The 72,089-nt window shown below is 40.0% G+C and overlaps 6 protein-coding genes and 1 pseudogene across 6 annotated transcripts; 4 read left to right on the top strand and 3 right to left on the bottom strand.

Annotated features, from left to right (window-relative positions):
- Positions 1 to 72: 72 nt before the first annotated feature.
- LOC130745249 (uncharacterized) lies at positions 73 to 16,874 on the bottom strand. The gene is made up of 3 exons (XM_057597420.1): positions 16,519 to 16,874; positions 13,291 to 14,891; positions 73 to 338 (listed from the first exon to the last, which is right to left on the bottom strand). The coding sequence occupies exon 2, from the start codon at positions 14,324 to 14,326 to the stop codon at positions 13,673 to 13,675; it is 654 nt and encodes a 217-aa protein (XP_057453403.1). The 5' UTR covers positions 14,327 to 14,891; positions 16,519 to 16,874; the 3' UTR covers positions 73 to 338; positions 13,291 to 13,672.
- A 9,735-nt stretch (positions 16,875 to 26,609) lies between these two features.
- Positions 26,610 to 27,530, bottom strand: LOC130744501 (protein FAR1-RELATED SEQUENCE 4-like). Its single transcript, XM_057596679.1, has one exon. The coding sequence runs from the start codon at positions 27,528 to 27,530 to the stop codon at positions 26,610 to 26,612; it is 921 nt and encodes a 306-aa protein (XP_057452662.1).
- Positions 27,531 to 28,160: 630 nt separating this feature from the next.
- On the bottom strand, positions 28,161 to 28,616 carry LOC130744500 (uncharacterized). The gene has a single exon (XM_057596678.1). The coding sequence runs from the start codon at positions 28,614 to 28,616 to the stop codon at positions 28,161 to 28,163; it is 456 nt and encodes a 151-aa protein (XP_057452661.1).
- A 6,204-nt stretch (positions 28,617 to 34,820) lies between these two features.
- Positions 34,821 to 51,579, top strand: LOC130745247 (protein VTE6, chloroplastic). The gene is made up of 5 exons (XM_057597419.1): positions 34,821 to 35,284; positions 35,809 to 36,062; positions 36,510 to 36,633; positions 50,600 to 50,704; positions 51,123 to 51,579. The coding sequence occupies exons 1-5, from the start codon at positions 34,892 to 34,894 to the stop codon at positions 51,213 to 51,215; spliced, it is 969 nt and encodes a 322-aa protein (XP_057453402.1). The 5' UTR covers positions 34,821 to 34,891; the 3' UTR covers positions 51,216 to 51,579.
- Positions 45,364 to 48,805, top strand: LOC130745246 (uncharacterized). The gene has a single exon (XM_057597418.1). The coding sequence runs from the start codon at positions 45,380 to 45,382 to the stop codon at positions 48,791 to 48,793; it is 3,414 nt and encodes a 1,137-aa protein (XP_057453401.1). The 5' UTR covers positions 45,364 to 45,379; the 3' UTR covers positions 48,794 to 48,805.
- Positions 51,580 to 54,696: 3,117 nt separating the features above from the next.
- On the top strand, positions 54,697 to 68,324 carry LOC130744498 (calcium-dependent protein kinase 32-like; annotated as a pseudogene).
- A 121-nt stretch (positions 68,325 to 68,445) lies between these two features.
- LOC130745245 (uncharacterized) lies at positions 68,446 to 70,147 on the top strand. Its single transcript, XM_057597417.1, has 2 exons — positions 68,446 to 68,545; positions 68,629 to 70,147. The coding sequence occupies exon 2, from the start codon at positions 69,349 to 69,351 to the stop codon at positions 69,835 to 69,837; it is 489 nt and encodes a 162-aa protein (XP_057453400.1). The 5' UTR covers positions 68,446 to 68,545; positions 68,629 to 69,348; the 3' UTR covers positions 69,838 to 70,147.
- The last annotated feature ends 1,942 nt before the right edge of the window (positions 70,148 to 72,089 follow it).

Raw genomic sequence — 72,089 nt, 5'->3', positions numbered from 1 at the left:
ATCACTTAAAACATTAACATAATGCTCTTGTAACAGATACATAGCACATAAACTTTGAGATGAACTCATAAATAAACTTAAATGCTCTTGTGACAGTTAATTAGTCTTTGAACTAGTTCACTTTGACAAATAGTTATGCAGCGAATCCAATGTCTTTAAAACTTAAAGAAAACATAGTATCTTGCCCACAACTTAAAACAGAAACAACTTCTCAAATAACAACTTAATTCAAATTATAACAGAAGGAAAACAAGCGTCCATTTCCCCCCCCGAGTGCTACGTATCAGAGCAAGGACTCCAACTCGAAATAAAGGCTATAGACTACTCCTCCTGATTACCTGCACGTTACCAACAAGGGTAACATTCAAACAGAAGGGGTGAGATATCGAGTATCATAAATATAAGAATGGCAATAAATATGCTAGATTAATGTCACACCACTTCTTTTTATATTCATATAGCTCAGTTACTAAAACAGTCACAAATAACGTCATCGACTCGGATACAATTCGAACACAACAATGACTATGCATATGTATGTGGTACCAACAGGGCTTCAGCCCTCATCACTAATTGCCAATTATTGGAGGCACAAGGCATAAGCCTTCATCACAAATCGCCAATACAGGCCATCACAGAGTATGCAGATGCTATGCGACTCAAAAGAACGTATACATCTCATAATCATTGTAACACCCCGATTTCCAGGTGTCACTTTAGTAACCAAAAGTAAACTTTACGCGGAAAACAGGTAATTTTTTTTTTCGTTTGATTCCTTTTAAATCAAGCAATAGAGAAATAAAGACATAACCCCAACACTAACTAACCAATATACAAATATATACACATGTACAACCTCAGCTGCACTCTCCCGTCACGCGCACTCGCAGTGACTCCAAAGTAGTGTGCCCGTAGGCAAATAGTTACAGATCCAGATGTGTGAGTGAGAAAATTATAATTACAAACCACTAGGAGGAAGTCGGCCTCAAAATGGCCTAAGGAAAGACCCCTATGGTCCGACTGTCTCACTGTGATCCCTCAGTAAGAGAACCACACAAAAGCCATGCGTCGGGAACCTACCCTGTCCCAAAATATGAATGACGAATCAGAGCTATTACAGTAACAACCAACTCAAAAGACTCTAACCACCCATAACCCACACTACTATCATCGACCCTCCCTCGATCAGTCATGAAGTCCGGGTCCTCGTCGAAAGCTTCAGTAATAGTCGTTCCGCTCCGGCTCTTTCCCGCACAACGAATCATCACGAACCGGCTGACGGACGCCTGGCGGCAGGCCGACCGCCCAAGCACAAACATACAAACAAAGCCAAGGCGCTAGGGTCAACTTACAGAATACAATAGATATACAATCCACATGCGATAAAAGGGGTATATATATATGTTGTATATATACATATAAGTTATGCACTGCTTACCCTAAGGTTTATACATAGCATGTTATCAAATCTCTTACACAATTCAATCATAATAAGATGCATTGTGTGCCAGTGCAGAATATGCTGACACAAATCCGAATAACGTCACTCTGCTTGGCGACGGGACAAAACAACAACGTCACTCTGCTTGGCGACGGAACAAATCAACAACGTCACTCTGCTTGGCGACGGAACAAATCAACAACGTCACTCTGCTTGGCGACGGAACAAATCAACAACGTCACTCTGCTTGGCGACGGAACAAATCAACGACGTCACTCTGCTTGGCGACGGGACAAACCAACGGTATTGCCACTTATAGGCTGGGCACCTCGAGACGGTCGTAACACTGGCCTCGTGTTTAACCATTTCTGCTCGGGCGTCGCTTATCACCTTTGGCTATAGTCAAGACGGTACAAACTCTACATGGTTTGACCATTTCTGCTTGCTATGCCGAACATCAACAGGCACGATGCAACTCTACATGGATGATCGTTACCTCCTGTTGTGCCAGATATAGTCAGGACCGATTCAACTCTGCATGGCTGATCGTTACTTCCTGTTATACCGAAGTACTCTGCTTGGCACTTCATCGCGTATATGCACGTGTGCAATATGATTATCAAAACCAGAGTCAGTGTCGGTCAATACAACACGACTCGGAGTTAGTGTCGGTCAATACAACACAACTCCCACCACAAACCCCACAAACAAAACCCAGAGTCTGTGCCGGTTAATACAACACGACTCGAACAACACTACCAGGAGTACTAGAGTACTCGGTGACTTTCAATCATCACCATAGCTCACCTCAGTGGCTTTCCCCAATTCCAAACTCTCCAAACCCACAACATAAGTCGACTTTTCCCCGCTTTTCGTAAATATTTTTCCCCTTCAGTTCTCCTATGCTTAAACGTTAATAAAAATTGTTTCAATTCGAATTAGTCAAGTTATGAGTTTATTTCTCAAAGTCTAAGTTTCCCAAGTCTTTAGTTTTTCAAAGCTCTATCATTCTAAGTTTTCAAAGATCAACCACCCAAAATACATTTCCCGGGGAAAGTCTAAGAATTCCAACATATGGCTAAGTCTCAAACCCCACATTTGGACTTGCCTAGGGTTGTTCATCCAACCCGAAATATCAAAGATCACCAGATCAATGAATCTCCACTCCGAAATTGCGACAAAACGCTCAATCCAACAAAAGCACAACATCACAAGTATGGAAAAGCATCATAACATCAACTCATCATCAAAAACAACATCAGATAAAACATAAGTCGAATTTATCGACGCCTATCATGCAGTCATAGCTAATATATAGTAAGTTGCCCTAACCTCGAGCTGATCCAGCTTCGCAAATCAAATCTCCTTCACAGGAATGCCTTGAAACTTCCAAAGTTCCTTCAACTGAACCTCGGAGGAAAAACAAAGCAGAATCCACACAAAATCGATTAGTTCGATCGCAATACAATACATAAACGATAGACAAAGCATCAAAGCTTCAGAATACGACAAACAGGTACGAAAGGACAAGTTTTCGAAAACGAAAAACTCCCCTCCCCTTAGGAAAACCCACGGCCATAAGGAGAAAAGGGCTTCGGCTCTTTTTCTTCGATCAAATCAGTTTACAAGGTAGTTTTAGGGTAAAACTAAGGCAAAGAAACTGTCAGAACAATTTTCGGACAATCGGGCCGAAATACGACTACGCAGGGGCATTTTGGTCCAAAATAAAGGCTCAAAACTTCAAAGTTATCAGTTCTGAAAACAAATTTGACAGCAACGATCCTCATGATATCCGTGACAACAAATCCTAAAGGCACGAAGTCATATTAAGTCTTTTCGACAATAAAGTTTCGAAATGTGAGACAAAAAGAGTTTTGAGTCAATTTTTCAGATCCTGGACAACTGAATCGCAATCAGAGTTTACTGACAGAGGTTTTAGACTCAGGGGAACATAAGGAACATAACCCAAGCGAGAAATCAGAGAAATCGGACAATTTTAGAAAAAGCTCAAAACTTAGAGCACAGAAACGACTTCAGAAACTCAGCAGAAACAGAAATCAGAGGCAGGATTCATGATAGTTACCTCGATACCTAGAAGTAGGGACGAACTGCACGAAGATTGGTCAAGTTTTCGCGGAAATCCCCTCCCCCCTTGCTCCCCACGAAATCAGCCACAAATGGAAAGAAAATGAGAGGATTTTGCTTTTTCGCGCTATTTATAGGCGGGTGAAATCGCGGGAAAATGAAAATTTCGCGATTCCGATTTTTGCAGCACGATCACCGAGAAATTCTAAGAGAGATTCTGGCGTCAGAAATCCAGAACTCAAAACAAATATCTATGATATGGGAAAAACGATATCGAAAATCTCAAAAGCGGTGTCGGTTAATCTGCCCCGAAAAACTACTTTTTGCTGTGATGCTCAAACGACAAAACTTCCAACTGAAGAAAGATTGGAAACGTCGAAACAAGTCTGGCAACGCGGACGGAATCTTCGTTAGAAGTCCCGAATAGAAAAAGTCTTCATCCATTGCTCGAAAATAGGGTTTCGAAGCAAAGAAATTAGCGTCGGCGGACATCCGAAAAGTGAAACCTATCGTGCGTACAGTCCAGAGTTCCGAAATGAAACGCTGGTCGATGGAAAAATAAAGAGAATCTTTAAATTTTCCGAGAGTTCGAAATCTCACTCAAAACGTTGCTTTAAGAGCGAAATAGCCTATTCTGGACACGCTCGCCATAAGGCAGGTGTGCAGACAACTCGCACTAATTCCTACAGCGACGACGCAACATACCTCAAGCAATTCCTGAACTTTCTTCTTCATTGATCTTTCTCAAACAACAAACTCCTGTCACGTTTACACTGATTCTACGCGTGAGTCGGAAATTAACTTGTTCCGAAAATCCGGGTCTTACAATACTCCCCTCCAAAAAGAAAGTTTCGTCCTCGAAACTCAGAGTCCTGAGAAAAGTTCGGAATACAGTTCCTTGATCTTATCTTCCAATTCCCATGTAGTAGTGCTTGTGTCATTGTTCCTCAAAATCTTTACTTAAGAAATCTGCCTTCCCCTTAACTGTTTCACTCTTCTATCCCCACTGTTAACTATCGGCGTCTCAAAAGACAAAACATCATTCAACCTCATGTCGTCTGACTCGATTACTTGCGTCGGACCTCTGCTTGAAATGATACCGGTTGGCATTCCGTGCAGTCGCACAACCTTAGCCACTTACTTCTTTACTTTCGGTCGTCCGGAATTCTTCTTAAACTCAGTGCCTCTCTGTCATCTCAAAGTAAATACTATAAACTCGTCCTCGTGATCTTCATCTACAGTCCAAAACTCCACTTGTCCGTTCGATAACTCCTAGACGAAATATTGCGTTGGAATCTAATAGTCCATTAACGTCACATCCAACTTCGTAACTATCATCACTCGCACAATGAAATCAATCTCCTACTTAGTCACCATTCGAATTAAAAATCGACTTATGTCCTTATTTCTTGTCCTTCACTAATCTTATCCCCTTCAACATCAAGTTATCAACAACTTATAAGATAATCCTCTTCTTAATATCTAACAATCCATTATTATCGTCTTCTTCCTTAGAACTTCCCTCACTCAAACCTATTTACACTTACTGAAATCCCTAACACTTCGCACAAATCGAGACTTATCCTCTAGAAGATTAAATCATAACTATACATCGAGGGACTTAACTAGCCATTTTATCATCCGATCCTTCAACATTCTGAGATTTAACTGTTATCGTAGCCGCTAACACCACTAAATCTCTTATGTGTACATGAATCTCAGCTCACTAGGTCAACCTTAGCCCTAGGATTCTCATTCAACTTTAGTAAAATTCACTTGTTACCCGTAATATGCATCATCAAAATCCATAACAAAGTCCCATTGACTCTTATACTCTACGAAACTCGTCAAAATATAACAACCTCAGGTATTCATCTTAATACTAACACCTTCCTTTTTGTGACTCAATCACCATCTCGTCAATCAACTTCTTAATCTCTCAATCAAATTCTGACAACCTTCGAGTCTTACACACCTTAGACAGACATTCATAGATTTAAAACCTAAACCTTCACCAAGTTTGGTCCTCTAATGTCCTTTAATCCTTCAATACTTCTTAAATGAATATCCGTTTCTTAAAAACTATAACTCCTTCACTTACCCAAACGACCTGACCAGTGGCGTCATGCTTTCACATTCACAACTTATTATGCTAACATCATTCAAATCTTGTCACATGGTCATTATGTCCGTAACCTCATAATCAACATCAATCGATCACCAACCTTAACACTCCACACAACCCAGAATTCCTTTACTTCAAGATCTCTCTTATAATATACCTCAATGGTCTTAACCCGAAACTCACCTTCAGGTCTTCAATCTTCTAAGATTCAACTCCTATTGTCACACCTACAACCATAAGATCTCCTACTCGTACGCGATTCTCGACTCTCAAGATTCAATCTTAACCCTAAGATTTCAATCCAACTTAGTATATCTCACTTAGTAATCTCAGCATATTTCTTTGGAATCCATATCAACAACCTCAAGTATTCAACTTATGCTAAAACTTTCTTTCTCCAACTTAATCATTAATTCAACACTTTTCAAGCGAAAATTCATCTCTTAAGACTATAATGTCTCCACATATTAATCCAACGCTTAGCAAAACTTATTCCTCGAACTCGACTATAACAATCTAGTTCAGAGTTAATTCTTCTCACTCTCGCTACCATCAAGCTATCATCTAAAACCTGATTACATTCAACTTATTTAGTCTCTAACAATTCCACTCAGTAATCACATAACCTATGACTTCATAACTTCCGAGAAACTACTTAATACTTTTCCGGCATTAAACCTCTTGACTTAGTCTACCTCTACTTGGAGTAATCACACGAACTAACCAATCAATGTCTATACGACACTCATCGACTTCCAAAGATTTAAATCTTAATCTTTTACAATCAAATGCTTAACACGAACTTTCCTCCCAAATCCGACTAATCCTCAATCAATTCAAATTCATCTTACACATCCTTCTATCAAAGTCCATAACCAGCTGTGATTCCGAATATCACCCCCTCAATATTAGGTTGATCAGGCCTAATACATCGAAGGTGGAAATTTAGAAAAACCCACTGGAACAGTCAATGAGTTCCTATCCTCCAGTAGTCACAAATATCCTGATACTAAATCCTTTAATGATCCCGCTACGGAACTACACACCCTCAACATAACACGTATACTACCTATAAGGAATCTCCCTAAGATTCGTTCTTCAACTACTAGCTTCCTCATAAACGCAACGGTGGAAGACTACTTTCTAGACTTAGTGTGCTATTCCCAACCTCGTGTAACTTCTATAGTTAAATCACGAGCAACCTCGAATAAGGTCCTACATCGTTCCCACGTTCTTCCTCGTTCAACTCCTCAGCTCTTGCCCTCCTTGGCATGAATCCTTTCCTCTGTAGCAAATTGTTTTCCTTTCCCAACATTCCCTGATGATTCGCCCTTGAGTGCCTTGCAATCTTGGGAGAAATGTCCCGGTTGGTTGCAATTAAAGCATAGTTTTCCCTTGATCTTGCACTTACTAGCATAGTGCCCTACTTCCCTGCACCTGTAACACGTCACTGCTCTTCCCGAAGTCTTGTTTCCTGTCCCTTCGGTAGCATCATTCCCTTTCATCTTACTATCAGACGTTTCCTCCTAGGGTGTCTTGCAGTTCACAGCTAGATGCCCCTCTCGGTTACACTTGAAGCATCTCCATCCAGTCACTGAGCACTTGTTAGCAAAATGCCCAAACTTTCCACAATGAGTACATGTCACACCTTTGTCACCAACTGGCTCCCCTCCAGTATCAGCAGTCGTTGGTTTGTAGGCTCTTGAGATAAGATCTCTTCCCTTGAAACGCTGATACGGTCCCCACTGATGGTAGCTCTCCCTTCTGTTGTAGCCTTGAGATCCTGACCTTATTGGTCCCCCAGCTCCAGTTCGGTTCATTCCTCTTTGTTGATACATTGCTGTCGCCATCAGTCGTTGATGATGCTCACGTGTAGCCTCCGCCATCCGGTTAAGATCCACCATCCTATATCCCATCGAACGTCCGATTAGTACTAACCATACGGTAGCACTAGACAAACCACTCAATCCGATTGAGTAGTAACGCAAGCAATTAGAGCGAAAATCGCTCTGCAGACAATCAATTTTCACTCTTTGCAGAGTCACACAACCTAGCACAGAAGACCTATTCCCCAAAGACTCCCAAAAGACTCGACTAAGCTCTGATACCACAATGTAACACCCCGATTTCCAGGTGTCACTTTAGTAACCAAAAGTAAACTTTACGCGGAAAACAGGTAATTTTTTTTTCGTTTGATTCCTTTTAAATCAAGCAATAGAGAAATAAAGACATAACCCCAACACTAACTAACCAATATACAAATATATACACATGTACAACCTCAGCTGCACTCTCCCGTCACGCGCACTCGCAGTGACTCCAAAGTAGTGTGCCCGTAGGCAAATAGTTACAGATCCAGATGTGTGAGTGAGAAAATTATAATTACAAACCACTAGGAGGAAGTCGGCCTCAAAATGGCCTAAGGAAAGACCCCTATGGTCCGACTGTCTCACTGTGATCCCTCAGTAAGAGAACCACACAAAAGCCATGCGTCGGGAACCTACCCTGTCCCAAAATATGAATGACGAATCAGAGCTATTACAGTAACAACCAACTCAAAAGACTCTAACCACCCATAACCCACACTACTATCATCGACCCTCCCTCGATCAGTCATGAAGTCCGGGTCCTCGTCGAAAGCTTCAGTAATAGTCGTTCCGCTCCGGCTCTTTCCCGCACAACGAATCATCACGAACCGGCTGACGGACGCCTGGCGGCAGGCCGACCGCCCAAGCACAAACATACAAACAAAGCCAAGGCGCTAGGGTCAACTTACAGAATACAATAGATATACAATCCACATGCGATAAAAGGGGTATATATATATGTTGTATATATACATATAAGTTATGCACTGCTTACCCTAAGGTTTATACATAGCATGTTATCAAATCTCTTACACAATTCAATCATAATAAGATGCATTGTGTGCCAGTGCAGAATATGCTGACACAAATCCGAATAACGTCACTCTGCTTGGCGACGGGACAAAACAACAACGTCACTCTGCTTGGCGACGGAACAAATCAACAACGTCACTCTGCTTGGCGACGGAACAAATCAACAACGTCACTCTGCTTGGCGACGGAACAAATCAACAACGTCACTCTGCTTGGCGACGGAACAAATCAACGACGTCACTCTGCTTGGCGACGGGACAAACCAACGGTATTGCCACTTATAGGCTGGGCACCTCGAGACGGTCGTAACACTGGCCTCGTGTTTAACCATTTCTGCTCGGGCGTCGCTTATCACCTTTGGCTATAGTCAAGACGGTACAAACTCTACATGGTTTGACCATTTCTGCTTGCTATGCCGAACATCAACAGGCACGATGCAACTCTACATGGATGATCGTTACCTCCTGTTGTGCCAGATATAGTCAGGACCGATTCAACTCTGCATGGCTGATCGTTACTTCCTGTTATACCGAAGTACTCTGCTTGGCACTTCATCGCGTATATGCACGTGTGCAATATGATTATCAAAACCAGAGTCAGTGTCGGTCAATACAACACGACTCGGAGTTAGTGTCGGTCAATACAACACAACTCCCACCACAAACCCCACAAACAAAACCCAGAGTCTGTGCCGGTTAATACAACACGACTCGAACAACACTACCAGGAGTACTAGAGTACTCGGTGACTTTCAATCATCACCATAGCTCACCTCAGTGGCTTTCCCCAATTCCAAACTCTCCAAACCCACAACATAAGTCGACTTTTCCCCGCTTTTCGTAAATATTTTTCCCCTTCAGTTCTCCTATGCTTAAACGTTAATAAAAATTGTTTCAATTCGAATTAGTCAAGTTATGAGTTTATTTCTCAAAGTCTAAGTTTCCCAAGTCTTTAGTTTTTCAAAGCTCTATCATTCTAAGTTTTCAAAGATCAACCACCCAAAATACATTTCCCGGGGAAAGTCTAAGAATTCCAACATATGGCTAAGTCTCAAACCCCACATTTGGACTTGCCTAGGGTTGTTCATCCAACCCGAAATATCAAAGATCACCAGATCAATGAATCTCCACTCCGAAATTGCGACAAAACGCTCAATCCAACAAAAGCACAACATCACAAGTATGGAAAAGCATCATAACATCAACTCATCATCAAAAACAACATCAGATAAAACATAAGTCGAATTTATCGACGCCTATCATGCAGTCATAGCTAATATATAGTAAGTTGCCCTAACCTCGAGCTGATCCAGCTTCGCAAATCAAATCTCCTTCACAGGAATGCCTTGAAACTTCCAAAGTTCCTTCAACTGAACCTCGGAGGAAAAACAAAGCAGAATCCACACAAAATCGATTAGTTCGATCGCAATACAATACATAAACGATAGACAAAGCATCAAAGCTTCAGAATACGACAAACAGGTACGAAAGGACAAGTTTTCGAAAACGAAAAACTCCCCTCCCCTTAGGAAAACCCACGGCCATAAGGAGAAAAGGGCTTCGGCTCTTTTTCTTCGATCAAATCAGTTTACAAGGTAGTTTTAGGGTAAAACTAAGGCAAAGAAACTGTCAGAACAATTTTCGGACAATCGGGCCGAAATACGACTACGCAGGGGCATTTTGGTCCAAAATAAAGGCTCAAAACTTCAAAGTTATCAGTTCTGAAAACAAATTTGACAGCAACGATCCTCATGATATCCGTGACAACAAATCCTAAAGGCACGAAGTCATATTAAGTCTTTTCGACAATAAAGTTTCGAAATGTGAGACAAAAAGAGTTTTGAGTCAATTTTTCAGATCCTGGACAACTGAATCGCAATCAGAGTTTACTGACAGAGGTTTTAGACTCAGGGGAACATAAGGAACATAACCCAAGCGAGAAATCAGAGAAATCGGACAATTTTAGAAAAAGCTCAAAACTTAGAGCACAGAAACGACTTCAGAAACTCAGCAGAAACAGAAATCAGAGGCAGGATTCATGATAGTTACCTCGATACCTAGAAGTAGGGACGAACTGCACGAAGATTGGTCAAGTTTTCGCGGAAATCCCCTCCCCCCTTGCTCCCCACGAAATCAGCCACAAATGGAAAGAAAATGAGAGGATTTTGCTTTTTCGCGCTATTTATAGGCGGGTGAAATCGCGGGAAAATGAAAATTTCGCGATTCCGATTTTTGCAGCACGATCACCGAGAAATTCTAAGAGAGATTCTGGCGTCAGAAATCCAGAACTCAAAACAAATATCTATGATATGGGAAAAACGATATCGAAAATCTCAAAAGCGGTGTCGGTTAATCTGCCCCGAAAAACTACTTTTTGCTGTGATGCTCAAACGACAAAACTTCCAACTGAAGAAAGATTGGAAACGTCGAAAAAAGTCTGGCAACGCGGACGGAATCTTCGTTAGAAGTCCCGAATAGAAAAAGTCTTCATCCATTGCTCGAAAATAGGGTTTCGAAGCAAAGAAATTAGCGTCGGCGGACATCCGAAAAGTGAAACCTATCGTGCGTACAGTCCAGAGTTCCGAAATGAAACGCTGGTCGATGGAAAAATAAAGAGAATCTTTAAATTTTCCGAGAGTTCGAAATCTCACTCAAAACGTTGCTTTAAGAGCGAAATAGCCTATTCTGGACACGCTCGCCATAAGGCAGGTGTGCAGACAACTCGCACTAATTCCTACAGCGACGACGCAACATACCTCAAGCAATTCCTGAACTTTCTTCTTCATTGATCTTTCTCAAACAACAAACTCCTGTCACGTTTACACTGATTCTACGCGTGAGTCGGAAATTAACTTGTTCCGAAAATCCGGGTCTTACAATCATCACTTCAACATGAGGCATTGCGCCTATATCACTACATCACTAACATCGCTTAAAACAACAAAATTCAGCACACATGCATTTTTATCAACTATTCAATTACCCAGACATCTTAGGCAATTTTGGCACCAAATCAATGAAACAACTCACTTAAGCATGCAATCATGGAAGAAGCTATCACATATGGTAAATAAATTATGGATTTCATGCTAAAGGTGTTCAGCCACATGCATCATCCTCATAGCTAATACATGGCACATAAAGACATTAACTTTCATACAACATGTAAGCTAAATCTAATTATATTTCCAAAACAATCAGAATTTCCGTAATCTGGAAAAACAGCAGGAACACCAGTCACTAAAAGCGGTCTCCTGAATTCGTTACTGAACCAAAAATCATGTATTTTATATGCCTAGAAAGCTAACTTAAAGTCCTACAATTTCTTAGTTGATCACATCTTCATTTGAGCACTCTAACTGGGCGAAAACAGGTCTCGAAGTGTACTGTCCAGCCCAGGAAATTTTGGACAGCAGCACAGCATCATCAAATCCGTGCATAAATCATATAGCAGTTCAGGAATTACGCTCACAGCAGAAACATATTTCAGTAGAGATAACCTACAGGATTCGTTACTTGTTCAAAAATTACAAATGACCTCAATTTGAAAAGCTAACAGAAAACTCTACCACTTTCTTTTTCATCAAAGAATTTTCTGGGCACATTAACAAGGTGAAAAATCACGTTGAAGTTCACTGATAGAGATAGCAGATACAGAGCGCAGAAAAACATGGTTTACTAAACTGAACTTACAGACCTCGTCTCTCAAAAAAAAATTATGTACCATATCATTCCAGAAAGCTCTTTCAAAGGGCTACACTTTCTCAGTTCAACGCAACATTATTCGAGCACTCTAAACAGGCTCTAAAAGGCTTCGAAAGTCACGGTTCATACCAGGAAAATGACCAGTCCGTTTTATGTTCCAAAATAAGTGATTAAAGTTGTTTCTCATCAAACAAGACACAAAACCTAACAAGCATGCTACCTAACAGTCCTTATGTGCGTGATCATAAAGAAAATCAAAAGGGAACCTCAACCCAAAACTCCTAGCATACTAAGGTTCTGCCCTCACCCCGTTCAATCACACAAAAGAAAATCCCAAAATCAATGGATTTCAAATCAGATTTCCAGAACATCATTAACAGAAACAATTCTACATCTCCCAAATCCCTAATATCATTCACCATAATTCCATTAGAAACTCAAAATCCCACCCTTACCTTTGGATTGAGTGCAGCTCCTCGTTCCCGATCGAATTCTCCGAAGCCGATCCCCTCTCCCTCTCTTCCTGCTATTTCACGCACAGCCTTCTTCTTCTTTTTTTCTCCTTCTTTCACGCGTCCTCTTCTTTCTTATCTTTTTTTTCTTTAGCTGCTTCCCCATCCTTATTAAACCATCTAAACCTAATTCCTCAAGGGCTAAACTAAAAATCCTAAAATCTCTCCTAGTCCTTGTCTCTATTTTTAATCGTAACTTTCACCCCCTAGCTCTCTTCCATTTCATAAAACACACCCAACATCACAAAAAAAATATTTTATTTCATTAAAGTATTATTATATCACCTATTAAACCACCATACAATAGAATCTTAATTAAATTAAAATACCAACCTTATTTTAATTAAAAACAGGGTGTTACAACTCTCCCCCACTTAAGAATTTTCGCCCTCGAAAATTTCCTTAAACGAACAATTCGGGGTAGGACTCCCTCATCTGACTCTCAAGCTCCAATGAAATAAAGAATGCATCACACCCATAATAATAATGGCAATCAAAGATGTACATTTAATAAAGCACGTACTTCGAATTAGTCTATCCTCAGCAGTAGTCTCAGCACCAGATAAAGCAAACACCTTCCCCCTTGCAGGATCCTTCTTGGGTTTGTCACAATTAGTACTGATGTGACCTTGCTCTCCACATCTGTAGCATGCCACAGTTTTACCTTCTAGGCACTCAAAGGATTTGTGGCCCAGCTTGCCACACTTAAATCATGTTGCTTCTGAATTGGGACATTCAGGAGAACGATGTCCTTCAACACCACACTTGTAGCACCTAACCGGATTAGGAGCTCCTCCCCCACTCGGCTTCTTGTCATGACCAGCTTCTTGTTTACCCTTATCAGCAGGATTCCCATACGGTTTCCCTTTGAATTGCCCCTTTTCTTTCTTCTCTTTCAAAGACTTCTAGTGAGCAGCACTTTCCCTGCTATCCTCATCATATATCCTACTCCTGTTAACCAGGTCAGAAAATCGGATAATCTGTTGATATCCCACAACCTTCTTGATCTCAGGTCTCAAACCATTCACAAACTTGTTACACTTAGATCTCTCAGCTTCGGCAGTATTGTAGTGGGGACAAAACTTAATCAATTCCTCAAACTTTGTAGCATACTCCGCCACGGTTCCATTACCCTGCTTCAGTTCAAGAAACTCAATTTCCTTCTTTCCACACACATCTTCTGGATAGTACTTCTCCAGAAATGCACCCTTGAAAAGATCCCAAGTAATCTCCATCCCATCACCTTCAAACCTCTGAACAGTGTTGTCCCACCAATCTTCAGCTTCTTTCTCAAGCATATGGGTGCCAAACTGCACCTTCTGCGTGTCAGTACAATTCATGACTCGAAAGATCTTCTCAATTGCTTTCAGCCATGCCTGTGCTTTGTCAGGGTCGTATGCTCCTTCAAAGGTTGGCGGATTGTTCCTCTGAAACTTTCCCAAAGCACAAAATTCATCCTGATTATGGTTCCCAAGGTTCGCTTGCTGACCTTGCCCAATGGCGCTAGCCATCATTGCCAATGCCTCAGCGATAGCTTCATCATTCCTTCCGGCAACCATTTTCCTGAATCTCCAAACAACCAACAACTCTTATCAAACAACAGCTCGATAATGCTACTTACACATATCGAGTATCAGTAAGTATTAGAATATATATTATACTAAAAACTTGGTCACTGACCAACCATTGCTCTGATACCACTAATGTAACACCCCAATTCTAAACGGCATATGTATTGCAAATATCAGAGTGATAAAAATTTTAACACTCATGAGGCATTACATAATCACTTAAAACATTAACATAATGCTCTTGTAACAGATACATAGCACATAAACTTTGAGATGAACTCATAAATAAACTTAAATGCTCTTGTGACAGTTAATTAGTCTTTGAACTAGTTCACTTTGACAAATAGTTATGCAGCGAATCCAATGTCTTTAAAACTTAAAGAAAACATAGTATCTTGCCCACAACTTAAAACAGAAACAACTTCTCAAATAACAACTTAATTCAAATTATAACAGAAGGAAAACAAGCGTCCATTTCCCCCCCCCGAGTGCTACGTATCAGAGCAAGGACTCCAACTCGAAATAAAGGCTATAGACTACTCCTCCTGATTACCTGCACGTTACCAACAAGGGTAACATTCAAACAGAAGGGGTGAGATATCGAGTATCATAAATATAAGAATGGCAATAAATATGCTAGATTAATGCCACACCACTTCTTTTTATATTCATATAGCTCAGTTACTAAAACAGTCACAAATAACGTCATCGACTCGGATACAATTCGAACACAACAATGACTATGCATATGTATGTGGTACCAACAGGGCTTCAGCCCTCATCACTAATTGCCAATTATTGGAGGCACAAGGCATAAGCCTTCATCACAAATCGCCAATACAAGCCATCACAGAGTATGCAGATGCTATGCGACTCAAAAGGACGTATACATCTCATAATCATCACTTCAACATGAGGCATTGCGCCTATATCACTACATCACTAACATCGCTTAAAACAACACAATTCAGCACACATGCATTTTTATCAACTATTCAATTACCCAGACATCTTAGGCAATTTTGGCACCAAATCAATGAAACAACTCACTTAAGCATGCAATCATGGAAGAAGCTATCACATATGGTAAATAAATTATGGATTTCATGCTAAAGGTGTTCAGCCACATGCATCATCCTCATAGCTAATACATGGCACATAAAGACATTAACTTTCATACAACATGTAAGCTAAATCTAATTATATTTCCAAAACAATCAGAATTTCCGTAATCTGGAAAAACAGCAGGAACACCAGCCACTAAAAGCGGTCTCCTGAATTCGTTACTGAACCAAAAATCATGTATTTTATATGCCTAGAAAGCTAACTTAAAGTCCTACAATTTCTTAGTTGATCACTTCTTCATTTGAGCACTCTAACTGGGCGAAAACAGGTCTCGAAGTGTACTGTCCAGCCCAGGAAATTTTGGACAGCAGCACAGCATCATCAAATCCGTGCATAAATCATATAGCAGTTCAGGAATTACGCTCACAGCAGAAACATATTTCAGTAGAGATAACCTACAGGATTCGTTACTTGTTCAAAAATTACAAATGACCTCAATTTGAAAAGCTAACAGAAAACTCTACCACTTTCTTGTTCATCAAAGAATTTTCTGGGCACATTAACAAGGTGAAAAATCACGTTGAAGTTCACTGACAGAGATAGCAGATACAGAGCGCAGAAAAACATGGTTTACTAAACTGAACTTACAGACCTCGTCTCTCAAACAAAAATTATGTACCATATCATTCCAGAAAGCTCTTTCAAAGGGCTACACTTTCTCAGTTCAACGCAACATTATTCGAGCACTCTAAACAGGCTCTAAAAGGCTTCGAAAGTCACGGTTCATACCAGGAAAATGACCAGTCCGTTTTATGTTCCAAAATAAGTGATTAAAGTTGTTTCTCATCAAACAAGACACAAAACCTAACAAGCATGCTACCTAACAGTCCTTATGTGCGTGATCATAAAGAAAATCAAAAGGGAACCTCAACCCAAAACTCCTAGCATACTAAGGTTCTGCCCTCACCCCGTTCAATCACACAAAAGAAAATCCCAAAATCAATGGATTTCAAATCAGATTTCCAGAACATCATTAACAGAAACAATTCTACATCTCCCAAATCCCTAATATCATTCACCATAATTCCATTAGAAACTCAAAATACCACCCTTACCTTTGGATTGAGTGCAGCTCCCCGTTCCCGATCGAATTCTCCGAAGCCGATCCCCTCTCCCTCTCTTCCTGCTATTTCACGCACAGCCTTCTTCTTCTTTTTTTTCTCCTTCTTTCACGCGTCCTCTTCTTTCTTATCTTTTTTTTCTTTAGCTGCTTCCCCATCCTTATTAAACCATCTAAACCTAATTCCTCAAGGGCTAAACTAAAAATCCTAAAATCTCTCCTAGTCCTTGTCTCTATTTTTAATCGTAACTTTCACCCCCTAGCTCTCTTCCATTTCATAAAACACACCCAACATCACAAAAAAAATATTTTATTTCATTAAAGTATTATTATATCACCTATTAAACCACCATACAATAGAATCTTAATTAAATTAAAATACCAACCTTATTTTAATTAAAAATAGGGTGTTACAGGGCTCGCCCAGTCCAAACCTCAAAATGAGTGCATGAATGCAAAGTGATGAGCCAAACAACGTCTCCGACCTCACTCGTCACGTCGTCACGTGTTCTAGCTAACTTATTGTCTCTAAAAAGAATACCCTAAGGTAAATGTCGATTCTGCGACAAAAGACAATTAATTATAAAAAGTATCTCATGATGATTTCTCGAATCATCCGACTCATCTCCATCCGATGGTCAAAAACTGCTCAGCGAGCAAAGAGTACCAATGTACTCAGAAACTTATCAATTTCCCGGCTTATCCTTTAGATAGCCAAACAACAAAACTGCTCATCGAGCAAAAAGTATCAACATACTCGGAAGCTTATTAGTTTCCCCAAAACTTGGACTCGGCGACACTTCTCATTTTCCAAAACTAATATTCAAGTCCTAAGCTCTTATTTGAGGTTGTGATCATTATTTAAAGGTTCAGAAGTTGTATAGTGTCTTATGAATTTTCCTTGTAAAATAGTTTCCATTTAGTTTTATCTCTAATCTTATGAGTTTAAAAGATCCCATAATCCCAAGTAATTCCCAGAGAAGGTCTCGATCCATTAAAACAATAACAAGGGCCCGAACCTCTGTTCGTCCCGTCAAACTTTCCCAAAATCTCATGATGAGTGTGGCATAACTGCCTGTTATACTCACTCTGACGTACAACATATATATGTGTATTTGCGTAATCAAAGTAACACGATCCAACAGTCATGACACATATATCAACACATCCTAGATTAACCATTTAGCACATAGCATGTGAATCATTATCAACACATCTTAGATTAACCATTTAGCACATAGCATGTGAATCAATCTCAAAAACAATTCAAGCGATAAATGATTATCAATTGTCAGCCGTAGCCTCATAAAACATTTTTCCCAGTCAAACACAATCAAGTGCATAAACAATAAAACAAGTCGAATTCGTCGACACCTAAATCATTATCTAGTATTCAGTGAGTAGCCCTCACCTGTAACTCCTCCAGTGCGTTCCTCAAGCTCTCCTTCACAACCTTCCTCTTCGATTCCACAGAGTTCCTCAAACGAATCTCAGAGCAAAATCACAGAAATCAATCACAATGAGTCAGAAACTCAGCAAACAATAAGTACTAGAGTTACACGAAGCATTATAAACTCCGAAGTACGATAATCTAACGGGTTAAGACAAGTTTTCGAAAAACAAAATTTTCCTCCCACTATGGAGGAGCTCTCGGCCACACACACTAATTGTGTGCGCCGATTTTTCTTCGATCAAACTTGGTTCCTAGGTTATCATTAGTCATAACTAAGGCGAATTGAAGCTCGGAAAAATTATCGGATCGAAAACTTTCGCAGGGGTATTTTGGTCAATATTTTTAGCTCAGAATTTCAAAATTGGAATTTCTAAAAACAAATTGGATGGTGACGTTACCAACGACGTTTATGACACCTAATCCTACTAGCGCTAAGCTAAGTCGAGAGTTTTCAGCTTAAAGGAATGGGTTTTTCAAGCAGAATTGGAATTCAGCGGCATTTCGGCGACATTCGGTAAAATGTAATCCTCTAAACATGCTCTTGGGCACGTAGGGAATAAGTTTAGACAGAGAAATCGAGTTATTTGGACAGTTTTACAAAAAGCTCAAAACTTTGAGCACAGAAAGACATAGAGAAAAACGACGGAATTTACGAATCAGAAGTGAGAGATAGCATCTATACCTCGATGTCTTCGAGTAGCAACGAACGGTGCAGCGATCGGGCAAGAAATGGCGAAAATCTCTTCCTCCTCCTCCTCCTTCGGTGCTCGCGGGTTTGGGTTTGAAATGGGTGAAGGGTTTTGAAAATTTTTCATTTTCTTGCTATTTATAGGTTATGGAAAATGCGGAAAATGAAAATTTTGCGATTCCGATTTTTCCGGTGTATTCCTCTGTGAATTCTAAGATAGGTTATGGCGACATAATTCCAGAACTCGAAACAGGTTTCTTGGAATTAAAGCAAACGATCCAAAATCGGTGTGAATCGGTTTATCCCGAAAAACTACTTTTTGCAGCTGATGTCAGATGAGAAAACTTCGTTCTGAAGAAAGATTCAAAACATCGACAGAAATAGGTGTGCGCGTGTGGAATCTTCGTTTAAAGCTCTGAATAGAAAAAGTCTTCATCGTCGGTTGATTTTAAGTTTCTTGAACTATCAGTGATTTAGTTTCGGCAAACTTCCGTGTATTGGAATTTGACCTTCGTACATTCTAGGGTTTCGTATCGAAATGTTTGTTATGGAAGAATTAAGAGAAGTTCTAACATTTCTCTGAAGATTTTTGGAATTAGTTTCCATCGTGTCTTAAAGTGCAAATTAGCTATTTACTAGCACTCTTGCCCTAGGTTTAAGCGAATACTAATCGTGCTATAACTTTTATCGACTTTGATACAATCCTTAGCCTTTTCCTGAACTTTCTCCTTCTTAAATTTATTCCATTCAATAAACACTTGTTCAGGTTTCCTTCACGTTACATCGAAACTAATCGTGAATAGGAATTTTATTCAGTTTATTCTAAGCTTAAAAAAACTTGGGTCTTACAATGAAGCTTTTGTTGTCGTTGATGAAGGGCATGCTGGCCAAGCAAATCAGGCGAGTACGACCACGAACGAGCACCGTGATTGGGCCAAAGGAAAAAGGGATGCTTTCACTTGTGTTCGTGAAAGCAGCGACAATGTGGATTCAGTTTGCACTGTTCATGATGAAGTCGATGGTGACAAGAGTAAAGAGGCGCATACTGACGGGGAGGAGCACGCAAAGTACGCGGCCTGGTCAGACATAGGACAAGAGAAGAAGAGACCGCGTCTGTGTAACGAAGGGCAAACGGATGATGATGGTTGTCATCGCAACGGAGACAACCGTATACATCCAGTTTCCGTCGACCTGGCTGAATGTCATGATAGCAAGCAGAATGAGGTGAGTACGGCCAGGGATGAGGGTCGAAAAGATGGTGAGTCGTCAAGGAAAGGACAACGAAACAGTACTAGCACCCTCTGTGACGAAAGGCAGACAGATGCTAAGCATTGTAGTGCTGTCAAAGGAAACAATGTACACCCAATTTTAATTTCGTTGGAATTGGTACTTAACAAAGGTGAAGATGTTTCATTGTCAAACAAAGATGGGGGTCTCATAGACGTTGCACCATTATCTGTCCTTCTTCCAGATCCTCCAGTTGTTGTTGTGCAACCACAAGAACGTGACGTCCGGCAGAAATTATACAACTTCTGTACACGGAATTCAGCAAACAGGGCACAATTAGAGTATGTTATGTTCAAGATTGTTATGACACATTAGAGCCATTTTTCGATGCAAAACTGATCCTTCTACCCCATACAATATGGATGCTATTATGTGCATGGACATAGTTGGATTGTTTGGTCAATACCTCACGCGTGCAGACCTGGCCTGTATGAAACCGAGAGCGAGCTTGGGTGAACAATTTGGTAAGTGCATGAATGGTTGGTTTTTGGCATATTTCTTTTCATATCGTAAACAAATTATGATGGCAGAGTATATTTTCGTATAAGCATGATCTTCTGTGTGTACCGTGCCTTAGGTCTTTTTGGTAGCAACTAAGGTTTTCATGCATGGTGATAGGGAGACATCAAAGAAAATTACCCGTTACATGTTTCCGTCAATGTTTGTGGTGAGTATCAATTACTAATAGTCAAAAAACATCAGAACTGAAGGTTTTGTTATTGACTTAAAATGAATATTGAAATAAAATAGGATAGGGTAGTCGGTGATGTCCAACGTGCGCGGTCTTCAATTTTGCCAGAACCTTGGACATCGCGTACCCTTCAGGTGGTGGCAAATGCTGAACAAAGCCCTTTGGAAGACATGAGAAGTGCAAATTTAGTGAGTAACAAAACATACATAGTGAATTACCAATGTCATGGGATTGTAGCTAACATGTTACTTGTATGGGTGCCACTTTGAAGCTATTTGCACCTGCTTTGTTAGACAAACATTGGTTCTGCTACGTTGTTGATAGAAGACGGAGGTGTATGGTTGTGTTGGACTCACTTGGGATTGAGCGCCACCAAGAAAAGGATTTGAGCTGCATTGATCTTGCAGTGATATGAAATTAAACAAATTGTCTTGTTCATTTCTATAATTAACTAATTCATGTCAGCTCTGAGTTTGATAAGTGATTGGCTTTGACAACTTGAAAAAATGCTTACCAGAAGGAACGCTTTGAGAACGTGCTTTGCATGGTGGACCCGGAATGGGATAAACAAGGCACATTAGAGCTTGTTCTGCAGGTCGGGCCGAATCAACTAACCAAGTCAGTACCTTTACTCATTCCATGTATATTTCGTCATATGCTTGTTGGGATCAAGATTATAACTAAATACTAATATTTTTCAAAACTTACACTGAAGCAATGATTGAGGAATTTACGTTTTGAAATACATGGAAAACTGGGGCTTGACTATTCCACCAATGTCACCATACTCAACGGTTAGTTCAATATCCAAACTATAAATCCTAGTTGCAATTGTTAAGTAGAATGTAACTATAGTACATTATGTCGATCTTTTATTTTTAGGAAGAGATCAATGCGTTTCGGGAAGACTTTATATGTAGTTGGGTGTTGCATCCAATGAACAAGTACCGTACTAACGTGTTGGAGCATGGGAAATTCCCACCGGATATGTAACAACCTGATGACACCATCTTTTACAGCACTTGTAAGTGTGGCATGTTGAGTAAATTATTTCAGGACTTCAAAGATACGTCTTGATCATTAACATAGGGTGTTGTATACATAATGCTAATGCTATCATCTGTCAATTTATGGATGAGGGTGTAGAATATATTAAACAGTTCGTGTCTGATTAGGTTTTAGGTTGGCCCAGCGTGTTGCTGTGCACAACCGCAAAAAGGGGGACAAAAAATGTATGTTGCAAATGACTGTCTATGTATGTAAAATGGAAGTTGTCATTGTACAGAGATCTTCAAAAGGTCGAACAAAGTCCAATAATAATGTTAGATTAGCCAAACTACTGACACAATGTGCCACCAAAATGCACTTGACGTACAGCCAGATTTCTGTTCAGCCAAAACAAGGACATAATTGAGAATCAAGTGCAGATATGGTGTATTAGGCAACGGGGTAGACTGTGAATATTAGACAACGGGTGCGGGTTTTCTGATACAGATACTTAGTTAATATATTATGACATGTGACGTCCTTAAATGGAATAATACTAATAGATTGGCCCGACTGCAAACTAATTATACATGTTAAGGTAACGTAATTTACCAGTAACACAGTTGTCATCTTCTTTGCCAAACAAAAACGAAATTGATTTCAATGTCAACAATATACAATGAGTGAATATTATCGAACTGACATATGCATATTTCATTTACTATAGCCTAACACCAATTGATATAGCATGGTTCTTTTGTATTAGCCCGATTTCGACCTGTATTCATAACTAAGTAAACTGGGTTAAGTGCTTATTGCGACAGGTATGGGAGGACATCATTCATGAACAACATGGACGCAACAATCTGTTTTGTCTACCTTTTACATGTGTTTGGGACCGCGAATAATGTTATGCTGTAGTGGTTGGATTACTTTCTCTACTTTCTCAACGAAGAGGTTCATCCTTTTGTAACAGATAATTTGAATGTCAATTTCACAGACGCTTATATTCCATGATTAGTATCTGGAAAGCAAATTTTCAAACATACAAACATCACGAGTAGTTTAATTGTTGTTGCCAAACAAATACACTCACTGACAATCACAAAGGTACAAATTACAGTTTAGTGGCCTGCAAGTTCATCCACGCACATTAACCAGAGTAGTTGCAAAGTCAGACTCATACACCACAGCCCACCAATAACAAGACAAATTGGGGTCCACCTTCTCCAAGGTTACACCAGTTACTGCAAAACAACAAAATTCATTTTTTGTATAACTTTAAACAGAAAATGTTCCAAAACAAGGCAATTACTATACCATTCATACGTAGTCTTGAAAGAACTCAAGTTCGTCTTCATCTTCGTCATGACCGTCGTGGCCTGCGTTTTAGCTTCAGAAGAACGAAAACGACAAGTTGACTTGTTGTGGCCTACCTTACACACCGAACAATTAATTTTCCGTTTTCCCGTCAACCCTGTATGGAGGCTGCCTGCATTTCCAAAGTATTGGCTGCCAACACGAACAGGCTTGTAAGACCCAAATTTCAGACTTGGATTTAAATAATTATTAATAATTATTTTTCCAACCCAAGAGTAGAACCTGTTTAACCGCAAAATGACCTTGTAAAGGATAATGTTGTTTTGGACAACTTGATGATGAATAACGTTCAGGAAATTGCTTGAGGATAGTACTGTGTTCAGTATAAGAGTCAGCACGAGCCATTTCCACACCCGACTAAGGTCGAGAGTGTCCGAAAAATGCTATTTCCGCTCTTAGAGCACTGTTTAATCGAAATTCAAAATCCTTGGAAAAATAAGAAGTTCTTTTTATTTTTCCCTCGACCAGCGTTTCATTTCAGAACTCTGGACTGTACGCACGATAGGTTTCACTTCTCGGAAGTCCGACGACGCTAAATTTTATTCTCTCAAGACTTTAAATTCCAACACTGAATGAATACCTTTTTCTATTCGGAGCTTCTAACGAAGTTTCCATCCGCGTTACCAGATTTCTTTCAACGTTTCCAACCTTTCTTCAGAAGGAAGTTTTATCATCCGCCTTTCACAGTAAAAAGTAGTTTTTCGGAGTATTTTAACTCACACCGCTTTTGGATCGTTTTCTTCAAATTCAAGAGACTTGTGTTGAGTTCTAGAATTTTGTCGCCAGAATCTCGCTTAGAATTCACAGGTGAACGTACTGCAAAAATTGGAATCGCGAAATATTCATTTTCCTGCGATTTCTCTCTCCTATAAATAGAAAAAAAAAATCAAAAACTCACCATTTGAAGCTTCAAGGCCGCGAGCTTGAGGAGGAGAGGGAGAGGAGAGATCTTCGCCGTTTCTTGACCGATCTTCGTGTTGTTCGTTGCTACTTCGCGACATCGAGGTACTCTTGCTTATTCTTACCTCTGGTCATCTTTTATATCGCGTTTCTTTATCTCTTTCTAAGCTCATAGTTTCGAGCTTTTTCCAAAATTGTCCAATTTTCCCGATTTTCCTTTTGAACTACCTTCTACTACTACCCAACAAGCTAAATCTCTCGCTGAAGCGCGCCGATTTCGATCGAGTCGCCGTAGATCTGAAAAACGGTATAAAAACCCATTTACTCACATATTGAAACTTTTTGATTAAAAATCCACAATCCGACTTTGCGCCCTTAGGATTAGTAGCTATAAATGTCGTTGTGAACGACCCCATCAATTTTGTTTTTCAAAGTTTCAACTTTGAGTTTTTGAGCTTTAATTTTGGACCAAAGTGCCCCTAACTAGTCGTATATCGACCCGCTAGTTCTAAAAATTTTCCGACAGTTTCCTTGCCCTAGTTTTACCCTAAAACTACCTAGGAATAAAATTAGATCGAAGAAAAAGCGCCGAAACGCTAAATTGGAGAGTAGCCGAGACCTATTTGTGTTAGGACAGTGAGGAAACTCAAATCTGGGCAAGGTTGGCCTTACGCTACTGTAGTCCTTTGAGTAGCCGAAATTTTGGCTTTGGTTTCGTGTCATTCCGAGTTCTGTAGCTCGAGTTATGCGCATTTTAGTGAGCAAAGGTAAATATTAGAATTTATGTTTGGTTTCACGAGTCAAAACTCATCCATTCGGGGAAACTCTCCCATTCGCGTTAGAATGTCGTACTCTGGAGCTTCTTGAGCTTTGTCGAACGTTAGTTTGTATTGTTTCGATGGTATCGACTTGTATTGATTGGTTATTACATTGTTTGTTCCAAGGTTTGGTTGTGGAAACTTTGGGTTTGACTGAACAAGCTTGTGAGCGAGACCTGCACCGCGAGACTGGAACAACTCGAGGTTAGGGCAACTTACTTACTAGCTATTGAAGTTATAGGTGTCGATGAATTCAAACTGAATATTGCTTGAATATTGAATATTATATCGATATTCTTTATCGCTTTATGGAAAATGTTTTCTGGAGGCTTCGGCCGAGTGAACTTATATGAGACGTGTGTCTCCGTTTTCTGAGAGGCTTCGGCCGTTTACTGGTTTCTGTCTTATCACTTTCTAGTGGATATGACATGGTTATGTTTTATAGTACTGCATTATTGATTCATCGCTCTATAGAGCTTGATGCATTTGCGTTTATGATTAAGTTGTGCTGATTATATTCGTGCATTTGATGCGACTTTCGGAGTGTAGAATACACTTACCTTCGTCACGACAATGACAAGTTTGTTTTGGGAATGATTGTTAGGTCGAATCAAGGTTCGAACCTTTATTGTTTTAGGGAATCGAGTGTTTTCTCGGGGAGTTGTTTTGGTCTGAGGGGAACTTTGAACTTATAGAGTTTTGGACCAAAAATAATCATAATCTATTTTATATAGATAAATTCATAACATACTTATTAAGAATATAACGCTTTTAATTAATGACGACGATTTGATGGAAAAGACTTAGGAATGAAATTGAGTTTGGAAAACGGGAATGGGTCGGTGATACTAGTTTTAGGAACGTTATTTTGAAAGGTTTTGGAACATGAGAATTGGATTTTGGAATTAACAACATAATGCCCTAACTTACGATGAAACCTTTTACCGGATAAGAGAACTATTTTTAAGGGAATTCATATTATGGAAAAGAATTTGTAGACGGGCTTAGCCAAGGGTCTGGCGTTAGTGAGGTACCTAGTAGAGGACTCTTGGTGTAGCAGGATTTGACGGTCAACCGTGTAGAGTTGCATCGTCCCTGACTATACCTGGCACAACAGGAAGTGACGGTCAACCGCGTAGAGTTGCATTGTTCTTGTTGATGTCTGGCATAGCAAGCAGGAATGGTTAAACCCGTAGGGTCACAACCGACTTGACTATAGCCTAGGTTTCTCATTGAAGAAGCCTTTGGTCAATGAACCAATGTCTACCATAGGGTATTGTGAGGACGAATCGTTGATTTGCTAATCATATTGCATTCATGCATATACGCGATGAAGTCCAAAGCGGAGTACTTCGGTATAGCATGAGGTAACGATCAGCCATGCAGAGTTGTATCGCTCCTGACTACACCCGACACAACAGGGAGTGACGGTTAGCCGGGTAGAGTTGTATCGTTCTTGTTGATGTCCGACATAGCAAGTAGAAATGGTCGAACCGTGTAGAGTTGGATCGTCTTGAGTATAGCCAAAGGTGATAAGCGACACCCGAGCAGAAATGGTTAAACACGAGGCCAGTGTTACGACCGTCTCGAGGTGCCCAACCTTTAAGTGGCAATACCATTGGTTTGTTCCGTCGCCAAGCAAAGTGACGGATTTCGGATTGTGTCAGCATATTTTGCATTGGCACACCATGCATCTTATTATGATTGACGTTGCATGACATATCATGCCCTTTAATTATATTTGTTTAGATGTTGATGATTGGATTATCATTAGGGATTTGATAACATGCTATGTATATACCTTAGGGTAGGCAACACATAACTTATACGTATATATACAACATATATATATATATCTATATATATATATATATATACTCCCTTATTCAGGTTTCTTCAGGTTGGTTACTGGCACGGCTTCACCATGAATGGATTCACAGTCATCTTTAAGTTCTCTAAAACGCATGAAGTTCAGACAAATGTGATATTGGTCTAGGAAATCTCTCAAGTTGTACCGTGAGTGCACGTACTTCCCCAGCTCAAAGTGCAAGCCCTCGCACCTAGATGTCGTCCTGAACCCCGCAAAAAATTTACCGCGCAAATAAGTTGTAGCCCACATTTTCCTCTTATCATACATGTCCTTAACCCATTTCTTGTCTTGAAACCCAAACTTCGCAACCGTTTCATCCCACTTTCTTTTGAATTTCCCCATAGTGTAGTCATCATACATGAGATTCTTAAATGCCTTATTGAAAAGCTTGTTTTTAGCATTTCTCCCTGCGTTGATCAGGATATGCCACGCACATAGTCGATGACGTGCATCAGGAAGGACGGTCTTAATTGCGTATTTCATTGCAGCACAACCATCGGTGATGACAGCACTTGGTTGTTTACCCTTCATTGCAACCATGAGTTGTTCCAACAGCCACACATACGTCTCCTTTGTTTCATTTGATATTAAGGCAGCAGCAAAAATGGTGGATCGGTTGTGGTTATTGACACCCGAGAAAACAACTAGTGGCAGCATGTACTGGTTTTTCTTATATGTCGCATCGAAAGCCAACACGTCACCAAACAATTCATGGCTCAACTTAGAAATGTCGTCACACCAGAACAATCGATCAATTATGTTCTTATCGTCCCTAAGACAATCAACATACATATTACCGTCCTTGGATAGCAAGTCACGCATGAACTGTATTGCACTCACACCGTCATTTTTTTTCTTCCGGTTCTGCCTGCTAATCTGGTTATAAAGACACCCTTTATCAGGGATACTATTCCCTAGACCTCCAGACTGCATCACAAGAGCACGAAATATTTGAGGGACCCCGGCTCCTCATGCCTTCATACTATTCATTTGAAGTATGTCACTCGAACTCATCTTCTTCGTAGGTGCTTGCATCCCACACTGCAAACCTGTATACAGTTCATGGTTGTGAACATCGACGAAGACAGTGCAGTACCACCGCCCAATGACAGAGTCAACATGCACCCTAAATTTGGCTTGGCAACCACATCTTTTTTAATACTCAGACTCTCGTTTTCTTTCCTGCAGTGCATGTCTAGTGTTCCGTCTTTCACCTTGCATGTTGCAAACGAACTGTTGTTGATAAAGGGCCCCTATTTTCTTATTCTTTACAACACTGTCTTTTCGAACACATAACCCATTGGACGTTGCATACTGGACGTAGAACAAGTATGCAACTTCAAAGCTAAAAAAGCCATAGTTCACAACATCACTCGGCTTAAAATTCTTCATGTCTATGTTGCAGGTGTCCCCAACATCATCTATTGGAATTACCTGATGATCTGGTACAGTTCCATCAAATGCGTAGTAAAGATTTCTTGAACCACTACATTTTCTGCTACTGTCTTCACTTTCATGACGAGTAGATTCTCTGCCATTGTCTTCAAAGCGTTCAGAATGGCCTTAGAACATTTTCAGCAAATCATCCTCGTCGTCTTCCTCATCCTTCTTCCCACAGGATTCACTGGCCCTGCACTCATTTTCATGACAAGTAGATTCTCCCCCACTATCTTCAAAGCGTTCAGAATGGACTGCAAACATTTTCAGCAATTCATCCTCCTCGTCTTCCTCATCCTTCTCCCCACTGGATTCACTGCCCCTGCTCTCACTTTCATTACGAGAAAATTCTCTCCCACTGTCTTCAAAGCGTTTAGAAAGGCCTACAAACCTTTTCATCAATTCATCCTCGTCTTCATCCTCCTCCTCCTCATCCTCGCCATTGTATTCATTGCGCATACTCTCATCAAAACGTTCAGACTCATATCCAACCCATTTTACCACGTCATCTTCAAAGGGCGTTTCATAGTCGTCGACATCCATTTCACTTTCATGTTGGACAAAATACTTCAACTCATTCATGGCCTGCAAAAATCGTAACTTAAATCAACGCGTACTCATACATAACTTAATTCAACCTTAACAGGTTCATTCCCAATTAACCGGCAGTGGAACGATATATAACAACCACATAAACATGAGTGCAATAAATTCAATGACAATACAGATGAAGCTTTATACCAGTTCATTCAACCCACATACTTCCGTAATGGTCATTCGTTATGAGGTGTCGAAGTAACAAATTTGTAGTTTACTGCATTGTAAAGTCTCATCACAAAGAAAAATTATAACTTCACCAGCCATTTTGTATTTAATTACAACAAATAACCGTAAAAATACAATGCTAGGCATTGGTAAATAAACATCATTTCCTTGGTCAAATTAGTTTAATGCGTGGCTACTGTGAAGGAGATCAACGGCTGAGTCAACTAACCTATATTTAATTGAATCTAAACAACAATAAAGCACTTTCATTACCAAATAGCTCAAATCAATCACGAACCATACCTAGGTTGCACTGTCCACTTCAGGAACACGTCCCGCCATTGTCTGTTATGCTGAACACTCTAACACAGAACAGTACAAGGTTTGCTGGGTCAAGGAATCGCGTCACGGATCAAACGATTCGGTATATGGGGCAACAAATGCTACGGTTAGGGAGAAACAGTGTGGAGAGGGTTCTCGAGGGTTATTAAACACTCGGATCAGACTCTCGGAAACACCAATCCTTCGAAGATTGATGGATCGTACACTAAAACGCCATGTAGCCAGCGAATGCGATGGATGTTCAAATGCCATCGATGTTAAAGAACGACTATGAAAAGTGAAATCACTACTGCTGGAGATGCTTATCTATAAACAAAACTGTTGCTGGGTGAAGGAGGCTCGTATGTTAAACCTGGAAAAAAGACACTGTAGCTGGGTAACTTTTTTTTTGGAACGAGGTAATTTGTGTTTGGCCAAAACCCATGTTTATGGTATTGTAAGCTACATGATCCACAAAATTTGTAATTACCGGTCTGGTAGCTTACAGGACCCAGAGGGTACTTGTGGTGCCCACTAGGGTGGGCAACTTACATTCTGGTCCACCGATGGACCATTTCTAAACACCATTGAATTAGAGAATCTTGGAATATTATTTGCATCAAAGGCTAGGATTTATTGAATACTAAAAGGGTAAAAATGTAAAGTGTTAAACCCTTCTCTCCCTCACTCTCTCCTCTCCCTTCCCAACGAAACCCAATTCAATCACCAACCTCCATCAAGAACCTCCTCCATAGAAACAAATTCCAGAAGAAAATAGAAACAAATTCCAGAAATAAACTTCCATAAATCAATTCCATAAACGAATTCACAATTAAAATATGAACCATTGAACAAACTGCACTTTAGGGATATATGCAGAGCAACAAACATCACTAAATCAAACACAAGTTTCCTCGCTCATCAGTCATTAACACTCCTACATCTAGATGAGGATGAACAGAAACAAAACAAAAATTCCCATCCAAAACTCTAACATGATGAGTGGCTCAATTGAAAATAATACAAAGGCTAAACAAGAGACGACACATTTTGTGCTTCATTTCAGCTCTTTTTGGACTTGTGTTTTGATTTCTTTTTCCCTTCTTGCTCCTGTAAACCAAACCAAAATTAGTAAATAACATGAAATTTTCTCTCAATCATTTTTTGGTGTAAAAGGGCTGGATGTGAAGGGCCAATCGGAAATTCTACAAAAGGATAAAGGAAGTACTCGTCATGAGACCCGTGACCCCAACAAGACTTCAATTCCTTCTCTGAGTTTTGTATTTTCTAATCCAAAATTTATATATCAGATCTGAAAGAGATGAGAAGGAGATGGAAAGGAGATGAACAACTAAAAAAAAGCTAGGAACTTAACGCAAATCCAAACTTTCATTGTGATGTCACCCACCGTCCATCATTTCGAGTCCTCAACTTTCATTGTGAATCAGATCCAAACTGTGTAGAGGAAAATGACGAGTGCTCTTCGCGTTTCTCTCAGTTTCATCAGATCCATCTCAGCCTCCTTCATCTTTGAAATATTCAGATCCATGTTATCTCCAACGGTGGCCGGCAACGGTGAAGGGAAGGGTGGACTGGTGGCTTGTGAGACCCAAGATTTTAAGCTTAGAATAAATTAGTGAAATTCCTTATTAACGAATAAGTTCGATGTATCGTGAAGGGAAACCTGAACGAGAGTTTATTGGATGAAATAGATTTATGAAGGAGAAGGTTCGGGAAAAGTTCAAGGATTGTATCAAAACCGATAAGAGTTATAGCACGACTAATATTCGCCTAAGCCTAGGTCAAAGACACTAGTAAATAGCTAATTTACACTTTAGGACACGACGGAAACTAATTCCAAAAATCTTCAGAGAAATGTTAGAACTTCTCTTATTCATTTATAAACAAGCGTTTCGATACGAAACCCTGGAATGTACGAACGTCAAATTCCAATTCTCGAAAGTTTGCCGAAACGGAATCCCTGATAGTTCAGAAACCCTAAAATCTACGGACGATGAAGACTTTTTCTATTCGGAGCTTCAAACGAAGATTCCACACGCGCACACCCATTTCTCTTGATGTTTCCAATCTTTCTTCAGAAGGAAGTTTCTGCATCCGAGGTCCATATCATAAAGTGCATAGAGTGCATTTTTAATGCCGGTAAGCATTAAAAACAAGCCTCGAAAACCAAAAATCATACTGATATTTCTTTGAAGAATTAGAAGATTCAGCGGGAAGAATATCGTGTCTAAAATACGTTGGAATCAGTAGGAAAAATCGGAATCGCGAAATAATCATTTTTCCGCATTTTCCAAATCCTATAAATAGGTGGAAAATGAAAAAAAAAAGACAAAAACAAAAAAATTCCCCACCTTTGAGAGAGAGAGGCCGAGAGCTTGAGGAGGAGGAGAGGAGAAGAAGATTTTCGCCATTTCTTGCCCGATAGTTCCGCTGTTCGTTGCTAATCGAAGACATCGAGGTATAGTTACTATCCCTCACTTCTGATCGTCAGATCTGTCGACTTTTTCTATGTTTTTCTGAGCTCAAAGTTTGGAGCTTTTTGTAAAATTGTCCAAATAGCTTGATTTCTCTGTCTAAACATCTTCCCTACGTGCCCAAGAGTAGTTCTGTCGGATTACATTTTTTTATTCTGTCGCCGAAATTCCGCCGGAATCAATTTTTACCTCAAATACCCATTTTTGGGGCAAAGTCTCATCCTTTCGGTTTAGAACTCACGACTTAGCTTAGTGTCAGTAGGATTAGTTGTCATAAACGTCGTTAGTGACATTTCCATCCGATTAGTTTATCAAAACTCGAATTTTTTATTTTCCGAGCTAAAAATATTGACCAAAATACCCCTGCGACAGTTTTCGACCCGATAATTTTTCTGAGAGTTTCCCTGGCTTAGATATCGCCTAAGAATGCCTAGGAATTGATTTAGATCGAAGAAAAAGTTCGAAAACCCTATTTTCCATAGTGGCCGAAACCTATTTGCTTGGGTACCGTGTCCAAAAATAATTTTTGGGTCTCTATGACCTGAGCCATTGCGTAGCTTTTTCAATTGTGGAAATTTTGGCTCCGGTTTCGTGTCATTCCGAGTTCTGTAGCTCGAGTTATGCACGTTTTAGCGAATAAAGTGTTTTTGTACAAAACTTGAATCGAGTCAAAACTCATCCATTCGGGGGAAGCCCTTCCATTCGTGCCTAAATGTGGTACTCTGAAGCTTCTTGAGCTTTGTCGAACATTAGTTAGGATTGTTTCGACTGTATCGACTTGTGTTGATTCATTATTGCTTTGTGTGCTCAAAGGTTCAATTGTGGAAACTTTGGGATTGACTGAACAAGCTTGTGAGGGAGACCTACACCGCGAGACTGGAACAACTCGAGGTAAGGGCAACTCTCCTAGTTATTAGCTATATGATTTAGGCGTCGATAACTTCGACCTGTTTATTGCTTTTGATTATGACTGTTGGACTGGACTGGGAAAACGTTTTCTGGAGGCTTCGGCCGTGTGAACTGATTGAGACGTGCGTCTCCGTTTTCTGGAGGCTTCGGCCGTTTACTGGTTTCCGTCTTATTGTTTTATAGTGGATAGACCTGTTCTATTCCTTTTAATTGCAAAAGTGCATGAATCTTGTTTTATGCCCAAACCTTATGGATATATCGACTTCGAATGCGGAGTGTTACGAGAGTTAGCAAGTAGGATCTGTCGGAAGGACTGTGCTGCTGTTGACACGGAGGATCGAGGCTTTCGCCTAAACCAGGACATTGGGGATCTTTAATCTGTTAGACTTTGAAACAAATGAATGCATAAGACTTGATTTGAGAATAAATTCCATAATGAATTAACTCAAAATAGAACACTTTGAATAATAAAGATAACCCATTTTGAGGAAATTTTAGGATATGAAATGAGTTCGAAAATGGGAAGGGTCGAAGATTCGAGGTTCGAGGAAAGATAATGATTCGAGTTGTGAACATCATGAAGAAGAGCCGTTATGAGTAGAACCGCCATTAAGTGCAGGTGCTACTCCTTGTGTGAAGTGATTGGTCAAAGGACCGACGTTTACCTTAGGGAAAAACGATAGAGACATGAACCATAGCTAGACACGTATCTGGGTGAGGACGAATCGTGGTTTGCTAGCTCTTGCATACCTGCAGGACTTGATTAAGGGGCTTGTCCTTAATCCTATTAATTATTCTTTGATTAAGAGGTTTGTCCTTAATCATATTAATTATCTATGGATTAGAGAGGATGAACCTTAATCGTATTATTTACCCTTGGATTAAAGTGGCTGGACCTTAATCCTATTCTTTGATTAAGTGGTATGACCTTAATCATAATATTCGATATTGGATTAAAGAGGATGGACCTTGATCCTAATATTTGCTTATGGATTAAAGAGGATGGACCTTAATCCTATTATTTGCTTGTGGATTAAAGTGGCTGGACCTTAATCCCATTCTTTGCTATTTGATTAAAGTGGTTGGACCTTAATCATAATATTTGACCTTGGATTGAAGTGGCTGGACCTTAATCCTATTATGTGTTAGTTGATTTAGAGGATTGACCTTAGTCATACTATTTGTTATTTTTCCTAAGAGGTTAGACCTTAACTCCTATCATTTGGATCGATTAAGGGGATTGTCCTTGATCTTGTTATCTGTTTGTTGATTAGAGAGTATAGACCTCATCGTGTTAGATGATTGACCCTTGTGTCGTGCGTTTACATTAGGGAGACGTAGTGCTGCCCTAACAAGGAAATGAAGATACATCTATGCGCATGCGACGAGTGATGGACTGATGACTTGACGCTCAGAGGCTAGAGATTGACTTGTGTTGTGTCTAATTATTATTCACATGCTACTTAACTATGTTAAATCTAGCTAGGACTTATATTACCTTACTCTAGGAAGTTGACCCTTTCTGCCTTGTCTGCTTTGTTTGTGTTTGGGCGGTCGGCAAACTGCCAGGCCCTAACAGGTGTTGCTGCAAGTAGCTGTTGATCGCTGCCAGGAGGTGATTGGATTGATTTACAGGAAGACTTCTTGGAGAAAGTAGATTAACCGAAGACTGGTAGAAGTAATAGTTAGATGTATGGCTAGAGCCTTGGGTAGAGAAGCTTACTGTTATTGGTCAAATCTTATAGGGATGGCTGTATAACTTACTTTGATTTTGGGTAGGTTCCGATGCATTGTTTTTCTGCAACTCTCCAGTGCGGGGATTGTAGGAAGTATATTGGACTTAGGATGTTATCGCATTTAAAACCCTGTTGTCGAATTAATCATTGCTTCGTTGCAATTTTATATGTCTTGAACATCCGTCGTCACTCACGAGTGTTTGCCTTGGCCAGGCCGGATGTATGGGTTTGGGAAAGAGTATGCATATCAAGTTTTGGAAATGTTTGAGAAAACAAATGAAAAAATATATACCCTTATTTGTAAATCCTTTTGGAAAATCATTTCATTTCATTTAATATGTTACTATTTGTGACCCCCAAAAGTTGGGGTGTTACATGGCTGGTTGGGAAGAATTGAGAGGAAGAGGAAAAGGGAAGGGTAAAGAGAAGAGGGTAAAGGAAGGGAAAAAGTCAAAATTGCTCTCTTGGTCCACGGGTGGACCAGAATGAAAGTTGTGCATCCTAATGGGCACCGGTACTTGTAGGATATACGCCACTCTAAGTTTTGGAATAAATAAGTTGTTTCATCAAAGAGGGAGCAGGCAGTGTTTCCTTTCCTAGTCTACTCTCAGCTCTGATCCATTGACAATTGATGGCCTATTCAAGTCGTGTTCTTCACGCCACCGCATTCTCTTCTTCCCATTTTCTCTTCCAACACCAACCTCGATCTTCTTCTTCTCTCTCTCCAAAACTCAAATCCCCAATTCTCAAACCCTGTCTTCTTCGCCGCAACATGCAGGCTTCACGTGCCGCCGCCAGCAGCTTCCAAGACGCTGTTGGAGGAGCCATGGCGCTGCTTCAGGCGACCCCCGCCACGTGGCAATCCTCTGTGCTGAGCAACCTCTTCATCTTCCTCGTGGGTTCTCCCCTTCTGGTCACCGGCCTGTCCCTCTCCGGCATCGCCGCCGCTTTTCTGCTCGGAACACTCACTTGGCGTGCTTTTGGCCCTTCTGGCTTCTTCCTTGTCGCCACCTATTTCGTCATTGTCAGTAGCTTTATTTTCAAAGTGTTGATTTTTTACAGCAAATGGGTTTTTTCCGTGATTTTGTTTCTGGGGTTGTGGATTTGTGCTCTATCAGAGTAAGATTGATGGAGTTCGGTGAAATTCTGAATATGGGTACCCGGGATTTTTCATTGTTTTCGTTTATAGGGTTTGAGACTTGGTGTGATTTGAAAAGTTATAAGCTTTTCCTGTTTCATAAATGTAAGCAGGAACTTCTTCTCTCACTCTCTTTCCCAAAGTCTATGTATCTTGTTTCGGAGTGATTTATTTTGAGAGTGAAATGGGTTTTTATGGATTTCTCTACAATTGTGAAAATGGGCATTGTGTTTTTTTCTTGATTTCGTTTTTGAGGTTGAGAGTTTTAATTGTTTGAAAGTGATAAATTTTTTGAGCAAAAGTAAATTATCCATGGAATTCTGAAAATGTTTGTTGAGAATTTTCCTTTTTTATGCTTCTGGGATTGGAGCTTTGTGTTCTTTGGAGTTGATTCATGTGGGATTTGTTAGGGAACAGCGGTCACGAAGGTCAAAATGGCACAGAAAATGGCCCAGGGGATTGCAGAGAAAAGAAAAGGAAGAAGGGGTCCGGGCAGTGTTATTGGATCCAGTGCTGCTGGTTGCGTTTTTGCTTTCCTATCAATTTATGGAGTTGGGGGTGAGGCTTACTTTAGGCTTTGGAGACTTGGGTTTGTTGCCAGTTTCTGTACCAAGTTGAGTGACACAGTCTCAAGTGAAATAGGGAAGGCATATGGAAAAACAACGTGAGTAGTGAACTCTTATGAGCGCCAGATTCACCTTGGCTGCTGTTATCAATATCTGCTTATTAAAAATTGTCATGGTTGTTTTACTTAGTTGGTCAGGAACACCTCCCCCAATTTAAGAAATCTTAATTCTGTATTGATGCTATTCTATTATTTGTGTTGATAAAATTTCCTACTTGAAACTAAGCGATACCCTCCATTTGTGGTAGTGCATTGATTGCATGTGAAACATGTCTTGCCTTGTTAATTCTTTGCATATAATAGAACCTTGTTTGATATGTTTCCTTTTTGAACATTTACTTGATAGGCAATACTATTGTCAGTCTGCATTTATTCTACTTTTAACTGATTAGTGGAAAAATTAAGATATTTTTTCTAATAAAAAAACTATGTTCTATGTTATCTTGCAAAACTCCAGTACTCAAGTTCTTCCTGCTTAATGACCAGGTACTTAGTGACAACATTCAAGGTAGTTCCAAGAGGCACAGAAGGAGCGGTTAGCGTTGAAGGAACCTTGTCTGGAGTTTTAGCATCCATAGTTCTTGCCTCTGTCAGTTGTCTCATCGGTCAGGTACTTCTCTTATTTATGAATGTGCAAGTCCAGCCCGGTCTTTTATTTGAGAGTTCTTTTATATTATTGTTTATATTCCGCGATGAAATTTTGCTAATGGGATCTGGTAGAAACAGAGAAAGTTGAATTGGAGTTTTATTCGATCAAAAGTGAAAGAGATACAATCTGCAACAACCTAACAGATTTCCCTGAATCCCCATGATTCAGTTCACCAACCTAACATTCCAGAAGCTAATCCCAGAGAAGTTAACTTCTCTTATTTATACTAACTCTCTTAATCAAGGCTTAACAGAAATAACCAATCATTTCCTACTAATGTCAGCCTGGCGCCTAACATACACATTAGTAATAGGTGGTATAGTAATTCTAGCTGAAAGCCTATTCTTATCAGGATCAAACAGTGTGCTTCAAGGCTTGTTATTAATAATTCGATTTCAGTTTCAGACATCAATGTCACTCCTTCACATTAGGCCCCTCTCTCAAAGACATGTTAAATACAGATGAAACCATAAGTTCATCCTTAGAAAAGTATTGAAGATATCGACGGGTTTAACGTTAGCTCCCAAGGCCTAACACAACCATCCTCCTTTACACGGGCTTGGGACCGGCTACGCAAGATTAGGCGGAGTTATAGTTAGTTGGATGTTCTATTTTAGATGGTTTAGTGCTAAGTTTCTGGGCCTAATGTGGTGGAGTTAGGTTTTGGGTGAGATTAAGGTCTACATTAGTTGTTCCGTTTTCTGTATTTCTTACAATAAGGATCATGCTTTCTGCACTCCTTTTTAATCTTATCCCATCTTATCAATCGTGGTGCTACCATATAGTAAAAATTGTAATCATATTCATGAGACCGCATGAGTCGACGATTTTTGCCCCAATCCAACGATTTTGTTGAGATCATCCTGTAGCCAGGGCAGTGTCTTTCATAAGTAGGGGGACCTGAAACTTTTTTTACTGCTGATACTGGGCAGTTTTTGTTTGTTTTTGTCTGGGGCTGATGAGTAGGCATGATTTGTTGCTGGTATAGCTTGATTCTACATTTTGTCAAACACTACTCCAAATTGCTCATAGTTTCTTTCTCTTTCAGCGGTTCTGATAAGTACCCAGCATATTGATAGGAGCTTACGGTTGTTGGTTAGTTAGGGGTTAGTACTTTGATGGTTGGTTTGTAGCCTATAAATAAGGGAGGTTAGAGTGCATTAGGATCATCTTTGTATTCACTTTGGAAATTGGGTTTAGAGAGCATTGGGTCTCTCTGGTTTTGGGAGTGTGTTTGGTATCCTTTCTGTGTATCTTCCCTGAATTAGGGTGTCTTGCTAATAATACATTCCATAATTTCTGGGTTCTTAGGCAAATTTGAACTGAATTTTTTTTGGATAGAGTTTAAGCTGAGGGTGATTGTGAAAATGATGTTTTGGCCTAAATAGTCAAACCCACAATCTCTCACTTTTTTTTTTTTTAATCTTGTGTTCATGAGATCCACAAATTGGGCTTTTTTGCTTTCACTTTCCTAATCTATGATTATGCTTTGTACTCAATTGAAACACAACCCCTACTGTATGTTGACTTAGTCCTATTATCTTTTTGTTCCTTTCTTTAATATAATCACTATCAACTATAATTAGCCGATGCTGATAAAAAAAAAACTATAATTAGTCTATCCTTGGTGTGTTGCCCCTTTCATCCTTGTGGTTGGAGCATCAGCTGCTGTGTAAGTAAACGTTGGCCCACTTTTTGTAACCATTAGGTGTCACTGTCATACGTGACAACTTTGTCAAACCTTGGTATGTTGTCGCTTCCATCCTTTTATTGGAGCTTCAGCTTTTGTAAGCATTTGCCTACTTTATGTTTGTGGTGTTTTAGTTGACACCCTTGTCCATCTCACACGCCATCAACCAATCGATCCAAAGTGTTTATGTTTGGTTGCTGTTGTTTCTGCCTTGATTTTTGTTGGGTGTATTGTTGCTGATTTTTAGCCCTAGTTCGTTTTTTACTTTGGTTTGTTGAATCAGCTGACCCCACAACTATCCTAGAGTTTTGACTTGCAACAATCCCGCTAGATCAAGTTCAGAAGCTGGCAGTGACTCACACAACTTGTGAGCTCCTATGATTGAAGCATTTGAATCAGGAGTTGCAGTTATGTGATATTGATCCTATGGAGATAATATTGTCTCTTGTTTGCCTGTGGATTCAGCAAAAGTTCAAAAGGTTAACATATTCAAGATCCTCCCACTACTTTGGAGCTTATAGTTTCATGTTCTATTTCACTTCCTGGTGGTGTTCTTTTCTCCCTTCCCTCATAGGACTACTTCACTTGTGTTCATCCATTAGTATTGTAACAAGTTGGTTGCATATGATCTATACGCCCTTTAGCTTGAGGGGAATGTTTGGATATAGTATTTTTGAGTTAATTCAGTTAGGATTAGTTTGTTAGGATTAGATTTTATTCTGTTATTGTTCCTTATTATCTTATTATTGTAGTATGTTTCTCTATTTAGTTTGACTAGGACTGGAAACCTTGTATATAAATATTATACTTTTGAATCACGTTCATATCAATAATTATTCGGAATACTTTCACTTTCAAGCCTTCCCTTGCACAATACCCTTAGGGAAACCCTCAAATTGTCTACTTGTCCTTCTCACATAACCATTTAGATCACGTCCTAGTAAGAAATTATCTTACGTGTTTTTTTGAACTAAACCTTTTAAAACTCTACCAAAACTTTATTATCTTATGGTGCTTTTCAATCTTCCTTGTGGTGAGCATTCACTAATGAGTTGTACTGCCTCCAAGATCATCAAGGTTCTCTTGCAAATGTGCTCAGGACTATATGTTTCTTCACATGTGGAAGAAAGTGATAGAAACTGGATCAGAAGAACAAGAAGAATTGAAGAAACAACAGAGATAAAACTCTCTTCTTGAAGAATGAATGAGTAGTTACAATTCTCTAGCATTCGAGAGGCTAGAACTCTATCCAGTTTCTCAATGAGTCCAAACTACTAACTAACTCCCTTGTTTATCAGGAAAAGTAACTTCTAGCTGTTATAACTCCCTAACCAACTAAAAGCTGCCCCTTCTGACTACTAACAGAATAACAACCTCCCCTAAATCCTGTGTTCAGAAACTGACCTAACACCCATGCCCATTAGCTGGCCTTGCCTAACAGTCCTACCACTCTCCCGTTTTTTGTAACGCCCCGATTTCTCGGGTGTCACATAGTAACTAAAACACGTGGATTTTCGTAAAGAATTTTCGTCGTTTAATTAATTAACCATCAGTAGTGACAAAGATTCATTTACTGAAAACCTCTTAACATTAATCGCGACTCAATTAAAATGAAACGTGTGGATAATTGAAAATAACTGATATAGCCAAAATGGAAAATGTAATTAAACAAAATATAAGTACGGTGGTTGCACCCATGTGTGAAAAACCACATTTGAAATCCTCAACTGTATTACAACCGAAAAAAAAGTATTTGAAACATAATGAAAAGTTCAACGAAACAAAAATAAACAAAACTCGATATCTCATTCCCGGAAACCCCAAAGTGTATCACTCCCCGACTCAGTCTTCATCGTCGCTAGAGATCTCCACAATTTCGGCCTTCAAGAGATCCTCGTTCATAGGCTGCTTCTTCAGAGGTGACATAGGTACGGGCAGAGGCTCCAATGGAAAGTCATAGAGACCCATAAGGCAACAGGCATCGTGGTCTTCCCACATGTTTGGCACTTCAGGAATTTGGTTGTTCTCCACCTTGTTGTCTTCTAGTATTGGTTCCTTCACTAGCATCTGCGCTGGAACCGCAACTGGCTCCACTGGCATCTGAACCTCAGCATCTACCTCTTCGGAAGGATCAGACTCGACCGAAGCGACTTGTGATCCAACGTCCTCGGGTAGTAAAACCTCGGCGGTGGATACGGCATGATGATCTTCCCTGTTATCCTTTGAATCTCCGCTATGTTGCCCTGTTTGTCTTTTCTGGTGAGTTTGATATCGCCGACATACACACGGCGAACCCCGGACGTGTCCGACGTCCATGCCTGGTCCCGCTTCTCATCATAGAGCTTTATCTCCCAGGAGAGGGTCGTCGCTATCACCCTCGTGGCCATCTACCCCCCACAAAAACAAATAGACAAGTAGCGCAAGGGTCAGATTGCAAGAATAACATAATCACAAACCTTATCATTATACACACAAATCATTCGCTTATGGAATAATTTTTATAACAGTTAGTTAGTTAAACTAACGCATCCTCACATCACACAACCCACCAAAACTCCTTGGCCCATCTCGTTCATCCGCAAATGCACAGTTCACGTGGAGCCGCAATGATCCACAAAAATCTCACGGTGACTGCAGTCAACCAAATCACGTGGAGCCGCAATGATCCATAAAATCTCCCTCGCGTGCAAGTTACCGTTTGTCTCTAACGGCACCATCGTTCTCATGGTACATAGTCTCACCTTGAACTATGATCCATTATTACTCTTTCACTTGCAAGCGATTAATCTCATTCTCTTTGTTAAGGCTCTAACATCATCCTAGAGTCTTACACATGCATAGAATAAATACAATGGTAAAACGATCACAGTCACATCGGGAATTACAGCTAGATGAGCGACCCTTTGAACAGCTATTCGGATAAACATTATACATCGTATAAGGATACTCATAATCACAACCTCATGCATCATAAATCATAGCAAAAACATCAAGCGAGGCATCATAAGACTTATGCATGAAAGCGAAAGAAAAGAATACACCGAACCCCTCGAAATAGGGTTCGGCCGAACCTCATCAAGGCCCTTAGGGTTTTCAAAAACTTTTCTTTTCTTTCCCTTTGATCACATAAGCCTTAGTACAGCCCCATACAACACATTGATCATCCAAAAATTTGAGAACTCATCACATCTCAACCATCATGTTATGGCAAGTAAATCGCATGGCAAATTTTGCAAGTATGCATGTGATTTTCGCATAGCATCAAGATCTATAACAAATATAGTGATTAGAGAATAGTAGAGTATAGTGTCACAAGGCAAAAGTCCAGCAAGCATCACATATACCAACCCTCATGCAAAACCATGAAGTTCATAGCTTTCTTCATGGCAAATCATGGCAAATTTCCCTAGACAACCTACCCAACCTAGACCAGCCCTTACCTTAACCTTTGTGAAGAATGAAAAAGAATGAGTTTGAATGGTTTAGAGAAGATGATCCCTTCTCCCTTGCTCTGGAAATCCTCTTTCTTTCCCTTGATCTCTCTTGGTTTCTCTCTTTCTTCTTCTTCTTCTTCTTCTTCTTCTTGCTCTAGCCGCCTCTCCTCTCTCTCTCTCACCCTTTCTTTCTTATTTTCTTTTTCTGAATGTGTGATGAGAATGAAAGTGTGGGAATGTGTTTCTAACTCAGCCCTTTTGGTCTCTCAAAAACTGAAAACCCTTTCCGCTTTTGTCCCCAAACTCGCGGCCTCACACACCTCTTCCCAAGCCTTCACAAAAAATTTCAATTTGAAAAGGGACAAGACATTAATTGCTCATTATTTTCTCCTTTATTCCTTCCACAATTCTGATTTGCATTTAACTAGGAAACATAACCCCCAATAATCCCCTTAACTCAAGCAAACCAAGTCAACAAACACTCATCTCCTTCCCTAAGTGAAACCGGCGGCTAGCATACATCATGGGCTAGGTTTTATTTTCTTTTTCTCTTCTCCCTTCATAACTTGGCCCAAGCCAAACTAATTACCCTCCTAATTACTGATTAAGAGGATAAAATAAATCAAGGCAAAACTCCTTCCCGTAATTTAAAGAAATAAATTCGGAACTAAGAAAATTTCTTCTAGCAAAATTGCTAGTACAGTACAGCCTGACCTTCCGTCACTAAAACATGAATATCTCGGGCTACAGAGGTCGGAATGACCCGAAACCAACGAGAGAATTTAGCTAACTCAGAGAGCTACAACTCTCGTGAAGGAAGCTTCTCAAGGTTAGGTTGTTAAGACCTCTAAAAAATTCACACAAGGTCACGGACAGAATTGCAATCAAATCAAACTTCTCTCAGGAGGGTGAACCGTACGACGTTTATTGTGATGCTTCACATAATGGGTTGGGTTGTGTAATGATGCAAGAGAAGAAGGTGATTGCTTATGCTTCGCGACAGCTGAAGATTCACGAGAAGAATTATGCGACGCACGATTTGGAGTTGGCTGCTATAGTGTATGCTCTCAAGATTTGGAGGCATTATCTGTATGGCAGTACGTTCACAATCTACAGTGATCACAAGAGTCTGAAGTACCTGTTCGATCAGAAAGATCTGAATATGAGGCAGCGAAGATGGATGGAATTTCTGCAGGACTACGAATTTACTCTACAGTATCATCCGGGGAAGACTAATGTTGTAGCTGACTCTCTTAGTCGAAAGGCTATACATGTGTCCTCGTTGATGGTCAAGGAGTTAGAACTGTTGGAGGCGTTCCGAGATCTGAGCTTGGATGTGAAGATCGCGCCAGGAAAGTTGAGTTTCGGAATGGTAACAGTGTCGAGTGGACTCTTGGACGAGATAAAGTCGAAGCAAGAGATCGATGAAGGACTGGTTGAGTGGCGTAAACTTGTTGCTCAAGGAAAAGCGCCGGAGTTTGCTATCGGTAACGATAACATTTTGCGTTGTAAAGGACGAGTTTGTATACCCAATGACGCAACAATGAGGAAGCTGATCTTGGATGAAGGGCACAAGAGCAGGTTGAGTATTCATCCGGGAATGAACAAGATGTATCAGGACTTGAAGCTTCATTTTTGGTGGCCTGGAATGAAGAAACAAGTAGCTGAGTACGTGTCGACATGTCTGACGTGTCAGAAGGCAAAGGTGGAACATCAGAAGCCAGCAGGGAAACTACAATCGTTGGATGTTCCGGAGTGGAAGTGGGACAGCGTCTCTATGGATTTTGTGACGGCTTTACCACTAACGCGAAGGAGATTCGATGCAATATGGGTAGTAGTTGATCGATTGACGAAGACTGCTAACTTCGTGCCAATCAATCTGAACTACAAGGTGGAGAAGCTAGCAGAGATCTACATCGCTGAGATTGTTCGTCTGCATGGTGTGCCGTCTAGCATCGTGTCAGACAGAGACCCGAGGTTCACTTCACGTCTATGGGGAGCTTTGCATCAAGCGTTGGGAATGAAGTTGAGATTGAGTTCAGCTTATCATCCACAGACGGATGGGCAAACCGAAAGGACTATTCAATCCTTGGAGGATTTGCTACGGGCTTGTGTGCTAGATCATCAGGGAAGCTGGGATGAGTTGTTGCCGCTGATTGAGTTCACATACAACAACAGCTTTCATGCAAGCATAGGGATGGCACCTTACGAAGCTTTGTATGGTCGGAGGTGTCGTAAGCCTTTGTGTTGGCACCAAGATGGAGAGAACTTGGTCGTTGGACCTGAGTTGGTTCAGCAGACTACAGAGGAAGTGAAGCGAATCCAAGAAAAGATGAGGATCTCGCAGAGTCGTCAGAAGAGTTAAGCTGACAACAGGAGGAAAGAGCTGGAATTCCAAGCTGGAGATCATGACTTGATCCTATCATGAGGCTTCAATACACAAGTAAACAAAGTATTTCCAATTTCATCTTATTTCTTTGGTAACTAACACTTCAAACTACTCTCTTAAAGTGCTTGTTTGCATAAGTCTTGTGAGCGCTGATGAGGGATATTCGTAGTTCCCATTATCAAATCCGCACCAGCATATAAAGAATCTGCCTGCGTGATTGGTTTTCTTTCCCTTTCAGTCATGTATAAGTATAATGCCTTTATCAGGCAAAGGCTTTTCCTTCATAGCCATCAGCAATAACTTGGATTTCTGTGTTTCAGTTACCTTTTCCAACACAAAATACTGCTCACATTTTGCCCTCAATTCTCTATACCCTGAACCTTCAAATGATGGTAAAGGATCTTGGGTGCCTGTATGATCCATTTTTCCTGAAATCTTCCCTGCAATTGTGCAGGACCGAGCTTTTTCCTTCCATTTGCGCTTCAGCACTTTCTCCATCAATTCGTTAAGCACTAACATGGTCTGACTCTGACCAATTGCAGCTCTCCTCCATGCTTGACCTTCACCTCCTTGGTTTGAACCATCTCTCCTTGCTTCACTCCCTGAATCAGGCCCAGATAACAGTTGATACAACTAGTTTGAATTTCATGCAGAAAATCTTGTATTGAGAATTCTAGCAATATAGTCAGTATTGCTCAATTTGGACATTGACCCTGTACACTCCGGGCTACAAGAGAACCTGGTCCCTCTTTTTCCCGAACAACCTCTCCGAATCTCTTTTTCTCCTTTTCTCTTCCATTGACTTATATATAGCTGGTACCTCATGTAACCCCCCCCCCCCCCTCTAATTAATTCCTAACAACACTAACTCTAATTCTGTTATTATGATTCTGTTACTTTTAATGAGCTATACCTAACACAGCGCTCAACTCATGAGATTGGGTTTGTGTTACGTATGTGACAGTTAGATAGTTAGTTGAGGCAGTTAGTCAGTTAGAGGAGTTAGTTAGAGAAGCAGTTGTGCAGTTATAGTATATAAGCTGCTAGCTAAACAGTTGTAACCATCTTGTTGATGAATGAACTTCTCTCTTCTCTCTGAATCTTCTTTCTCTCTCTCTCTATCTCTCTCTCAGTCTCTCTCTCTAGTTTCTTCCCTAACATTGGTATCTAGAGCCTTCGATTCTCGGAACCGCCATGGCTGAAGCAACTCGATTCCAAAGCTCGATTCGTGAAGATGAGGAACGAATCATGGCTGCGATGGATCCATGCATCGCGCGTCACATGCGAGAGTTGGAGCTTCGGTTTGAAGCTCAATTCAACAGGTTTCAGGAAGCTATGCGTGGAATTGGTCTTCAGGTCACTGATTTGGCTTCTGCTCGACGAAGCAGAGCACCAGGCGATGGAGATCACAAGATGCCGACGCGTCTCACAAGGTTGGATTTTCCGAAATTCAACAAAGACGATGTCGATTCCTGGATCGCGAAGTGTGAAAGATTCTTCGCGTTGGATGGCACTCCGGAGGGCGAACGTGTCACCGTCGCCAGTATCGCCATGGACGAGAGTTCGTTCAGATGGTTTCAGGGGTTGGAGCAAGGAACGGTGGGAAGGGTGGCTTGGCCGGAGTTTGCGACTGCACTGCGATCGCGATTTGGTGTGGAATTTGAGTCGCCAATGGAGGAGCTCAAACGATTGGTGCAGCAAGGAAATCTTGAGGAGTATCATGAAGCTTTTGACAATTTAGCATGTAGAACTGAGCTTTCTGAGTCACTGAAGCTTCAGTGTTATCTTGGAGGCCTCAATCCTGAGTTATGCACTGGAGTAAAGATGTTTGGTCCTCGTACTCTACTGGAAGCAATGCGAATTGCTAAGCTGCAAGAAAGGAGTTTGGTATTACTGCACAAGAAGTCTAATCCAGTGACCAAAACCTTTAGCAATTGGTTTGAGAAGAAAGGAGTGACTTCTACAATGGTGGAAAAGAGGGGAAGTGACCGGAAATTGGTGGGAGAAAACAACCAGAAAGGTATTTTGGGGAAGCCAAATTACACTTTTCAGAAGAAACTCTCTCCCAAAGAAATGGATGAACACCGTGCTCAGAATCTGTGTTTCTTTTGCCATGAAAAGTACACTCCAGGGCATGATTATCCCCAAAGAAAGAAGTCTCAGGTTTTCTTCATGGTAGTAGATGGTCTTGATTCAGAAGAATGTCAGGAGGTATTGGAACAGGATCTTGGACCTGAGGTGAGTGTTCCTAAAGTCTCTCTTAATGCTTTACATGGTGATTCCATTTCTCTGAATGCTTTGGATGGTGATTCCCAATATCCTATGATGAGATTGACTGGATGGTTAGGCAAGAAACGAATTTTTTTGTTAATAGATACTGGTAGTACACACAACTTTATTAACCAAAAATTGTGCCATGAGGGATTGAGCAAGCTTCAGTGTTTGCAACCAGTTAAGATAACAGTTGCAGATGGGGGAATAATACAGGGTACTGGTTGGTGTGAGGGAATTTCTTGGAAAATGCAAGGTTACACTTTCATTGACAGTGCAATTGCCATACCTCTTAGTAGTTGTGATCTCATCTTAGGTATGCAGTGGCTTAGACAATGGGGTACTGTTTCATGGGACTTTACTAATTTGATCATGGAATTTGCTACGGGGAATGAGATGGTCAAGTTGCAAGCTATGGAAGAGAAGGAGAACAAACTAGTTTCTGCTGCTAAATTGCACCATATGGTAGGGGAGGATAAATACAGTTACATATTACAGATTCTTCCTTGTTCTAGCGAGGTAGCTTGTTGCACTCTCAAGGCTCAGGAATCATTGGATTCTGGGTTGACAGTGCAAGAGAGGAATGTGGATCTTCAGGCTCATGAGGAAGCCATTTTGAAAGATTATGGTGAAGTGTTTGAAGAACCTGCTGAGCTGCCACCTTTCAGGGGCATTCATGATCTGATCATATTGAAAGAGGGGTCAAACCCCATTTCTCTCAGGCCTTATAGATATCCTCCTGCACAAAAGGATGTCATAGATAAAATGGTGAAGGAATTGCTTGAGTCAGGGGTAATTCAACCTAGCTCTTCTCCTTTTGCTTCTCCCATTGTTTTAGTCAAGAAGAAGGATGGCAGCTGGAGAATGTGTGTGGACTATAGGAAGCTCAATGATCTGACTGTGAAAGCAAAGTTTCCCATTCCATTGGTGGAAGACTTATTGGATGAATTAGGGGGAGCTAAAGTTTTTTCTAAATTGGATTTAAGGGCTGGTTATCATCAGCTGAGAATGAGACCTGAGGATGTGGAGAAAACAGCATTTCAAACACACTCAGGGCAATATGAGTATGTTGTCATGCCATTTAGTCTTACAAATGCTCCCTCCGCTTTCCAAGGAGCCATGAATGCTATGTTTGCTCCATATTTGAGGAAGAGTGTGCTTATATTCTTTGATGATATCTTAGTGTATAGTGCTACTATTGAGGGCCATGTCCAACACTTGAGAGAAGTCTTTGAAGTCCTTAAGAAGCATTCATTCTATGTCAAAAAGAGTAAATGTGCTTTTTTCACTCCTGTGATTGAATATTTAGGCCACTTTATTTCAGCATCAGGGGTTGCTACAGATCCTACCAAGATCAAAGTCATTCAAGAGTGGCCTGAACCAACTACAATTAAACAATTGAGAGGGTTTTTGGGACTCACATGTTATTACAGAAGGTTTATTAAGGGCTATAGTATCATGGCCTCACCATTAACAGACCTTTTGAAGAAAGATGGCTTCCTTTGGTCAGTTGCAGCTGCAGATGCTTTCCTAAAACTCAAAAATGCATTGGTTACAGCTCCTGTCCTTGCTATTCCAGATATGCAGAAACCTTTTACAGTGGAAACTGATGCTTCCAGTACTGGCATTGGGGCTGTTCTACTTCAGGATCACCACCCTGTGGCCTTTCTTAGTAAGGTCTTATCCCCTAGAAACAGATTGTTGTCAGTATATGATCGGGAATTTTTGGCTCTGGTCCATGCAGTTACCAAATGGCATCAGTATTTGGCTATCCAGCCATTTACTATTCTTACTGATCAGCAGAGCTTGAAATTCTTATTGGAGCAGAGATTGTCTACTCCAGCTCAATATAGGTGGGTTACTAAGTTGATGGGTTTGTCCTATGTAATTCAGTACAAAAAGGGTAAGGAAAATGTGGTAGCTGATGCTCTTTCTAGAGCCTCTCATGGAGAATTATTGCAGCTTTCAGTCTCTTCCATATCTTCAGAACTGTGGGCCTTACTTACTCAAGCTTATGCAGCTGATGATGCTCTTAAGCTCCTTATTTCTCAGGTTCTGGCTCAACCCCAGCTGCATACTCACTACTCTGTGGTGGATGGTTTGCTGTTTAGGAAACATAGACTCGTGGTTCCTAATGATGCCCAAGTTAGGACCTTAATCTTGGAGTGGCTTCATTCCTCTCATCAAGGAGGTCATTCTGGCATAAGGGCTACTATGGTTAGGATTAAGTCTTTCTTTTACTGGAAAGGGCTTAGTAAGGATGTAGCTGCATTCATCCAATCATGTGAGACTTGTCTCAGGTGTAAGTATGAGAGAGTTGCTAATCCTGGTTTGTAGCAACCACTCCCTATACCTGCTGGAGTATGGCAAAGCATAGCTATGGATTTTATTGATAAGCTACCCAAATCTCATGGCAAGGATGCTATTTGGGTTGTCATTGATAGGCTGAGCAAGTATGCTCATTTCATACCCCTCTCTCATCCTTATACAGCTTCTACTTTAGCTGACATTTTCATTAAAGAGGTTTATCGGCTACATGGTGCTCCCTCCAATATTGTTAGTGATAGAGATCCTCTTTTTACTAGCAAATTTGGACTGCTTTCTTACAACAGCTGGGAATTTCACAAAGTTTAACCACTGCTTATCATCCTCAATCTGATGGTCAGAGTGAGGTTCTCAATACGTGTTTGGAGCACTATCTTCGAGCTATGACTTGGCAGAGGCCTAAGGAGTGGGCTACTTGGTTGCCTCTAGCTGAGTGGTGGTATAACACCCTTATCATTCAGCTATACAGACCACACCTTATGAAGTGGTGTATGGTCAGCAACCTGCAATTCATCTCCCTTATTGTCCTCAGAGTACTATGGTGGAGGCTGTGGATAGAAGTTTTACAGCTAGGGAACAAATGATCCAAAGGATTCAAGCTAATCTCATGAGAGCTCAGGCTAGGATGAAGGTCCAAGTTGATAGACACAGAACAGATTGGGAATTTTCTGTGGGCTATTGGGTCTTGCTGAAATTGCAGCCTTATAGGCAGAGTTCTACCCAACATAGAGCCTCTGAAAAATTGTCTCCTCGTTTCTTTGGCCCTTATCAAGTCCTCCATCGTGTTGGCAAAGTTGCCTACACTCTGGCTCTACCACCTGACTCCAGAATCCATCCCACATTTCATGTTTCACTACTGAAACCTTGCCCTTCTGCTATGCAACATGTGCCTTTACCTTTGGATTGGGGCAACATGGATCAGCCACGTGCTCCTCTTAAGATACTGAAGAGAAGAATGGTCCAGTGCAGGCACAAAGCTGTTACTGAGGTGTTGGTTCAGTGGCTTGGGGAGCTGGAAGAAGATGCTACTTGGGAGGTTCTCTACAACCTCAAACAACAGTTTCCTACATTTGATACTACTGCTGATGTTCCTGTGGATTTACAGGTTCTTCCTTGAGGACAAGGAAGTTGTTAAGGGGAGGGATATGTTACGTATGTGACAGTTAGATAGTTAGTTGAGGCAGTTAGTCAGTTAGAGGAGTTAGGTAGAGAAGCAGTTATGCAGTTATAGTATATAAGCTGCTAGCTAAACAGTTGTAACCATCTTGTTGATGAATGAACTTCTCTCTTCTCTCTGAATCTTCTTTCTCTCTCTATCTCTCTCTCTCTCTCTAGTTTCTTCCCTAACAGTTTGTTTGACTAACATAGCTGTTACTTCACTAGCTGATGACCATTGTACACATGACATGCCTATGAAAATGGGGGCAACAGTTTGTATACAATAATGCTATTCATGGTTTGTTTAAAGGAATTTGGTGTCTTAGAAATCAATGCAATGGAAACAAAACAAACAAGTTCAGTGATATTTCATTCCCATTGTTTTTTTTTTTCAGGAAGTATAGGATATAAATGGTTTCTATATGCTTTGAAGTCAGAACTGTAACATAGGGGTAAAGAGTGAAATTTAATTTAAGTTATGCCACCAAACATTGTGGGTCCTTCAAGTTGAGGGAGCACATCTTGACTCTTATATTTTCAGTCCATGTGAAGAATCGTGGATCCCATAAAATGCTAAAATGTCATTACATTAATATCCTTAATATTTATCCAATTATTTATTCTTCTAGTGATTATTTCTATGTTTTTATTGTTGAGCAGGTTGGTTTACATGAAGCAATTATATGTGTACTAGCTTCCCAGATTGCTAATCTTGGTGAGAGCATAATTGGCGCTGCTCTTCAAGAGAAGGAAGGGTTTCAATGGGTAGGTTCATGAAAACAGTGATATTTTTGTCATACAAACTTCCTCACAAATCTGTCTAATCTTGCCTGCAAAAGTTGTCTACCTGTGTTTAAAGTACTCAAGTTTTATCTGAGACAGGCTTCAGAGATCTAAGTTCATAAATGGCAATTTTCCTTATAATCAAATGTTGGTCTGAATTTCAAATGATATATGGAAAATTTGAGTAGTATGGTTGAATACTTGGTGAGGCATAGATGATACTGGTTTACATTACTATGGATTCTTTATGTCCAACCCTGTTTTTGGATGAAACTTTTCTTTACTGCTACTTACTAAAATTGAAAAAAGTACCTGGTTTTCATTTTTGTTAAGGACATCAGGATTCGGTTCACCATCTTAATCTTTATTTGCTAACATGTTCTTTGTCCTTCTATTGCAGCTTAACAATGATGCAGTCAATATCATCAACGTATCCATGGGCAGTATCACCGCAGTCTTATTGCAGCAAGCACTCCGGAGCTTGCATCCCTAAATTTGCAGCATAAATGGAAGCAGTGTTGATAAAATTATTCATTCGTTAAGTTTCAGCTCTTCACAATTCTTGCATGAAGCAATCTAATCCTAGCATGAGATTCGTATGCAAGTTTAATATGGATAACACTAACAGCCCTTCTTTCTAATTATTGCCCAAGCATGCATGTTTGTTGTTACAAAGTTAATAGCTGAGGGTAATCGAAGCCACATGAGTCTAATAACCTGTAACCATGATTCAAGTCTCATGTGCACCAAGCCTAGGTTCTTTCAAATTGTGGATGTGAATTCTTGTAAAGTCACTCCACTTGATATTTTTTATGGAATATAAATTTTATCAAATCTAACTATTGAATTATGTGACATCAATATGATCATATCAAATTTTGGTTAACTCAAACATTCACATGTATATATTCTCATAATCGATATTCACAAATACCTTAAAAATTATGTTCTTATATTCGATGAAGTATGGATCAATTTTATGCAATTCTATACACTTGATTGTTAATTAGAAGCTTTCGTTCAAATATTTGATTTTGTCAAATTCATATGAAGGATTTCAAAGTGGAGAGTTTGTTTGAACTCGTGAAATGTTCATAAACTCAAGCATAAATTCGAAGAGAAAAAATATAGATTTTTTATATCATGCAAAATAAAAAATAAACAGTCAGATCACACTTTATTGTGCAATTAAGTAACAATAAAATTCATCTTGGGTACATATTAAACTTACAGGTAGGGGTGAGAATAGGTCAGGCCGTTCGTAGGGGCCTATGGCCTAACCTACCACAGGCCAGGCCAAATTGGTAAATAGGCAAGACTTAGGCTTTTTGAAAAAACCTATTTAGTTAAAAAGGCCGAGGCCATTCAAAAAGTCTTTTAAGCCTTATAGACTAGCCTATTTAAGTAAAAATGATTAGTAGTTTTCTAGTACATTGTAAATATGATTAGTATAAATATATTTTACCATTGATGATGTATATATATTAGAAATTTATCATAATATCTTGATATTATATACTTATTGACATTTTTATATATTTAAGCAAGTTGACTTATATAATGTTTTAAAGTTATAAGTCTATTTAGAAATAGATATACAATGTATTTTAATACCTGAATATGAAGTGTGATTTTATCCTGGCTCTGCGACTCTAGAAACCAACATATTCTCCAGTTTAGTTTCATCTCTATCTAATATAGCTTATAATATTATGAGTCTGATTGTTGAAAAAGTTATTTTGGTAAAATTTAACCCGTTAGTTTATAAGTTTGATAGCTTCTGTACAAATAAATTTGTTAGCAAACGTAAAACTCTTGTTTTGAAACGGACCTTTAAACAGGCTACCAGGCCAGACCAGGCTTTCGAGAAGGTATGGTAATGCTCGAAAAAAAGTCTTTGACAGGCCACAGGCTAGGCTCGGGCCTTAAGATTTTTAAATAGGCTAGGCCTAATTACGCAGAGCCTACCTAGGCCCGACCTATTCCCACCCCTACTTACAGGCCATCTGAGAAAAAATAAAGAAATTTTTTGAAAGTAAAAAAACTAATATTGATCATTTAGTAACAAACATTCTCGAGTGAAACAAAAAATAGACAAGGATGAAAGTCGACTTGATAACAGTAAGCCAAAATCCAACTTTGCACAAAACCCACTAAAAAACTTCTCTAAAAAACGAAAACAAAAGCTCAAAAACACCAAAGAAACCACCGAACCAAATATCCAACAATACCAGATTTTTAGATTCCCTCAACCACTAAATTTCTAAAAAAACAACTTCATAAGGAAAAGACTTATTTTTATAAGTGATCTTTTTATCTCCCACCATCTTCTCCATTGTTAATATCTTACCATCAACAACGCCAAGCGCCTCCACCACGCTAGACCTTGCACACAAAATATGAAATACATCTCCGGGTTTTTGACCTCGCTTCTTTTTCTTTGGATGACCACGAACTTGACCATTAGAAACGGATGGTTCTGAAACAAGAATTTTCCAAGAATCCTTTTCCAAAAGTGCTTCATCAGAGCATTCTTCGCTCCCCAAAGAGAGATGGTCCATGAGGCATAATACAGGGGATACCAAGACTAACAATTAGTTTGTTAATTGGTTAGGTTAGTTTTAGAGTTAGTTAGTTTGTTATAGTTTGTTACTAGTCAGTTACTAGTTAGTTACACTAGTTAGCTACATAGAGTTAGATTAGTATTTAATCTTCAATCAGAAACTGATGTAACTACCCAATTCATTTTTCACTTTACTCAATACAATTTCATCATTCTCTCAATTCTCGTTAAGGCACTAAATGGTTTCCTCCACACCGAACGGAATGAAAGAAGAAGAAAAATATGCATCGCGTTTCATACCTTAGACATGTACTCAGAATCAATAAAATAACAGGAATACCTCGTAGAAGAAAATGCCTCACCATACCCCCAAATGTTGTCTCTCTCTGCTTACTCAGCATTCATTACTTAAATTTGTTTCAACATAATCACCTCTTCCGATCCGAGTTTAAAGAATCTTCATTCACATAAACTGATGGATGCCTACCATTCATACACTCTCTCTTTGCATCACCAAACTCCTGTGCACTTAAAACCGTTTTTGTAGTATACCTTACCGAGAGTGTTAGTGAGAGCTAAGCCAACAACCCTAGCTCTCACAATGATGAAGTTAATGTCAACATTGTTCGTTATTTAATATTCATGAGGTTGTTGGATGTAGGGGATGAACAACACAAACAAAAAAGTGTAGCGAAGGATTGTAAGATGAGTTATGAATTAGATTCGTTGTCCTCGATCAATAGTTTTATCCGAATGATTGTTCTTGGGACTTCCTAGGATTAAAAAGTTACTTATGGTAAAAACTATGCTAATAAGAACTGGCAAGATCTAATATAATTTATATACTTGGATGAATAAGCAGTTGGGAAGAAAAGCGCAAAGATGATTGATAGTGTTTTAAGAGAGAGGCGAGGGGAGATTTTTATAAAGACTTTTTTCACTAATATCTAGGAAGGCCACCATTTAATATAGATGGTGAGATATATTTCAAGGTTGAACAATGAACATTTATATTGTCCAAAAAAAAAACAATGAACATTTATTGTGAATAGTAAGCATGTACGAATTGTTAACCTATGACACATCTAAAATTTGAGTATTGGACTTTTAAAATAGTCTAAAATTTCCAATAAATGGAGACTCGTTATATGTAGAGGAATAAAAAACCATATTTAATTAAGCTAAGCTTTATTATCATCTTAATAAAATTGTAATTCTCGCACAGAACAAACTAGATACTTACATGGCGTTAGGAAGGTCCATAATCATTGGTTTTTGTCTTTGTCGAAGAATCCTATTTCGGTTTCGGATATGAAACTAGACTAGTAACTAGTAAGCCATGTCTAGGTGTTCACCATCAAGATTCTAGACCTCCTGGCCCATAAGTTGTACAAAATTCCAATCTCCTTCAATGTTTGACATTGACACTTGCTTGGTTTCAGTAAGATTTTTATCCTCCAAGAAAATTCAAGATGCTACCAAATCAGATTCAAAGCAAAACAATGACATTTTGCATGACGCTTTTCAGTCAATTCTTCGCCCCGCACATTCGCAAAACATGCCTAGCTACCACGCTGTCTGTGTTAGTGTTCCATTCTCATTCACTCAATACTCCAATCTATACTAGATACAAAGCACAAGTGCTTAAGGAGGACAAAAATCCGAGGTGTCATCTTCTAAGAGCATGTCCACGTGTCAAACTTAAGCAATTCCTTCTCCACACCCTTTTCTCACTTTCGTTCCCCGTTTTCTTCTGCATACCCTATTCAACGTTAAGCTTATCTGTAAAGTTTAAGAGCACGATTTCGACCATTTTCCCTTGGAAGGATCACAGAACTGATAATTTGTCAGAAGCTCAGACAAGATTATCCCAATCATCTGCAAAAAGCACACGCGTTTTCAGGAACTATCTTTGGCAGTCCTTATTAGTCCACGTTTGTGTCAATTCTGGGTCCGTCTGGTTCAGCTGGATGTGTGCTAATTTCAAGCTTTTTAGTTTTTACAAATGCATTGAATCTCTTTTATCTCTCTCCATTCTCCATATGTGGTTTCAAAGTCTACCCTCTTCTCTGTTCTCCCCTCAATTTCGGCATTCACCTCACCTTCCTTCTCCGCTAACGGTGGCGCCCGATCATCAACGGTGCTTCCGAAAAATCCATCGGCAAGATTAACATTGATGAACTACGAGCAGGGTTATTGAAACTAGGCCATCAAGTTCCTGATGTAAGATCAAGTTTTGATCTAGTAGTACAACTTTATGTTTTGATGATTACAAGTTAATCTTTTGATATGAACAATTATGGTACTCTAACGTGTTTTCTGAGTGTGCTCTTAACAGGTTCTGACCTTGTCATAAATTCACACAAATCAGATGCACTGTGCTTAAAGAGTGATCATAGCAACGCTTTCGCAATCTCTATGTTCAGTCTAAACAGTAGAAAAGCTTCAGAAGATCTGAAGTATATTAAGCTCTGATAAGGACTCAGCTCACTTGAAGCTCTGATGATCCAGGCGTTCTGACAACCCAGAACATCTGAAGACTCATAAGTTCTGATGGTGTAGAAGACTCTGAAAATCCAGAAGCTGAAGAGTGAAGACTCTGAAGTCCAGAAGCAACTGGCTCTGAAGACCATGTACTGATCCTCTGAAGTGAAGATCAGAAGGTACAGCGGTCAGAGGATCCAAGCTTCCTTCTGACTCTGATCAACCAGCTTCACAAGTTCCAACACGAAGCGCTCCTCTGATCAGAAGTCAAAACGAGGTTAAAGTTCTTGTCACTATCAAAGTACAAAAGCAAATGTACTATCTTGACGACCTAACCTACATTCTCAGCCACAGCAGAAGCTGGAATTTCCAGAACTGCCCTCCAACGGTAGCATTCTCATGCAACGTTCAAACCCTAATCCTTGGAGTATAAATAGAGGCTGAAGATTGAAAGAAGCGGCTAGAAGAACTTACACACGCGCAAACTATATTCAAACCTTCTAAGCTTTCTTTCATCTTGAATTTCATTGTGTTTACTATAAGCTTTTTAGAAGCATTTTCTGTGTAAACAAGAACTTCATATACAGTTGTAAAGTTTGCCTTTAGGAGATCAAGGTTGATCCTGCAAGGTGGCGTCCTACTTCTCTTAATCCTCTTCTTATCCCCCTCCTTCTGCTTCCGAACCCCTCTAATTGATGACGAGCCTAGGGGTTCCACGTTGAACGCCTAAAAGCTACTCTTGAAGATAGGCCTCCCAAGAGTCCCATTACTACCAATAAGTTCAATCTTAGAGAAACCTTCAAGCGTCTTGAAAAATCTACGGCCGGTACTATTTGACTGGTACTATTTGCTACAGTAAAAAGTTTTTACTGTTGCTACAGAAGATTACAATAATAGAGATTGAATTATTACAAATTCAAATGATTACTAGATCCGTTATCATAGTGCTTAATTATGTAAGAACAAAGCAGAGAAACAACTTATATCTAACTTAATTAACATGTTCCTACTTCCCCATCAGGCTCTGATACCAAGAGGGGTTCGGAAGCAGAAGGAGGGGGATAAGAAGAGGATTAAGAGAAGTAGGACGCCACCTTGCAGGGGCTTCTTGCAGAAAATTAAATAGCAGAAATTAAAAGACAGGAATTAAAACAGGAGGCTCAGCCTTCCATAAACAAAATAATAAACAGAATAATAAAACTTGAACAAAATATTACATAGATAGATTAAAACTGGAAAAACAGAAAGAAAACTTTTACAGAATTGAAAGATTGAAGAAAGTAAAACTGAAGGAGAACTTACAAGAGGTTCTCTCTCTAGTGTTTATCTCTCTAAACTCGCTATCCAAACTCTGATTAACAAAGCTCAGAAGACGCCTATTTAAAGGAAAAATTTGGATACTGTTTGAATAGTTCCGGTTGAATAGTCCCGGTAGCCGGTACTATTTGACTGGTACTATTTGCTACAGTAAAAAGTTTTTACTGTTGCTACAGAAGATTACAATAATAGAGATTGAATTATTACAAATTCAAATGATTACAAGACGACAAAACTTAGCAGAAGTCATCATCATCTGATTCTGAGGTTTGGACAAAATCCGACCCAAAAGAGGATTGCTCGGAACTTTTGTGCTGGGGGGCCTTTGAGGATGAGGCCTGCTCAATTGGCTCCTTTAATAATTGAAGAGCAGATTGAAGATTTTTCAGCAAGTCTTCTTCTGTTGAAGCTCCTGCAAGGGCCGCTGTGATGTGGGCCTTCTGATTTAGCAAGAGGCTGGTTTGCGGACTTGCATACTTGAGACATTTCTGATTGGTTTTGAACCATTGGCTCACATTTTCTTTGTAGGCTTTTGAAGCATCAAAGATCTTCCACCATTTGATGAGAGCCTGTTTGAAGAGGATTGGTTGGGTTTTGGTCTTAAGACCATAACGCCAAGAGAAAACCCATGAAAGGGAAAAGATTGTATAAAAGTTTAAACAATCAGGATAATTGTTTAATTCCTTGTTCCAATGTTTGAGAAAGTGATTGTATCCCTCAAGAACTTCAGAGGGAAAAATTTCAGTGGTTGGTCCAAATAAGCTCCACCATGACTGAAACCAATTTGGAAAAGAGTATTTGTTGGTCCATTTGAAATAAATGAGCCAAGAATGTTTGAAATTTTTGTTTTGAAGGCCAAGGATTAAATTATCCCAAGCCCTGATATAGTCCCAATAATTAAAACCTACTGGGTCAAAGATTTGGGAGAATTTTTTGTAACTGTTTGGATTTGGTCCAAAGTCAGTGGGACGAAGGACACGGAGAATTTGTAGTGTAGAATGGGTAATTAGGGAGTTATCATGTTTGTCCCTAAAATGTTTGATTTCTACACTGTTTGTGTCGACCAAAATGAACTCATAGAACCTTTGGGTTTTGTTTGGATGAATGAGATCAAGATGACCTGGGAAGAGTTTGGTACCAATTTTGTTGGCCAGGTTGACTCCTCCAGAATTGTCCCACCATTCTGGTTCGATGAGGGTTTGGAATCTCATAGTTGTTATTTTAGCCAAGTAACCTGAATTTGGGTTAGGCTGACTGGATTGGGCAACAACAATAGGTTTTTTCCCGTCATGAGTTGCTATGTTCTTGGTTCTATTAATGATAGTTTGGAGGGATTGGAGATCTTGGTCATCATCTTCATCAGCGATGCTGGCCCAAGATTTATTTGGAAGTTTGGTGAGGCCTTGAGGTATTTCATCTAAGCCTGATTGTTTGAGGGCTAGGAGTGTTTCGATGGGTAAAGCATAATCTTCTTTAGTTTGTTTTGGTTGAGAAGATTGGGTTTGAGCAGTGGGCTCAGATTTTTGGACAGTGGGTCCAGATTGATGGGCAGTGGGCCCAGATAAGATTAAGGAATCAGAGATTACAATACCTTTGTTTCGGCTTGAACTTTTGCCTCTTCCCCGTGATGAGGAAGAGCCTCCTCTGGAGGTCATCCTATGATCTGCCCTGTAAATACTCACGAGTAAGAAAGTCAGGGAGAGAATTTGTAGATCCTTTTATGTATTCTATATCAAAGTCAAAAACGCTTAAAATAGCTTGTCATCTGGCAAATATATGTTTTGAAGCTAAGTTTTTGACATCCTTTTGAAGAATTTCTTTGGAAGATTTGCAGTCCACACGGACCAAGAATTTTTTATTAATCAAATCAGATTGGAATTTTGAAATAGATAAAACGATTGCTAAAACTTCTTTTTTGACAGTAGAATAATTCTGCTGGGCAGGGTTCTAGTGTTTTGAAGTAAAAGCAATGATTTGTTCTTTGCCAAAAACCTTTTGTTTCAAAATGCCACCAAAGCCGATATCAGAGGCATCAGTTTCAATAATCTTGAAAGCTTGAGGATTTGGGAGATAAAGACAAGGGAGATTTTTGACACGGAGTTTGATTTGTTTGACCACATTGGTATGAATATCAGACCAAGGTGGAGGATCCTTCTTGAGTCTATCATGAAGGGGTTTGATTATGGTACTGAGTTGAGGACAGAAGTCCGCAACATAATTGAGACAACCCAAGAACCTTTGTAATTGGGTTTTGTCAATAATTTGATCAGGAAATTTGTCGGTGAACTCAATGGCTCTATTGATAGGGATGATAGTTCCTTGGTGAATGTTGTGGCCAAGGAATCTGATTTTGGTTTGGAATAAGCTGACCTTTGTCCTGGAAACAGCCAGACCATTCCTTTTGATAACAGAGATGAATGTGTTGAGATGTTTGAAGTGTTGATCTATAGTTTGGGAAAATATCAAAACATCATCAATGTAAACAATTGTGAATTTGGAATATGGATTGAAGATTTCGTTCATAATCCTTTGAAATTCCGAAGGGGCATTCTTTAGCCCGAAAGGCATAACGTTCCACTCATATTGTCCAAAAGGGACAGTAAAAGCGGTTTTATACCTATCCTTTTCTTGTAATTGGATTTGCCAGAATCCAGACTTCATGTCGAACTTCGAAAAAATCTTAGCATCATGCAGCCTGGCCAGGAGATCTTTCTTGTTGGGAATAGGATATCTAATCCAACAAAGAGCTTGATTGAGGGGTTTGTAATTGATGACGAGCCTAGGGGTTCCACGTTCTATTTCAGCCTGTTTATTGACATAAAAAGCTGCGCAGGACCAGGGACTCTTGCTTCTACGAATCAACTTTTTGTGTAGAAGATCATTGATTTCCTTTTGGCAAAAATGAAGAAGTTCTTCATTCATTTGGATGGGTCTAGCTTTGGTTGAGATCTGTTTATCTGAAAATTCTTTTTCATAAGGAAGTTCCACCATATGGCTCTTCCTTTCCCAAAAGGCGTTGGGTAGATCAAAACAGATGCTGGATTGAATATTTCCCAAAATACTCTCAATCCTTGATTTGACAGAAGGTTGTTGTAATTGAACTTCAATGTTCTTGTAAGACAGATTGACTATCAGACTCTCCATCTTCAACAATCCCTTCTTCAATATTATTCAAAGAAGTGGAGGTATTACGAGTAGAAGTCCGACGGATAAGATTTTCAGAATTTTTTGGAGGAGCAGGATTAGAAACTGCTTCTGGAATCGGAGTTTCCTGAGTCGGAGTTTCAGGAATCACTTGATTGAGGAGCTTCAGTTGCTCAACAACCTTTTGGAGAAGCTCATTGTCAGATTCAGTTCTAGCACGAAGAGATTGAGCCGAGTGCCTGGAACGGTTACTGATTTGGAAAGGTTTGAAGAGGGGTTTCTCCAGTTGACATCCTTTAGGGATATCAAGATCTGAGGAAGATGAAGGTTCAGTCTTGACCTTTCCTTTTCCCTTTTTAGAAGAATAATCATCATGCGATTGAGATTCTCCGAGAGTCTGAAGATACTTATTAGTATAATTGGCCTGTTCCATGAGGTCTTTGATGTCTTTGCTGGTGACCTCGCCTTCTTCTTCCCTGGTCTTGAAGGGAGAAGCTAAGACAGGTGTAGATTGGGCTCCTTTGTGGAGGAAAGGAGTTTTAGGAGGTAGGTTTGAAAGGGTTTCCTTACCATCCTTAAGCTGCCACTTAATCATGTCAACATGGTAAGGGTAAGGGATTTTCTTCTTAATGGTGTACGTCTGAAACCAGTCAAAGAAGAAGATGTTTTGTTGGGTGAGTTCAAGGAATCCATAGAATTTATCTTGGATTTTCTTTCTCCTTTTTCCTTGGTAGTTTGCAAAGAACCATTTTCTTTGCTCAGTCCACCGATCCGAGTAAAAGTCTGCTCGGATGCTTTCTTTGTCAATGACAAATTCAGTAGTGATTGCTCCAATGAAATCAGAAGTTTCTCCAGGGGTTTCTAGAGAAGAATACGTTGGAGATAAGGTGGATTGATGATCTTCATCACCCTTGTCATAGGTAGTCTTGACAGGAGTGGAATTGACATATCCTGCAAGATGGATGGTAGATCCATCATGAGAGAATGAAGGACGAGCACTTGACTCAAGTTGATTACTTCTAGACATAGAGAAGGACCTTCTGGACATGGCTGATTGGAAATCATTTGAGGATGTCCTAACAGATCTAGGGATAGAGAAAGAATTTCTTCTATCAAAGATAAGATCCACTTGGCCAGATTTGTGTTGGATGATTTCACGAAACTCAGGAGTTTCAACTGGTTGGGCTGGAGCAGCCTTTTCCAAAGACCATTTCTCCGGAAGGGTGATATCGCTCCATTGGATGGTTTTGGGAACAATAACGTTTGCCTTATCATAATCTGTAAGGAAAAGGGTGGTTTCTCCGGATTTCTCACAGTTTGTTCGCAAGAAATAGGATTTGATAGAGTTCATTACCTTGTATTGAACCCTGTAGATTAAAGAGATTGGGATAGAGTCATCTTTCATATCAAGGCCGTGAAGCTTGATATTTAGGAAGAGAACATCAAGGATGTTTTTATCATCCAGACTAACAGTTAGATCTGGGAAACAATTGAAAAGGATTGGTCCATTACTCAGGCTAGTTTCGACCGTGCCTAAAAGGGAGTCATGGAAACGATTATGTCTAATATCTCTAAGACAAAGAAGAACAGCAATATCAAGGGATTTCCTGGTCAAAGGTTTTAGACCTACTTGAACACTACCTATGTGAAGATAGTTGAAATTCTTGCTGATGTGTTCTTTGACGCTTTTTTCGGAAAGCAGATGGATTTCTTCATCATCAGATCTGAGCTTATACGTTTTCTCAACGGTTTTGATGATGAAATCTGATCTTTTGAAAAACGATCCGTTTGGTTTATAGATCTCGGTATGAGAAATTTTAGGGATTTCCCAGTTATCAAGATCTTGATTGATGTCTTCAAAATGAATTTCTTCTTTGAAGACGGATTTCATTTGATTGGATTGATGATGATGATGATCGATAGAAGAAGAAGAGGGTTGGGAAGATCTGAAAGAAAGCTTAGAAGAGAAAGAGCGAAGCATCATAAAAGACAGACCTTCCTTACCCGTAAGTATCATCGCCATCACCTGGTTCTATAGAAACAGATAAGTAAATTAGAAATATAAGTTATGTTCTGTATTGTTCTTAATAGTTGAGCAGTATAGATCTGGATCAGACTAAAGCCACCACAAAAGAAGAGCTAAACAAGGACATTAAAAATATTCTGAACTTAACATATCATATCTGTAGTATGGCCAATATAGACTTACTGCCACACAGGGACTTACTGCCTTCAACGCCTCCGCTGCAGATATGATCATAAGTCTGAATAGAAATAATCCTGAGAGATCTTCAAAAAGGTTTTCATTTTAGTTTAGCTGGGTTGTGTACTTACCAGTCTAGATCCGTTACCATAGTGCTTAATTATGTAAGAACAAAGCAGAGAAACAACTTATATCTAACTTAATTAACATGTTCCTACTTCCCCAGTAAAAGCGGTTTTATACCTATCCTTTTCTTGTAATTGGATTTGCCAGAATCCAGACTTCATGTCGAACTTCGAAAAAATCTTAGAATCATGCAGCCTGGCCAGGAGATCTTTCTTGTTGGGAATAGGATATCTAATCCAACAAAGAGCTTGATTGAGGGGTTTGTAATTGATGACGAGCCTAGGGGTTCCACGTTCTATTTCAGCCTGTTTATTGACATAAAAAGCTGCGCAGGACCAGGGACTCTTGCTTCTACGAATCAACTTTTTGTGTAGAAGATCATTGATTTCCTTTTGGCAAAAATGAAGAAGTTCTTCATTCATTTGGATGGGTCTAGCTTTGGTTGGGATCTGTTTATCTGAAAATTCTTTTTCATAAGGAAGTTCCACCATATGGCTCCAACCATTTTCTTTGCTCAGTCCACCGATCCGAGTAAAAGTCTGCTCGGATGCTTTCTTTGTCATTGACAAATTCAGTAGTGATTGCTCCAATGAAATCAGATCGGATCCTAAAGTAGACTAAGAGACTGAATCTTAGTGTGAGCTAAGTCAGTGTATTGTTAGTCACTTGTAGGTTTCAAGTGCAGTTGTAACATATACCTGATTAGTGGATTGCCTTCATTCTAAGAAGGAAGAAATCACCTTAACGGGTGGACTGGATTAGCTTGAGTGATTTATCAAGTGAACCAGGATAAAATCCTTGTGTGCTTTTCTATCTCTTATCTTAAGCACCATTGTGTCTCGAAAAGATTTGTTAAAATCTTAAGGAGGAAGTTTTATCTTGAAAACGTTATTCAAACCCCCCCTTCTACCGTTTTTCATACCTTCACCTGATGCATGTGAGACCCAAGTTTTTTTAAGCTTAGAATAAACCGAATAAAATTCCTATTCACGATTAGTTTCGATGTAACGTGAAGGAAAACCTGAACAAGTGTTTATTGAATAGAATAAATTTGTGAAGGAGAAAGTTCAGGAAAAGGGCTAAGGATTGTATCAAAGTCGATAAAAGTTATAGCACGATTAGTATTCGCTTAAACCTAGGGCAAGAACGCTAGTAAATAGCTAATTTGCACTTAAAGACACGATGGAAACTAATTTCAAAAATCTTCAGAGAAATATTAGAACTTCTCTTAATTCTTCCATAACAAGTGTTTCGATACGAAACCCTGGAATGTACGAAGGTCAAATTCCAATACTCGGAAGTTTGCCGAAACTAAATCTCTGATAGTTCAAGAAACCTAAAATCAACCGACGATGAAGACTTTTTCTATTCGGAGCTTTAAAAGAAGATTCCACCCGCTTACACCTATTCCTGTCGATGTTTTGAATCTTTCTTCAGAACGAAGTTTTCTCATCCGACATCAACTGCAAAAAGTAGTTTTTCGGGATAAATCGATTCACACCGATTTTGGATCGTTTGCCTTAATTCCAAGAAAACTGGTTTGAGTTCTGGAATTCTGTCACCAGAACCTATCTTAGAATTTACAGAGGATTACGCAGGAAAAATCGGAATCGCAAAATTTTCATTTTTCCGCATTTTCCATAACCTATAAATAGCTTGAAAATTTTCAAAACCCTTCACCATTGCAAACCCAAACCCGCGAGCTTGGAGGAGAAGGAGGGAGGAAGAGATTTTCGCCGTTTCTTGCCCGATCGCTGCACCGTTCGTTGCTACTCGAAGACATCGAGGTATAGATGCTATCTCTCACTTCTGATTGTCAATTCCGTCGTTTTTCTCTATGTCTTTCTGTGCTCAAAGTTTTGAGCTTTTTGTAAAACTGTCCAAATAACTCGATTTCTCTGTCTAAACTTATTCCCTACGTGCCCAAGAGCATGTTTAGCGGATTACATTTTGCCGAATGTCGCCGAAATGCCGCCGAATTCCAATTCTGCTTGAAAAACCCATTTTGAGTCAAAGTTTCATCCTTTAGGCTGAAAAGTCCCGACTTAGCTTAGCGCTAGTAGGATTAGTTGTCATAAATGTCGTTGGTGACGTCCCCATCCAATTTGTTTTTTGAAATTCCAATTTTGAAATTCTGAGCTAAAAATATTGACCAAAATACCCCTGCGACAGTTTTCGATCCGATAATTTTTCCGAGCTTTGATTCGCCTTAGTTACGACTAATGATAGCCTAGGAACCAAGTTTGATCGAAGAAAAATCGACGCACACAATTAGTGTGTGTGGCCGAGAGCACCTCCATAGGGGGAGGAAAATTTTGTTTTTCCAAAACTTGTCTTAACGCGTTAGATTATCGTACTTCGGAGTTTATAATGCTTCGCGTAACCCTAGTACTTATTGTTTGCTGAGTTTCTGACTCATTGTGATTGAATTCTGTGATTTTGCTCTAAGGTTCATTTGAGGAATTCTGTGGAACTGAAGAGGACCGAAATATTCTGAGCTAAAAATATTGACCAAATTACCCCTGTGACAGTTTTCGATCCGATAATTTTTCCGAGCTTTGATTCGCCCCAGTTACGACTAATGATAGCCTAGGAACCAAGTTTGATCGAAGAAAAATCGGCGCACACAATTAGTGTGTGTGGCCGAGAGCACCTCCATAGGGGGAGGAAATTTTTGTTTTTCGAAAACTTGTCTTAACGCGTTAGATTATCGTACTTCGGAGTTTATAATGCTTCGCGTAACCCTAGTACTTATTGTTTGCTGAGTTTCTGACTCATTGTGATTGAATTCTGTGATTTTGCTCTAAGGTTCGTTTGAGGAATTCTGTGGAGCTGAAGGTTGTGAAGGAAAGCTTGAGGAACACGCTGGAAGAGCTACAGGTGAGGGCTACTCACTGAATACTAGATAATGCTTTAGGTGTCGACGAATTCGACTTGATTTATTGTTTATGCACTTGATTGTGTTTGACTGAGAAAAATGTTTTCTGAGGCTACGGCTGACAATTGATAATCATTTATCGCTTGAATTGTTTTGAGATTGATTCACATGCTATGTGCTAAATGGTTAATCTAAGATGTGTTGATATTGATTCACATGCTATGTGCTAAATGGTTAATCTAGGATGTGTTGATATATGTGCCATGACTGTTGGATTGTGTTACTTTGATTATGAAATCACGCATATATCTGTTGTACGTCAGAGAGGATAACAGGCAGTTATGCCAAATTTATCATGAGATTTTGGGAAAGTTTGACGGGACGAACAGAGGTTCGGGCCCTTGTTATTGTTTTAATGGATCGAGACCTTCTCTGGGAATTACTTGGGATTATGGGATCATTTAAACTCATAAGGTTAGAGATAAAACTAAATGGAAACTATTTTACAAGGAAAATTCATAAGACACTAAACAACCTCTGAACCTTTAAATAATGATCACAATCTCAAATAAGAGCTTAGGACTTGAATATTAGTTTTGGAAAATGAGAAGTGTCGCCGAGTCCAAGTTTTGGGGAAAACTAATAAGTTTCCGAGTATGTTGATACTCTTTGCTCGATGAGCAGTTTTGTAGTTTGGCTATCTAAAGGATAAGCCGGGAAATTGATAAGTTTCTGAGTACGTTGATGCTCTTTTGCTCGATGAGCGGTTTTGTTGTTTGGTTATCTAAAAGATAAGCCGAGAAACGGATAGTTTCCAAGTACATTGGTACTCTTTGCTCGCTGAGCAGTTTTGACCATCGGATGGAGATGAGTCGGATGATTCGAGAAATCATCATGAGATACTTTTTATAATTAATTGTCTTTTGTCGCAGAATCGACATTTACCTTAGGGTATTCTTTTTAGAGACAATAAGTTAGCTAAAACACGTGACGACGTGACGAGTGAGGTCGGAGACGTTGTTTGGCTAATCACTTTGCATTCATGCACACATTTTGAGGTTAATACACGGTGGGATGCCGGACCTCGGTGGATTCCAAAAATGGTCATAAGACCCGGATTTCCACATAAGAACACTGCGGTGATTCTTAGTAGCAGACGGAAATGGCAGACCTGCGGGTTCACTGCTGATCTGACTACATTTTGTTTCGTATAAGAGACGCCCAAGCGGAAATGGTCCCACCGTGGCTGGTGTTAGGGCTGACTCGATGGTGCCCATCCTTCCGGATTGCATCTTGTTCCTCATCATTGCATTCATGCACCATTCATACTGATTTAGTTGCCGAGTGTGTTTGATACTTGTTAATCTTGTTTGAGATATGTTAATTGCCAGTAAACATTATTTATTTTCATTTGGTAAGATATACAATTTATAATGCTGTCATTCATATCTAAGCCTATATAGCTATTGCTTAAACTTTACCTATTGGATGTACTATTATGTAATTCTTTGAGTTGACCCTCGCGCGTGCTACCTGTGTTTGGGGGGCTATGTATGCCCTTATTGTCAGATGTCCATGGCGGACTGGTTCGAGATGGTCGTCCCTTCGGGGCGGGACTTGGTTTAAGATGCTGGATCAGGACACCCCGGGCTCATGGGTGGTCGACCCCGCCGGTCACCGAGCTATCTATTCGGGGCGAATAATGGAGGATGGCGTCGACAGGATGGGAAACCTGACGCACGGAGTTTTGAGACGCTACACCGTCAGCTTCAACCTACCACCGGGTGTGCACTGTGGGCCTGGAGTTGTAGTACCACCACCACCGTTGCCTTCGGACGACGAGGACCCCTCGGAGGAGGTGCCTGTGGGAGGGACTTCATCAGACTCTAGCTCACCCACTGTCGCGGCTGCTGTTGATTTGGGATCGGGTGCTGGACCTGCAGGACCAGCTGTGGAGACAGATGCAGTCATAGACCTAGTCGTCTTGGATTCAGATTCAGACGACGACCTTGGTGATGCATAGTTGGGAGTGCTGTGGTGTGCTCCTCTAGTCAGGATTAGGGTAGGAGTAGCGCCGTGGCTCTGGTCTTCAGTTTCTCATTTTGGGGCAGGGTAGGTCCCCGACCTTTAGCTTTTTGTGTGGTTCTCTTTACGGGAATCACAGGGAGTTGGTCGGACTAGGAGGTCTTCGGGCTGTTTTTGGGCTGACCTACTTTCGTTGGAGAACTGTATTCTGAATACTTGACCTTTTATTTTGGTTTGTACATATTTGCCGACAGGCACTACTTTCCCGTCACTGGAGGTTACTCGTGACGTGACATGCTACTTACAACGGGGGCTGTAATTATATCTGTACATTAGTTATGTTTATCTTTCGTCGATGAGTCTTTACTTCGACAAGTCTTTTATTTACTTAAAACAATATCTCGAAAAAAAATATTCACGTTTTTTCGCTTGGTTTTCTTTTTAGTTACTAAAGTGACACCACCGAAATCAGGGTGTTACAATGCAGATCTCCAGATTCGCTGGTGATGTAGACAGAGATGGGTACCTAAATTATGGAGAGTTTGTAGCCATTTCGAAAGATGGGAAATGATGAGCACCTGCAATTTTTTTGATGCGATCCAAAATGGGTATATTGAGTTGCGTGATGCTTTATCTCATGAAGTTGAGACAAACAGTGAAGAAGTCATCAATGCAATTATGAATGAATGATGTGGACTCAGATAACGATGGAAAGATAAGTTATGAGGAATTTGCAACAATGATGAAGACTAGCACAGATTGGAGAAAAACATCAAGACGGTACTCGAGAGAGAGGTCTACCAGTCTCAGCCTGACATTGATGAGGGACGGATCATTGCAAGTAAACAATGAAGGTAGATGACACTTTAGCTATGTCAAGTATTACTTCTGGAAAAGGAAAATATGATAAAGAAGTCTGATTTTTTATTTTTAACCTTCTCTTTATTGTGATTCTTTTCCCACTATGTTCCTTTGTGTGTTTCAGTTTAATCGTATAGATTCAGAAGATTTGTGCAATGTGATACTTGAAGAGATGTACTGGAGGACGGTGTGAATGTGATTATGGAGATTCAGAAGGTTTAGGTACTGTTCATAACAGAATTTACTTAGTGCATCGCAGGTCCATCTAACTGTGTACACACACGCTCACTTGTGTCATTTTGCAGGGTTACTTGGGCACGGCATTGTCTCCTTGATCAGTTCACTTTCTCCAGTACAACAAAGGATCCATTCTCTGAAATGGAAGGGTTCGTTTCCTTTCTCTTTCTTTCTTTGACTTTTTTCATTAAACGGCAAAGTAAAGCCATAGATCCAAATCCAAAACAAAATCTGACTCACTCTGCAAAACTCACTTTGAAGTGAGTGATGAACGAAAAGAGAGCTTTGTTGAGACTATACAATCCCCCTTTCGTCAATATTATTTATGGAGAAAAAGGTTAAGGTAGGCATTTTCACTGTTGTAACTTTTCTTACAATATGTTTTTGATGATAGTTCTATCCCTAAAATACCTAAGTCTAGGTTTACAAAGGTATATACTAGGAAGCAAAAGGGAAGTAAGCCTTAGAAGGTTACTTCTAATATAGCTGCTTAGCTGTTATGCTGATGTCAGCAATACAATTCTGTTAGACAGCTAGCAATTAGTATAGATAGGGATTTGGTCATTCAGTTGAGGCAGTTATCGAGTTGGTTAGGATTTGGGAGATTCTGGATCTCGAATTCCAGAGGCTAGGGTTTGTGTTGCATTCCAGTTTCCATTGTTGTAATCTCGAGTTCAACCTCAATTCTTGAGTGTTGATACTCTGTTTTCTCAATAATACCAGTAGTTGATTCTTGAGTTCATCATTGTTGGTATCAGAGCTCCATCCAGGAGCTGTGGTACCATTCTATGGTTGCTAGTAGAATGGAGTCTCGTGTTGATGCAATCGAGAGACTCATCGAGTTGATGAGTCGCGACAGAGAAGAGGATCGTCGAATTCGAGAGGAGGAGCGCCGGGAGCGCGCGATTGAGCGCGAGAGAACTGAGGAGCGGTTTCGCGCATTGGAGAAGATTGTGGAGAATCTTGCTGCGAAGAGTGACGGTGAGAAAGGGAGCGAAGAACGCACAGGGAAACTTCATCGCAGAACAGGGGAGGAGAAAACGATCGAAGGAACGGAGAGCGAAGGTGATGTTCAAGGAGATACAGTGAATGAGTTGCGTTCTGAGGTTTCTCACACTGAGCGATGGAGGAAATTGGAGATTCCAGTTTTCCAAGGAGATGAAGATGCCTATAGTTGGATTCAGAAATTGGAAAGGTACTTCAAGCTTAAGGGAGCTACTGAAGAAGAAAAGGTCCAAGCAATTATGGCTGCATTCGATGGAAAAGCACTTAGCTAGTATCAATGGTGGGAAACCAGCAACACTGCCACAACTTGGGACAAGTTCAAGGAAGCACTGCTAGCCAGGTTCCAACTTGCAGCAGCTTCAAGTCCTTTTGCAGCAATCTTGGCACTCAAGCAAGAAGGGGGTGTAGAGGAGTTTGTGGAGAAGTTTGAGAGGTTCGCAGGAATGCTGAGAGGAGTGGGTGAAGAAAACTTCATGGACATGTTTGTCAATGGCTTAAAGGAGGAGATTTCAGCAGAAATCAAGCTCTATGAACCCGACACACTAGCTGCTATGGTAAGGAAGGCTTTGATGGTGTAAAAGAAGAATATGGCAGTGAGAAAAGCTGGAACCAATGGTTCTGCCAGGTATAATAACTCTTACAAGTCGAATTTTAAACCTTCAACTTATCATAAAACTGTTACAGTTGAATCTGGTGTGAAGAGTGGAGGAAATTCAGTAACACAGGGATCAAATTCCTCTAGTGGAAGTGTTAATGACAAGACTGTTAATAAAACACCTAGAGGCAACCCATTTAGGAGGCTAACAAGTAAGGAGATGAGGGAAAAGATTAGGAAAGGAGAATGTTTCAGGTGTGAGGAGAAGTTTGGTCAGAATCATGTGTGCAAAAACAAGCAATTTAGAGTCATGTTGCTGGCTGAGGAAGAAGAGGGAGCTGATATGGAGGGATATGAGTTGTTGCTCGAAAATTCAGAAGAAGTGTTGGAGTACAAGCGTCTCTCATTGCTCAGTATACAGGGAATTTCCACAAGAAAGTCCCTCAAGGTGTGGGGAGGGTTGTTGGGAACCAGAATTATAGTTCTTGTAGATTGTGGGGCAACTCATAACTTCATTTCAGGAGCTATGGCTAGGAAATTGGGACTTGTTGTCACAACTACTTCCACATACACAGTAGAGGTTGGGGATGGGCATAAGGTGGAGGGAAAAGGAGTTTGCAAACAGGTAAGAATTCAGATACAAGGCATAGAAGTGGTTCAGGACTTCTATCTTTTTGATTTGAAAGGAGTAGATGTGGTTTTGGGGCTGGAATGGCTAGCTGGGTTGGGAGATATTAAGGCCAACTTTGAGAAGCTTACCCTGCAATTCAAGTTAGGAAACCATAAAGTGAAGCTAAGAGGGGAACCTGAGCTTTTGAAGAAAAAGGTATCCATGAACTCTTTTGTCAAAACAATACAGCAACAAGGGGAGGGATATATGTTACATTACCAGCTGCTAGAGAAAGAAGAAGCAGTTGCTGAGGAGACACCAACTGAATTAAAGACAGTTTTGCAGCAATTCCCTACTTTGTTTGCCTCTCCTACAGAGTTACCTCCTAATAGAAGGCATGATCATGCCATACACCTGGAAGAGGGGGCTCAAATTCCTAATATCAGGCCTTATAGATATCCCCATTATCAAAAGAATGAGATAGAAAAGCTTGTAGCAGAGATGTTGAATGCAGGCATAATAAGGCCTAGCATTAGTCCTTATTCCAGCCCGGTGATCTTGGTTAGGAAGAAAGATGGAAGCTGGAGATTTTGTGTGGATTACAGGGCATTAAATAAGGTGACAGTGCCTAATAAATTTCCTATTCCTGTGATAGATGAGCTGTTGGATGAGATTGGCCCAACTAGGGTGTTTTCCAAGATAGACCTGAAATCTGGTTACCACCAAATCATGATGAAGGCTGAGGATGTGGAGAAGACAGCATTTAGGACTCATGAAGGGCATTATGAATTCATAGTAATGCCTTTTGGACTTACTAATGCTCCTTCCACTTTCCAAGCACTAATGAATGAGGTTCTGAGGCCAGTCTTAAGGAAGTATGCATTGGTCTTCTTTGATGACTATTGGTTTACAGCCTCACTATGGAAGAACATGTTTTTCACCTCACTCAAGTATTACAATTGATGGAGCAGCAAGATCTAAAGATCAATGGAAAGAAAAGTGTGTTTGGCAGGCAACAAATTGAGTATTTGGGCCATATACTCTCTGCTGGAACAGTAGCTGCTGGCCCAAAGAAACTTGAGGCAATGTGGATGTGGCCAGTGCCTAAGGATTTGAAGAGTTTAAGAGGCTTCCTAGGACTCACTGGATATTACAGGAGATTTGTAAGGGATTATGGCAAAATTGCCAGACCATTGACTCAGTTACTCAAGAAAGACAGTTTCTTATGGGGAGCAGAACCACAAAAGGCTTTTGAAGCCTTGAAGCAAGCTCTCACTGAATTACCTTCCCTTGCTGTTCCAGATTTTTCCAAGGTATTT

This window comes from Lotus japonicus, chromosome 3, assembly GCF_012489685.1.
Source record: "Lotus japonicus ecotype B-129 chromosome 3, LjGifu_v1.2".
Lineage (NCBI taxonomy): Eukaryota > Viridiplantae > Streptophyta > Magnoliopsida > Fabales > Fabaceae > Lotus > Lotus japonicus.
The sequence above is the reverse complement of the archived record's forward strand: the minus strand, read 5'-3'. Positions and strand labels throughout refer to the sequence as shown.

Excerpts from the sequence above, each read along its gene's own strand:
- LOC130745249 (XM_057597420.1), bottom strand. The coding sequence starts at position 14,326 with ATGGTTGCCGGAAGGAATGATGAAGCTATCGCTGAGGCATTGGCAATG.
- LOC130744501 (XM_057596679.1), bottom strand. The coding sequence starts at position 27,530 with ATGCAGTCTGGAGGTCTAGGGAATAGTATCCCTGATAAAGGGTGTCTT.
- LOC130744500 (XM_057596678.1), bottom strand. The coding sequence starts at position 28,616 with ATGAATGAGTTGAAGTATTTTGTCCAACATGAAAGTGAAATGGATGTC.
- LOC130745247 (XM_057597419.1), top strand. The coding sequence starts at position 34,892 with ATGGCCTATTCAAGTCGTGTTCTTCACGCCACCGCATTCTCTTCTTCC. Across the intron at positions 35,285-35,808 it reads TCGCCACCTATTTCGTCATT|GGAACAGCGGTCACGAAGGT; the intron begins GTCAGTAGCTTT and ends GGGATTTGTTAG. Across the intron at positions 50,705-51,122 it reads AGAAGGAAGGGTTTCAATGG|CTTAACAATGATGCAGTCAA; the intron begins GTAGGTTCATGA and ends CTTCTATTGCAG.
- LOC130745246 (XM_057597418.1), top strand. The coding sequence starts at position 45,380 with ATGGCTGAAGCAACTCGATTCCAAAGCTCGATTCGTGAAGATGAGGAA.
- LOC130745245 (XM_057597417.1), top strand. The coding sequence starts at position 69,349 with ATGGTTGCTAGTAGAATGGAGTCTCGTGTTGATGCAATCGAGAGACTC.